The sequence below is a fragment of the Hyaena hyaena genome, unplaced genomic scaffold, assembly GCF_003009895.1.
Source record: "Hyaena hyaena isolate Hyena2069 unplaced genomic scaffold, ASM300989v1 scaffold_1122, whole genome shotgun sequence".
Classification (NCBI taxonomy): Eukaryota; Metazoa; Chordata; class Mammalia; order Carnivora; family Hyaenidae; genus Hyaena; species Hyaena hyaena.
In genome coordinates, this window is record NW_024081755.1 from 378,338 (window position 1) to 450,426 (window position 72,089).

General features: G+C 35.5%; 1 long non-coding RNA gene and 1 pseudogene across 1 annotated transcript; one reads left to right on the plus strand and one right to left on the minus strand.

Moving 5' to 3' along the window:
* Window positions 1-31,064: 31,064 nt before the first annotated feature.
* Window positions 31,065-32,141, minus strand: LOC120224175 (annotated as a pseudogene).
* Window positions 32,142-39,314: 7,173 nt separating this feature from the next.
* Window positions 39,315-40,761, plus strand: LOC120224173. Its single transcript, XR_005526492.1, has 3 exons — window positions 39,315-39,542; window positions 40,281-40,369; window positions 40,679-40,761. It is a non-coding gene; the product is annotated as an uncharacterized LOC120224173 (long non-coding RNA).
* The last annotated feature ends 31,328 nt before the right edge of the window (window positions 40,762-72,089 follow it).

The following is a 72,089-nucleotide window of genomic DNA, read 5'->3' on the forward strand; positions in this document are numbered from 1 at the left end:
ACCTGATGCTAGTGCTGCTGTTGGTTCAGTGGTACATTTTCTCTAGCATACCCACACCCCTCCCACCACCACCCCTAGTCTGCTATGAAAAGCAGCACTTTTTAAATAATTGGTTTACATACTTAATAAAAGAGACCCATGCCCTTAATAAAAAGAATGCAGCTGATGGAATCTCTCCTGGTAGAGAAAGAGTAAATCCTCTTCCAGGCTGAGAGAGAATGAGACACCAGCAGACAGTTATTTTGCAGTGCACTGAATAGACAATTCACGGGAAATGTTGAAGGCAGAGAGGAGGCGACCCCCAAGTGCAGTCCATTGCCCACATGCTCTATAATAAATAATCTTCTCACACCAGCCCAGCAGTGTGTGCAATGACGTGCCAGGGCCAGCACACACAGATTGGCAGGGAAAACACATCCAGCGGTGTAGAATTTTCATCGCAATCACCAAATTAACTGATTTCCCCACATCACACTCCCACTACCCGGCATGGAGCGAGTGCGCGCACTCACGGGCGCGCGCGCACGCGCGTGCACACACACACAGACACACACACACACACGCAGAGCTGAGAAATGCAAGTTACTGAGAGGTGAAGTGGGGTATCTAAGAGCATGTTTCAGCATGGATTAGAAACCTAAGTAATGTGTCAGCCACCTGGGGTACTTGTGAGAGGGTGGGGGGTGTGAGCGGTGGGAAATGGGACCAGGCAGCGTAAGCAGGAAGAAGGCTGTCTGCTTTCTCGCGGATTCTGGTACATGACATAACTGAAATTTACATCCAACGTAAAACACACAAAATTACCACAAAATATTGTAAGAAACATTTCTCCAAGGTCAGTTAGTTAATTCAGGAAAATTCTGTCTACTACGTCTTCTTTTACATTCACAAACATGCATAAATAAAATACGTCCCAGCCTATATATCGTGGAGGATAGGAGACAGGATGCATTCCAAGAACTTGCTGAAAGATGGTTCATTGACCTCATTTAAATCCTCCAAAGGCCGATTGGGTTTTGCATGCCTGTGGGTCTACTTGTGTCTTACTTCCACATTCCTTTTACCCAGGGACAAATAAATTTGATCAACTAATCTTTCCCACAACTACAGAAATGATGACAGAGGGGTGAGAGGTGGGCAAAGATTTATCAAGAAATCAAGAGTCACCTAGCTTTAAAAATCCTATCGACCATCATGTGAATGCATCCTTCCTGTATCTCACACTCAAGCCGCATCCCTATATTCCTACTCCCTTAAAAGCAACAATTTTCCGCCTTACAGCCCCTGCCCACCCAGCTCCAGCTACCATGCCGCCTCTGCTTCCACCACCACCCAAAGTGTACTCTCCCCATGCACCCTACTCCATACATTGCCATTCATTTCATAACCAGCCTCCTCTTCCCATTCCACATAGCCCCCTCCTCCCTCCTCCAAAAGAGAGGGTCTGAGGAAAAGTGCACCCCAGTTCCCTAGCCACTCTACATCCAAGCCCAGTGATTTGCATAATAACAGCGTTTTGTGCCGTTTCCCTACACTGCGGTGGAGGGGGTTCTTACATTTCACGTGAAAGGATGATATTAATTACGAAAAGAAGCGGCAGAGAGCAGAGCGGATGTAGAGGTAGGGAATCCAAGTGAAAATCCTTTAGCAGTAAAGTAACTGCTTAGGTGCATGTATTTCTTTGCTTAAAGAAAAAGAAAAAAAAACAAGGAAAGAAAAAAAAAGAAAAGAAAAACCACACAAACATTAATTAAAAACAGGTTTGTTGATAAAGTGGCTTTGGGTCTTTTAATTTTTTCCTTCCTCTCCCTCTTTTTTTTTTAATTTCTTGATTTATTTGTCTCTTTTTCCCTTTTTGCCTTTTCCTTTCTTCTCTTTCTTTTCCCTTTTTCTTTCTTTCTTTCTTTTTTTTAAAATCCCAGACACAGTCTCCTCTCCTTAGGTGAATGACACGTCTCACAACACATTTCCCCCCCGGGGATGTTATTGCAATGCACACGGTGCTGCCGCTGCTGCTGTTCTCGCCGTCTCGGTAGCTCGCTCCCAGGCTCTCACTCACTTTTTAAAGATACACGGATATGATGATGGTGGGAAGAGGGGGAATGAGAAAGGCGACCCGAAAAGGGGGAGGTTAGAGAGATGGCAAGGATACAGAGGGTCGGTCAGGAGCGTAATGTGGGAGGTGGCTGGTGGGGGTTGGTGGGAGGGTATAATGTTCAGAGAAGGCACAAGTTGCCAGCCAAAAGGCGTGGGAGGCGGGGGGGGGGGGGATGCTGGCGGGGATGGAGAGTGAGAGATGTAGGAAGCTCAGGTGAATGAAAAGGCGAAAGGTGCCGCGTAAGGGGTTGACTGCTGGGAGAGCGAGGCTGAGCCAGCGCTAGAGATTCGAGGGGCGAGAGCAAACTGCCACTGCCCCCTGCCGCACCGGGGAGTAGGGGGAGGGGGTGGAAATCGCCGGGGACTGGGGGCCGAAGGGGGAGAGTGGAAATGTGGGGTGGAGTGGGGATGATGGGGAATGGGCGTGAAGTTGATGCTCCCCGCGGCGGGGCGGGGATTACCTTGTAGCAGGAGCCCGCAGACACTGTAGAAGCGGAGAACGGCGCTGCGTTTCCAAATCATGGTCCCTTCTCTAAAGGGCTGGGGGAGGAACGAGGGGGCTCGGAGATGCTGGTGAGCGGGACACCAGAGTGCGGGGCTCCGCCGCTGTCCTCCCGGCGCCTGCTAGAGCCCGCACGGTCCCCGCCGCTGCGGTGTTCGAACCCTCGGACCTGGATGGGAGGCAGCAGAAGCGGCAGCTGCGAAGCACCCGCAGAATGGGGTTTCGATGGGCGAAATAGTTTCTTCTCCTCCTGCTGGTGGTGCAGCCGCGACAGCCCGGCAGCCAGGCACGGGTTCGGAGCTCGGTGTCTTCTCGGCGCGCACAGCAAGTCCCAGAGCCCGCCGGGCTGCCCAGGCAGGTGGTGCAGGGATGCCGGGGTGTTGGAGAAGGTGCGGGCGAGGGCTGCAAAGAGTGGGTCGGTCACGGAAGGGAGGGGCTGGGGCAGAGGCGGGGGCAAGCAAGCAGCTGCCGCCGCTCGCGCTCGGGGTGTCTCGGGGTCCTGGGAGGGGAGGTGGCAGCAGTGGAAGCAGCGCTTGCGGCGGCGGCGGCGGCTCCCGGATGCTCGGGCTGCAGCAGCAGCAGAGGCACCCGCGGCGGCGGCAGCGGCGGCGGCGGCGGCAGCGGCGGCGGCGGCGGCGGCTGCTCTACAGAGCACCAGACACAAGGGCAAGCTCAGCGCGGCGGAGGCCCCGCCCCCACCCTGGCCAGGGACAGACACCGCCCCCCGGCCAATGGAAGCACACCCGCCTACCGGGTCTGGCCAATGAGAGAAAGGAATGGGTGGAGACAAGCGCCGGGAAAAACAAACAGGCTTCTCAAGGACCCTTCGGGCAGGAAGAGCTGAAGCCCCCATTCGCACACCCCCCGCGGGTCTTACCTCCTTAGAGACTTCTCGCCCCGACTTCACAGACGAGACACCCGCCTCCATTCATCCGCGCCTTGCCATCCGGAGTGGTTCAGCCAATCGCCACCGCGAGGGGGCGGGGTTAGCCGTGTCCCCAGCAGACCATGGAATCCGTGGTGCCTGGGCCAGGTCTTGGGTGCGAAGTTCTTGTGCGCATTTGGAGTCCTAGAGCAGATGGTGGCTGCACCTGCCCACTCACCAGCTGCGGTAGCATTCTCTAACGCTCTCGGCAGCAACACGCAAAGATTGCCGAGGGCGTGGGAGAGGATAAGTATAGGGAGCGGCACACCTACCTGCCTACAAGAACTTGCGTGGCATAGAAGGAAAAGTTAAGGATGGAAGAGATGAAATCGTAGTTGTTCTTCAGAATTTTGACTTCGTCTAGGCATAAATCTCAGTAGAGCATAGTGAATGACCAACTTGGTCAGTCCTATGATTAGGCATAGCTCAGTTCAGGTACCATAGCTGTCACTTGCTGCACAACGTTTGGCGATTTGAATGAATGTTTAAATTTGAAGCCTCAACTGCAAAAGATGGAGAGCATTAGTACTAAAGTTTTAGAGTTATAAAGATTAGTGAGAATGCAAACATGCCAGAACAGGGGTATGCGATGTGCAAATGCTTACTTAATAAATGGTGGCTCTAGCTGTTTAGTGGGATTTTTCTAATTCAGGATAGCAGGATATCTTAGGCGATAACCACTTTAACAATAGCCTTAAGGAAAGGAGAAAAAGGAAAGTCACTAAAAGTGACTATGCAAAGGAACTTAGGAATGTGGAAAGAACCACCTCTATAAATCAGCACCCTGAGAAGTATCCTTTAGAAGAGGAAATATAAATGAGCGGGACATAAATAAATCAGAAGTTGTGTTTCCAAATGAACTTAATTCCCAGGCTTTTTTTAAAAGGTCATATTTTTTAAAAATATGACCAATTTTTAATTGGACCAAATTAGCAGATGATGGACTAGTTCAGTAGTGTTAAATCAGTCACACCATAAATAAAGTCTGCTTTGTTTGAGAGACTGCATAATAGAAACCTGAAAGCAAGAAGACAGAGGGAAAGATGAGAGGCACGATCAATATTGACGCCCTTCGCTCTTTCCCATTTGTTGCTTACTTTGGCACAACCTTTTACAGATTCAACCCTTGCCTTTTAACTAATGACCCATTCATTTCTCTGTCCACCTTTCTCCCCAGGTTCTCAAAATTAAGAAGCAAAATGTCCATAATAAAACTGCAAGTGGACTCTAGAAGAAAGAGGATGTGTGAATACTTTTACTATTGTAAGAGATAGTTGCCTACTGTGAGTTGTAGCTGTTAGAAAAGTCAGTTAAGTCCAAGGATACTGCTATCATTTAAACTATTGTGAGCATCAAAAGGTGAATTCTAATCATTATTGACCTGTGCTTAGGTTTTGTGTCAGAGAGAATATAAAAAAAAGGGAATGCCGAAAAGTTAGGGTTTTTTTGTTGAAAGGGTAGTCAGAATTCCTATGTTCTAGTGCATGTCCTGCTGTTAGCTATACCACCTTGGGCATATACTCAACTTCCCTGACCTTCACTTTCCTCAACTATAACATGAAGCAGGTACATTTGATGACTTCAAAGTCTTACTGAAATAAGCAAATATTCATTACTCTAAGTTTGCTCTATTAAAAAAAATACCCCAACCTAACCTGAGTATCTCAGCATTTGTGATAAATACTCAGAAGCAAACTGTGGTTTTGTTTTTGTTGATACCTACCTCAGAAATTAGAAATTCTACACTGAAATAGTCTACAGGTTTGCTATATGGTAGGTAATCCTCAGACCAGCATCACCACTGTCACCTGGGAACTTGTTGGAAATGCAGAATCTCAGGCTCTACCCTATACCTACAAAACCAGATTTTTCATTATAACAAGATTCCAGGGTGATTTATATGTACACAAAGCACCTGTCTTTGAAGACAGGTCTTGAACACAGCTTGCCACAGACTCAACCCCAGGGAGAATTACAGTGGGTGTTCTGTGAAATGGAGAAAACTAAAAGGCCCAGAGGACTTTTGTTAAATTACTATTTTCAGAAATCCTAGTAATCTCCTTGTCATCACAACACAGAAGTTAATTTTTCATGTAAACTATGGGAGAAAAAGATAAATTCAATTAGATAGTTTTACAATGGTTACAATTCCGTGATGACACTCAAGAGACTTACATGTGATTATGAGCTCCCTTTAGCCCATCCACCCAGGCAGGGTACTGGAAGAGAGTTTACACTTATTCTAGTCCTGGGGTCAGTGTGTGTGTGTGTGTGTGTGTGTGTGTGTGTGTGTGTATGTATGCGTGTGTGTGCAGGGGATTCAAAATGGGAGCTCTGGCTATTTGGATAAATAATGTCATCTTCAAGTACAAGGTACAGATAGTACTCTATTTCCTAAATAGTCTATTATTAGATGCAATTAATCAATTAACTTAAAAAATATCAAACGCTTAATGGTTGTAAGATCTTTCAATATTTTAAAGTGTGACAATGGTCAAAATGTTATAGAGTTGTCATTGTGTGAATAAAGTCATTTCTAAAACTTAAAAGATTTCTTAGATGCAATTAAATATCTTTAAATATCTTCATTTCATAGTTTTAATGCTATTATTATCTAGATATATTATTAGTGTCTCAGTAAATTTGCAAATTAAGTGACCTCTTATGATTCATCAATGACTTAATTTCATAAATTGCCAAAAGATGGCAAATATCCATGCATCCCTATATGCAATAGTCTAAAATGTTAAACCTATTTGGGAGATTTTCTTTACTTTCTCTTTCAGTATGCATTGTATTATCTTTCACTTTGTAGCAAAATATTTTTAAATATTTAATTTCAGTTTTGAAATGAATTTTATTTTTTATTTTTTAATTTTATTTTTCAAGTTTTTAGTAAATTTGAGTTAGAGTTAGCTAACATGCAGTGTAACTTTAGCTTCAGGTATAAAATTTAGTGATTCATCATTTCCATACAACACCTAGTGCTCATCACTAGTGCCCTCCTTAATCCCCATCGCCCATTTAACCCAACCTCTCCAACCTATCCTCCTGAAATGAATTTTAAAATGGAGAGAAATTAATGTTTTAAATGCAATCCATTTATTTAATACTCATTTTAAAATTATATAAAGATAGTACTTTTTCTTTGTATAGATACTTTTTCTTTGCCTTGGACATGATGTCCTCTTTGCTTGTACTGTAGTAGAATAGGATGACAGCCTCTACTCCCACATTAGTACTATAGATATTAGAGTTCCTTTAAGATCTACTTCACAGAGCTGACTGCACTTACTTTGTACTTTATGATTGTTTCTACACCAGATTGAAAGAATTTGAATTTATAATGATGGGGTATTTATGCCTTTTTTTATTCTACTAGGAGCAAAGAAATTTGTTGACATTTTTTAGGTGATGGATTTGATAATTAATTAACTAGATGAGGGGAATCCTTTCACAATGTATATGTATATCAAATTATCACAATGTGCATCTAAAATAGCTTACAATTTTATTTGCCAATCACATCTCAATAAAACCAAAAATATTACAGATAAAAAACTTTTAATTATTACACAATTTTTTGAAATGAGAATGGGAAAATTACTCTGTCATTTTTTTTATCACTACGGATGGATTTCCTGGGATTTTTCATGCTTAGTTAGAATATTTATATTTCTCTTTTAAAATATTGAATTTTAGTGAAATACCTAAACACTTCAAATATATACTCATTATAGATCCCCAGGACTAAAAATCTAAAAAATCCATGCTAAATTGACTCTCATAGTAAATTGACTCTCGCAGTAAATTGACCTAGAAAAAGAAATTTCATGGCCTGGTGAAAATGTAGACCATTGTGGAAGAAAATTAGCTTATTGAGTACTGGAAGCATTGATTGTCATTCTCCATGCTCACCAGCATTTTAAATATGAGGTCAGTTGCCTGTGTTGCAGAGATGTTAAAAATCTCTGCATACAGTATATAGTACATATAGTATAATGCACAGCATACAGTAGCATTTATATATACAATATATATTATAGTATACAAGCAATATGAACTGCCTTTGAATACATTTTAACTTAATATTTTGCTCCTATTTACAAAACATGCAATGTCTTCTTTCAGAATTATGACCTATTATTTTATCTCATCCCACCCCAAATGCCTTTATTGCTAGAATTTCAACTTATATTGATGATAGTATATAAAATTATTGAAAAGAAATTCACAAATCTTCAAGAATTTACAATCTCAAGATGAGCTGTTTCTGCATTTTAACATGAATAAACTAAATGGTAATATGGCCAATATCTATACATTCTCTCATTTTAAAGTATGTAGCCACAACATATAGAGTAAAAATGACTTGGTGATGTTATGTAGTATAACTTTTATCTCTACAATGATTGAATCTAAATGATCTAAGATATGTGGCCATCACACATTTTCTTAAACTCATCAGGAGGGATAATTCCTTTCCCTCTGTTTCCTATTAAAAATGAAAACGCTAACTCTGCATTATAGAAGATCATATTATCCTACAGTTGAATAGTAGCGAATGTGTAAAATAATTTTACAAATGACCAAAGATCAATGAAAACCATCATAGGGATAACACTTAACTCTTAGAGAGTGATACTGAAGATGGGCTTTATTTTAAAAGTAAACAACAACAAAACCCTCTCAAGAAAATGACTCACATTAATTCAATATATATCCATGCATATATTCATACCTGCCACATGTTTTTTGTTTGAAGAGATTTTTCTACATGCAACAATCTTACTGAAGATCATCATATGTCATTTCCTTACTTTATGAAGAAGTCACTTACTGATCATCATTTACCCATCCATCTCCAACCCATCTAGTCAGTCTTTACATGTCTGCCTCATTTTTCTTCTTTATGCTGTTAATAGACCCAAACTTATATTATTTAATTCCTTTGTTTACTTCTGTATTGGCTTTCTATACAACTATCATGTATACTGTAAGAATTAAGGGACTTTGGCTTGTCGACTGGATTTTTAGCAACTAGAACATGGCTAAAACAAAATAACCACCCAGCATATATTTGTTGAAGGAATGGGTGTATCCATCCAAAGGTGATGACTTACTTTCTTTTTGTGTCTTTTTCTAAAGCATCACTTTTTCTTAATAAATAAATTTAAGTATTCTTAAGTAGAACCACTCAAAATAAAAAATCAGCACTTATAAAAAATACCATTTAGAATGTTATTTACAAAAGAAATACATATGAATCTGTTTTTGGTTTTTTGTTTGCTCATAAATACAGAAGTGTTTGCCACAGGGAATAGGCATGGGTGAATGAGTGAAACAATAGGTGAAGGCGATTAAGAGGTACAAACTTCCAGTGATAAATAACTAAGTCTTGGGAATTGAAAATACAGTATAGGGAATATATTCAATAATATTGTAATAATTTTATATGATAACAGATGATGACTACACTTTTGTGGTGAGCACTGTGTAATGTACAGAATTGTTGAATCAATATGTTGTACATCTGAAACTAGTATGGCATTGTATATCAATTGTACTTCAATTAAAAAAAGAACAAAAAGGAAAGAAAAATAAATGCATATGAGTTTGTAAAATACAAACTATGTAGGAATAAATAAAATAGACACCCAGTGAAAGTACTTTAGTTATTCCATTATCCATATATAACCACAGTTAACTATTATTAACTATTTCTGATTCTTTATTTTATATTATATTTATTTATTTAGAAAGAGAATACAAGCCGGGGGAGGGGCAGAGGGAAAGGAGAGAGAGAATCCCAAGCAGGTTTCATGCTCTTAGTGCAGAGCCAAACATTGGTCTCGATCCCATAACTCTGGAATCATGATCTGAGTGAAATCAAGAGTCAGAAACCCAACTTACTGAGCCATCCAGAAACACCAACTATTATTTATTCTTTAAATACCAAGTTGTTTGGAGTAAGTATATAGGAATAACTATAATCACATATTAGTGTACATGATTATTTTTCAGTCATCTTTTTATTCACTCTTTTGGGAGTGCCTTTGTATTTGTATTTGTGTTTACAATTTTTGTTAGCAATATTATATGATTTTTCTATGAAATTAGCTGGGCCAGTCTAATAATGTGGAAACTGACCCAGTGCTTGATCCAGATTAACCAAATAAAACAAACTGTGTTAGTGACTCAATTGTAGAGAGAAAGAATTATGAAGAACTCCATGATGTTACTTGATTCCTGATGAATCCAGAGTAAATTAAGTTACTTTATAATTCTACTGCTTAAGCAACCAAATTAATCTACATCTCTAGGGAATATTGAATTTGTTCCTTAGTGAAATAAAGAGAATATAATAATAATAATAATAATAATAATAATAAAAACATCTTGAAATAGCAAATAAACAACAACTAAAAGGACAGAAAAAGAAAGAGGAAATGAGGCTGGAAAGTTATTGATAAAAGAACAGCATGGGTCTAAAAATATGGCTTGGGGGTGCCTGGGTGGCTCAGTAGGTTAAGCATCTGACTCTTGATTTTGGCTCAGGTCATGATCTCACTGTTAATGAGTTTGAGCCCTGTGCCAGGCTCTATGTTGACAGTGTGGGGCCTGCTTGGGATTTTCTCTCTCTCCTTCAGTCTCTGCTCCTCTCAGGCTCTCTTTCTCTTTCTCAGAATAAATAAACTTTAAAACATATGGCTTGGGAAAAAGCAAAACATAAAAATATGGCTTGTCCTCTAGAGCTGTACTGTCCAAAAGGTAAATGCTAACCATGTGTGACTATTTAAATTTAAATTAATTCAAATAAAATAAAATTCAAAATCATGCATTTTAGTCATACTAATAACAATTTTATTAAGACCTCAATTGCAACATATGAGTAGTTAGTACTCTATTAGACAATGCAGACAGAGAACATTTCCATTATCTCAGAGTCCCACTGGATAGAATTGACCTTGGTATCAAAATTTATATTAATTTAGAAGCTCGAAAGAAATAGAATGAACAGGAGAGAGAGAGAGAGAGAGAGAGAGAGAAATTGGTTATAAGGAATTAAGTCATGCAATTATGACAACTAAGAAGTCCCAAGCCAGAGGCTCAGGAGAGCTGAAGGTGGAGTTCCAGTCCAAGTCCAAAGGCCTATGAACCAGAAAAGCTAATGGAGTAAGTTCCAATCTGGATCTGGATCTGAGTCTAAAGGGAAAATAAAGCCAATGCTTCAGCTTGAACACAGGCAGAAAGAGAGAATTCTTTCTTATTTGGCCTTTTATTCTGTTCAGGCCTTCACTGGATTGGATGAGGCCCACTCACACTGAGGAGTGTGTATTAGGATTCTCAGAGACACAGAACCAGTAAGATTCTATCTATCTATCTATCTATCTATCTATCTATCTATCTATCTATCTTTATCTATCTATCTATCATTTGCCTATCTCTATGAAGAGAGGGAGAAGGACAGAGAGAGAGATACAGAGAGACAGAGTCCCAGAGAGATTATGAGGAATAGGCTCATACATTAATGGTGGCTCAGAAGTCCCACAATATGCTGTCTGCAAGCTGGAGACCCAGGAAAACCCGTGATGTAAGTTCAATTCAATTTCAGTTCAATTCTGAAGGCCTGAGAACTGGAGAGATATTGGATGTAAATCCTGGTCCAAGGGCAGGAGAAAACTAATGTTTTAGCTCATGCCTGGCAGGCAGAAAGGGGAAGTATCCTTCCTTTCTCTATTTGTTCTATCCCATCCCATATTGGATAGTGCTTGCCCATATTAAGGGCAATCTGACTGTTCATTCTACTGATTCAAATGATAGTCTCATCCAGAAACACCCTCATAAACATACCCAGAATAATTCAGACACCCCATGGCCAATCCAGCTGACTACAAAATAAACTATCACAGAAAGTAATCTGCTTCACTCAGTCTGCTGATTAAAATGATAATCTCAACCATAATCACCCTTCAATACACACCAAGAAATAATATTTAACCAAATATCTGGGTGCTTTGTGTCCCAGACAAGTTGATACATAAAATTAACCATCATACTTTTCATTTGATAACTATCATATTGGCATTCGTCACCACCACCATGATATTTTCATGACTTAAAGTCTAAATCCCAGATGTTAAATTGCTTAAGAAATAAGGTTTATCTCTCAGATATGCCAAAGTTCTGTCCAATGTATCTCATTTATTTTTCTGTAGATCTGACTTTTTCTCATTACACTGATAATAAAACCATCTATTTTTTGGCAATGAGTGGGGAAGAGCCTTGATAGCCAGAGTATTATCCCACACTGTAGATAACCAAGAATGAATAGGTATTAGTCTTAATTTTTGATTGCAAGCGACAAAAATCCAAAGCAAACTAGCTTATGAGTAAAACAAAACAATACAAAATATTATTTAACTTAAAAGTCTAGCGTTGGAGGTTACTTTAGCCCATTTTTACTCAAGGCCTTAAGTAATATCAATAAGATTGTGTCTCATTTCACCTAACTCTGAGCTCTTATTTCCTTCAGATAAGTTGAAGCTTAAGTTGGCTCTTAACCCAGAGAAGCCAAGAGGGTCAACAACTTTGTAGGCTTACCTTATAACAGCTCTGAGAGATTTCAGAGATCATAAAAAAGCTGTTTCCTCATAACGCTATCAAGAGTCCTGAAATAACTTAGAAAAAGCTCATCTTTGATTAGTCAGTCACTTTCACCATCTTTCAGTCAGTCACTCTGCCTGATTGGCCAGTGACAGCAAAAGTGTGGCTGTGTGACTAATTAAACTATTCCATCAAATGGAGAAGAAACAATTCCTAAAATGAAGAGATGCTAGACATACAAAATGTAACAGATGTCTACTAAAAACTACAATAAAATTATAGAATGTGATACAAAATACATTTACTTTGACAAGAATGTTATTTTGTTACTTATGGTAATTAGAATGAAGTATCAAATGATAATCTGTAGCACTTCACACTACACAGTAGGGTCTCAATAAATAGTTAGGCAACAAATAAACATATTGCAGTAATAAAGTTCTCACTACTGGCAAAATTTAGAAGAGGATTATCCTCAGATTTTGCAGAGCCAAAAGATTACTTCTCTGCTTTTCTATGATAGCTCATAATACTGTGTATCTAAGTGTCATATCAGCTCTTGAAAATTAACAACAGTTTAATGCTGATTAATTTCCAGCTATTCTTCCCTATAGTTTCTACATTTTTTTCCATAATTGCTTAGAGTCACTCCTGTGTTTATTGCATGCATCCTTAGTTGTTTTCCCCTATATACCACCCTGTATTCATTGCTATTAAATTTTAGACTGTTTCTGTTGGAGGACTTCTCTAATTTGTCAAGGTCATTTTTAATTCTAGTTTAGGTGTCTAAGATCAAAGCAACTTATCCAACTCAATATCACATTGGGTGTCCTCTTAATTCCATTATTTAAGTCTTTACACACACACACACACACACACACAATCATGTGAATTCTAATCATGACCTGACTGTTTTTACTATGATAGAAAAGACACTTTCAGTTTTTAGGGATTTGGACAGCAATTTAGAGCTAGGCAAAATAGAGCTAATGTGCAAGCTTTCTACATTGTGTGGGACAGCTTACAGAAAAACAATAGTTAGTTCAGGAAGGCAGGCAAACATATACTATGCCTGTGGAGTTATATAGGCATGAGTGTAGGGTCCCAGTAATTCCAAAACCTAGGATCAGAGAAAAGGAAATGCAGACTTGGAGATCCAAAGAGAAGTTCTGAGCAACATGAAAACAGAATTTTGAGAGTATAATGTTTAGAATAAATTTATTTGATAATAAATTTTATGTTTGGATTCCAGTTCACTTCTTGCTCAGAGTGAAGTTGTTTTTGTTTTTGTTTTTTACATTTTAGAGAAAGCATGAGTGAAGGAGAGGAACATAGGGAGAGAGAGAGAGAGAGAGAGAGAGAATCTTTAAGCAGGCTCCCCACTCAGTGTGGAGTCCAACATAGGGCTTGATCCCACAACCCTGGGGTCATGACCTGAGTGGAAATCAGGAGTTGAACACTCAACCGAGTCACTCAGGTGCCACCAAAGTAAAGAATTAAAAAAAAAAAAAAAGAATTTGGGTTATTCTAAGCTCTCAGCCGATGGCATTAATTATCACTATCCAGATGTGGGAAAAAGGGCTGGAGATCTAGTAAATTCTAGGGCCATGCTTAAGTTTTTCCTGTGGCTGTTTAGTTTTGTACTGTGTTTGAATTAAATGAATGTGTACAGTTTATTTTAAACAACCATCTTCAATGAGTAAAATGATACAATATGTTACAAATGAAATATAATGAGGTTAAAGAATTGACTAAGGTCACAGACCTTTTTAAATAGAAAGAGAATGGTGCGGGTGCCTGGGTGGCTCAGTTGCTTAAGCATCCAACTTTGGCTCAAATCATGATCTCACAGTTTGTGAGTTTGAGCCCCACATCCAACTCTGTGCTGACAGCTCAGAGCCTGGAGCCTGCTTCAAATTCTGTGTCTCCCTCTCTCTCTCTGACTCTCCCCTGCTTGGGCTCTCTCTTTCTATCAAAAATAAACATTAAAAAAAAAGAAAGAGAATAGTGTACAAAATGCTTCTTGACACATAGCAAATGTTAAAAGTGGTATCATTCCACAGTGTTACCAGGTATTATTTACTCACTGGATACTTTTGGCAAAATAGTAAATTACCTATCTCCAAAAATATCTCTATCATGTGAAATCCACCAGGAAACTAAAAGATCACATGTGGATTACACCAGTACATTTACACAGTTTTAAAATTATTTAGGTAAAAATATCCTATTCATCCTATTCATCAGTTTCATCTGATTATCTTAGCAACTGACACCATACAAATGAAGTCATCTAGAACTCTACAGGTTGGTAATAAATTAGACACTAGTTCTTCAGTAAAGGATTATGAGGAAAGAGAAAAAGACCTAATATGTATTAGCATACTTTTTATGTGAGTTAATTTTATAATACCATGTACAATTCTTCAAAAGTGTGTGTGTGTGTGTATGTATCTATATATATATATACATATATATATACAATATATAATATATCAAATATGACTACTATTTTATAAATTAAAAGTCTAAAGTCAGAAAGTTTAAGTAACTTGATTAAGTTATGGAGGTAGTTAATGCCAGACCAATTTGATTTTAAATCTTGGGTATTTTCATTACTTTATTTTATTTTTTAATTATTTGTTTTTTATTCTTTATCAAACACCAGCAAAGAGAAATATAAGGTTAAAACTACAAAATGCTCTTTATTCCATGTACACTGAATCCACAACGTGGAATTCCTACAAGAAAATAATTCAGCACCATGGTCAGATCCAAATTTGCTATAAAATAAAAACTTGAGTCCTGGTGGGGAACAAAAAAGAAATGGAAAAATGAAGAAGTTATTGGAAGACTAAAGTGATATTCTGCCTCAGCATACACTAGAGTATCTGGAATCTATTCCATAAAGTAAACACCAGCATTATTTTTTAAAAATATTTCTTAGTGGTCTCTACAGACGTCTTCCCAAGAAAAAATTTCCATAGGTTTTTCATGCAAAAGGTTTCTGTACTTAAAACATATTTACAGAAATGGCATTATCAAATATCATTTGAAAATGTCAATGCCTTTCCTTAGGCACACAAGGCTTCTATATTTTTCATTTCCCCAATTGTGCTTCTATTACTTCTATAGTACATATTATCCTTCTAACTCATAAACTAGGTTCCACGCTTTCATTACTGGTCTGCATTCCAAAACCCTAGAGGGATTTTATCCTAAGATATATTCCACTTTGCATCATTTAAAAAGAAAAAAAAATGCTTTACACTCCTGCTTTGAACCTTCCAAAACATCATTTCATAACAATAAAAACATTATGTCTTAAATAATGATATATACAAATTACAGATAACATATTCAATAAAAAATTCTAATTTGATAGTTCTAACCAATTCTTCCTCCATGTAAGTGGCCGCCTTTCTTTGTACAACATAAATAAAAATAGTATTAGAATAGGTATAACTTAGTATCTAAAATCAGAATTGTTTGTATCTATTTAAATATGGACTAATATTTTTCCATGTCTGCAAAATTCTGATCACATCATTCCCTAAATTATGAGATACACTGATTTAAATGACAGTGAATTTTGCTCACAGCTACCACGTGTTTCGAAGAAACAGCCTGCAGCTAAAGTTGCCTTTTCTGCTGGCTTTACATAGAGGGCGAATTGTAGAATTATAGCTTATTTTCATTGGCCTAAACTTAATAATGGCTTGTATTACACAAGCTTATTTGTGTTTTTAAAGTGAACTAATAAATAGTACTCTTATCACCACCTTGGTTCTGAAAATTTGATAAATAAGACAAAGAATAAGGAGTTAGAGACCAGAATATTGTCTTTAAAGATGGTAAATGATAAATTGAAGCTTTTATGTTAGCTTGACAGTCAAGAGGGCCTGATATTGAATCCCATATTTTCTTAGACTGATTCATTCTATCATATATATTGCAATACCAGGGGCTAGTTCCTTCTAGGGCAAGATTTGGGACAAGTAGAGAGGTAGTTGTAAGCCCAAATTAGACTTATGACCAAGTTCTCAACAAAATGGAATGTCTTTTCCTTCAGAGCATTTCACTTCCAAAATGAAAACAAACAAACAAACAGACAGACAGACCACTTATGTCAAAACTATTATTCAAAAGTATTTATCAGATAGTCATGACATCTCCCTTGAGATAAGGACAAGCTAAGAATTTCAGTTATTGAGGGCCCTTCAGAGGAGGAAAACTTTAGGAAGAGATGTTTTCTCATTAATATCATTACTGTAATATGCAACAGTTTTGTTTGGCTTTGTTGTTGTTTTAACTAACTGGGTTTCACTATTAAATCTGTAGCCTAGCAGGGTTCTGGCTATCTCCCTTCAGGAAGAATATGGAGGATACTTTAGGAGAATTCTGCTCTGACCTTCAGGTTTCCAATCATAACCACTACACTTTTGTTATCTTCCTGGGACACTGAAGCATGCAAATAGATTTTAAAAATGTGCATTAATTTGATCAATTGTAAATCTTTCCTATACTAAAACCAATTAGCCATTGCTTATTCTATTTCCAACAGAATCCACCTAGCACCCTCCTTATTCTATTTCCCACTACAAATATTGTACACTTGGTCCTGTCTAAACTGTACAATAAAACTGAAGACAACATACCCCAATAACAAAAGACATAGATACTGTAATAAAATGCCAGCAACAAAAAGATTACCCAAATGTGAATATAATCTCCCTCCTACAAAATCCCTCCCTGAGTTTCCAAAGGAATATTAAAATCACAAAGATGAAATACCTTCACAAATTAAAGTCCTAAAATGTTAAAACTAAGAGAAATTAAAGTCCAAAATGAAATTCTCTGTCTTGCAAAACTGTATTTCAAATAAATTAATGTAAAATTTTACCCTCTTCAACTTCATATTCTGTTCTATCTCAGATGAGTGAACCTTAATGTCTGAGTTTTATTATTTTAGTAGCTACAACCAGAACTCTCTTTCACTGAAATGGGTGTCATTCTTCAGAGTTGTACTAACTTAATGCCGAGTCTATGATGTGCCTCCCTGTAGAGTCCAAAGAGTTACTAGTTTAAATTATTTCATAACACAGGAGCTGAGTAAGTACAACAAATATAAAAGTCTCACATCTGTAACAGTTTGACCCTGACAAAATTTTGATCTCAGAACTCACTTTTCATGCTGTAAGAGACCATTGTGGAAGCTAAGTATTAAGAAAAGAGTAATGAAGAGAGGTTGCAGTCAATCTTGAATTTAGTCTTCTTGGAATGACCTGAAGATAACTATTCTGCTATGTCTCCCAAATCTTCTGAATTAAAACCCATCCCTATTCAGGGATTAACCATGGAGCTGGGATTACCATGTTAATTGCCATTTCCCCTTCAAGCCCTATGTTTGTAATACTTCAATACTGACTGGAGTACAGAATGAGTACAGGATCCATCAGGTGACATAGAGATCATATAGTCTTTTATAAACAGGTATTTTCATTTCTAGGTCATTTCCACTACTTCTGGCATTGCACTATCCTAGGCCTAAGAAACTTGTGTCCTAGAAAATGTTCACTCTCCCACTTGGGTTTCAGCTGAAAAGGTATCTTCTACAGCTGAAGCTGCTGTTGATGTTTCTGAAGGTGAGCCCTCTAGGGGACTAAATAAAACTCCACATGCGAGCAGAATCTTTGCTTTAATAGTACAAGCTTTGTTAGCATTTCATTGTTGTTGCATTTTCTGCAGCACTGGACTAAGGGTCTGATATTTTGTTTCTTGTTTGGCTTTTTTTTTTTTTTTTTTTGTTTTTCATTATCTATCCTTTCTTTCTTCCTTCCTTCCTTCCTCCCTTCCTTCCTTCCTCCCTTCCTTCCTTCCTCCCTCCCTCCCTCCCTTACTCCCTTCCTTCCTTCCTTCCTTCCTTCCTTCCTTCCTTCCTTCCTTCCTTCCTTCCTTCCTTCCTTCCTCCATCCCTCCCTTCCTTCTTATCTTCCTTTCTTTTTATTCTGGAAAAATCAGTTGAAATAGGGGATCCTTTCCAGCACTACTGTCTTAGGTCTCGAACTCATCGTTTAAAGCTAGAACTTCCTTAGTGTTGCTAGCACATGTGGAACACAGCTGCTGCATAGTTTTAGAGTAGCAAATAGTATTCTGCCAACCAAGGCCTAAATATCCTGTGAAAATACTCTTTTCTCTATAATTGCATATTTGCCTCAGCTGTGCTGTTTACTAAGGCCTCTGTGATTTGCCAGCATCTGCCAAATCCTCTGCTAAAGCCTTGGCTGCCAGAGTATATACCCTAAGTATAGCTTAAGATCAAGCTGCAGCAGCCTGCATCCTAAAGTCCCTCAAATTGGCCAAGACCATCCATTCTTTTGCTGAGGCCTGAAGAGCCCATGTTAATCTTCCCTTGCAGCAGTCATCTTAAGACAGTTTGTGAATTAATGCCTCTCACTCAGTCCTCAGAAGTTAAAAACCAATAACACTACTATAAATGCCCTCTAGATCCAGAATAGGCCCTTATACACACTAAGGTCAGAAAGCCTTAGACCACAAGACCCAAAGCCACATGTCCTAGCTCTATCAAATATTTTCCCTATATGTTTTCCCCTGAATTATTGTCTTTGTTTTGTATCTTAGTGTTCCTTAACTCTGGACCTATTTGGGGTGAGGAGCTCAATAATTACCACTTTTCTTTATCCTATTTATTATTAATTTATTCTTTTTACTCTGAACTATTTATTGAGAAATAGGATAACCAGTACAGCATTTGGAAGCAAAAGTAGTAACCTCAATCCTAATAAGATATAAACTGAACTCTTTCAGTGTGTGTGTGTGTGTGTGTGTGTGTGTGTGTGTGTGTGTGTAGAGGAAGCTATGATAAACTACTACTTAGTATATGGAGGAGCAGAACATTGAAAGCATCATATATACACATATGAGACACATATACATATATATTTGAGATATTTGAGCATATCCAACTTATTCTCCCTAAATTCTACTAGGGTGCAGCATGAATTAAAGGGGTAGAAAATGCCAGGAGTATCATCACAGTAACTGAGGTCTTATTAACAACAAGGAAGCATTTGAAAGACAGTGGAAGCATACCATCCTAAAAACAAAGAATTTAATATATATATAATATATTTATAAATATATATATTATATATTTTTTCTAGTATATAGACATTTTTCCTATAAAAAGTGCCAGATATAAAAGTTAATCTCCCTGGTTGGCCCGTTTTAACTATTTTAAGTAAAAAATGTACCTAAAGCACAATAGGGCAAATGGAAAACTAAAGAAACTGTCATATACAACAACCTTATTTAAAAGTAGCGTGTTCTAAAATGCTTTGGATACACAACAAAAATTCATTTTTCCTTATTGTGGCTCTAGTATTCTGGACGGTTGTCCTGAACTTTGGAAACTGTTTATAACACCTATGCCTGAGGGCTGGTTCTTTTGTAAAAAGGATATGAGGTGGGAGGGGGAAGCAGTGGCTTAGGGGATAGGAATTGAGACTCATGCAGTGGTTCTGGCCAAATAAGTCAGTGGAATTGGGAATAAATCAAGCAGGAGAGGTATAAAAGTTTTCATGGAGCAAAATAAATACGGTGGATTGTGGAGTACTGGTTATGTTGGTTGCTTTCATTTCCTCCCCTAAGGGTATCCCTTTTCTTTCTTTTATGTCTTCTAACAACATCACAGGGATTAGGAGAGAGAAAGGAGTCAGGAGTATCTTAACATGATCAAGACTTTTCTTCCATATATACACTTTGTTTTATTTAAGAAAATTGATAGTGTTAGGTACCTGGATGGTGGTTTCAAAGAAAATAAAGCATATTTTTTATCCCCCAGTATTTCCATTATCTTCTTCACCTGCCACTATCTCCTGAATTAGTCACCACATTGGAAAAGTGCATTCAGCAATGTATTCCATATGGAAGAGATTTGAGGTGGAGACATTTTTAGTAGAAAAGGAAAGAACTTCTTAGGGCTATTTTGTTGGGCAGTTTATTTAGTTGCCAGAAATAGGGATGTTATGACTGCAACAAACTATTTCTATTAAATTGCGTAATATTAGATAATACAATAATAATATTGCGTTAGATTTTGTCCAGGACGATCTAACAAAGTATAGATTTAAAAAAAAAAACCCAGAATATTCCTTCAAATCATTTCAAAAGGGGGATTTTACAGCACCCATTATAGCAACGATATCAGATGGCAACACTGCAGCAGATTTTAAAATTTGTGTGATATTTTCAGGTGTTTTGCAAATTAGATTAGTACTTGATATATTAAAAATAAATAAAACTGGAAACCCAAACACTCTATCATTTAGATTCTGAGTTTCCTAAAATTTTACTTAACTATAGTTTTGTATAGCATTGAGTTAAAATGCATTTTTAATGCATTCACCAAAACATCTTTAATTATAAATATTTTCCATTAATGAAAGTCTTAGTTTGTTACCACAATTTTGTCATAGACGTCCATGAAAAGAAAAAGAGAAGGTTTCAATCCCATCATAAAGAGACTTTAATTATATATGGTTGATATTTATCGCCTTAAGTTTACAAAATACTAAAGAAAACTTGAAAAATGTATGCTGTCTTTTGTTTTTTGCTTTGAAATTGAAAGACTAGTTTAACACTCAGTGTATACTGCCAAATCCACTGACTGCAGAACATAGAAACATATATAATTGATAACTGAAGATAGATAAATGTAGACATATAGAAGATAGCATTAATTGTCAAAAATTATGATACAGTGGTTTCTGCTTTACTTGAGGTTTAGTTGCAGTGAGCACGAATGTTTGTACTGTATTTTGTGACTTAAAATATGTTGTTTATGTGCCAATGAAATTCATCTTAATTAAATTTATGCTTATCTTGAAAGAAAATATCAGAATGTATACTATACATCCTTGTATGCACACATGTTCAAATACCTTCTTTCTTCCCACTCTGCATACACATCATACCTTAATGGGAAAGCCTACTCCATTAAGATAATAATTGTTAAAAAGTAATATGAACTGGTTTGCTGAATCTTGAGTTTATTTTAATGTTTTTGTCTTAAAGTTCCTAAATTTCTGTTGACATTTATTTCTATATAGCTTCCATTAAGCTTTTGCTTTTTGTTATAAGCTCTGGATTAGGAAAAAAATGGGCTTCTTTAAATTGTTAATCTCTAATGATCATTATGCTTATTTCAAAGTTGTAACATTTCACAGCAAATGGCTTTTTAGAGAGTTTTGCCGATTTGGCAATTTGTTTTATCAGAAATTTCTTCAACTTTTATTTTCCCAATTATTTTCTTTGAAATTAAAGAACTATATAATTGTATCCTCATTTCTTTAAAATAGCATTTGAGACATTTGAATGCTTTGTAATCATTTCTACATTCCTACTCAGCATTTTATTAAAGTTACCTAAACTTAAATTATTCTTTTTCTTCCTGCTTCCTTTAGCTGTGATAAGAACAAGCTCTGTTTGTTACAACTGAGGGATGTGTTTTTACTCAAATTTGTCTCTTTTTGCTTTGAGTTAATCATTTATGTATAATTATACATATAAATATATAACATTATATTCATATATTTATATACATATTTATATGCATATATGTATATATTTAGATATATATTTATACATATGAATATATACATACATTTTATATAATATATATACATACATTATATTGTATAAATAGGTCTACAATATTACAAAATAATATCTAAATATATATTATTTAATTACTTCCTATTGCTATGCTGCCTATATTGCCCTATTGTGTGCCTTTTTTTAAGTTTTTAAGTGTTTTCCTTTCACTCCTTCATGATATTGTGCATTGTATCTTTCCTTCATTTCCTCATTAGCTTCTGAATACACTCTTAATTTCTGTTTTACTTCTTTTACTTGCTTCTATGAGAAAGAGTGTCTGTTAATATCATATGCCTGATTTTTTGTTAAGTCTTGTTAGAGAATTTGAAATTCAAAATTCTAATATTCTAGTTCAAATATTTTTTATTAATAGCATTCTTCAGAGTCAATGTGTTTAGAAAATTCACAGCAAGAGAAGACAAAACTAAGTAAAAATAGCCTTGGCTGAAACATACTGTGTTTTTGTTAACTGGGTTAATTGTGATGAAATCAGTGAATGACAGTTGGAAAATTAAAACCTCCAAGTCTAGAATTCTACTTGTATTATCTGAAAAGAAAACAAAACCTTAAATGTGCTAATTATTCTCTTTTAGAAGAGCTATGTTGATTTTGGAAGACTAGAGAACTTATGAAATTCCTACCAATAAATGCATACTAGAAATAACATACTGCATGTTCTCAATATAATTTTAGTTCAGGTTATTAAAACAATTGGCAAATCTGCATTTAAAAAGAAATATTCCACTTGTTTGTTTCAGTGAATTTACAAAACTCAAATATGTCTCTTCATTTTCCTAATTAAACTTTCAACCATATCTAGCATTTGTATTTTTAAGAGTGTTTACATAAAAGATATCTTGCATAAACCATTTCACCAACATCAGATTGTATTAAAAGTTGCAAGTTGGACATAATTCATTTAACTTTTTGTGATAAAGTTCTCCTCACAGTTCATTTTAATTTTTTTACTAGCTTTCTGATTATTAAAACTGATTTGCTTTTTCCTCTAAGATACTTTATGTGCATTTCTGTTTTACATGTCAATATTTCAGATGATCTCCTTTAATACCTTTTTGAATTATTAAAGCATTTGCTCTTTTTGACACCATCACTCACCAGAATCCATATTCTACCTTATACTGCCAAGATGCCCTGTCTAGCAGTTAGAAACCATATAACTTCCAATCTCTGTGTCGCTTTCAAGTGAAGAGTTAAAGACAGGCAGAAGTTTTTTACACACTCCCTTTTCATACCTTTACAGTCTTTACACCCACATGTTTCTGATAAGAAGCAAAAGTGCTGCTGGTCTCTATATATGACTTTCCCTAAGCAATTGTGTCAGGAGTTTCCAGGGATATTACTAGATTCAGTGATTTGCTAGAAGACGGACAGGGCTAAGAAGTCATTGTATATATGATTATGGTTTATTACACAAATAGATAAAAATAAAACTGATGTTGGTGCGCCTGGGTGGCTTAGTCGGTTAAGCGTCCGGCTTTTGCTTGGGTCATGATCTCGCGGTTCGTGGGTTCGAGCCCCGCGTCGGGCTCTGTGCTGACTGCCAGCTCGGAGCCTGGAGCCTGTTTCAGAGTCTGTGACTCCCTCTCTCTCTGACCCTCCCCTGCTCACTCTCTCTCTCTCTCTCCTAGAAATAAATAAAACATTTAAAAAAATTTTAAAAAATAAATAAAACTGATGAAAAGAAAATGGTATATGGGGCAAAGTCTGGAGGGATCTAGATGTAAGCTTCCAAAAGTTCTCTCTCAGCATAGGATGTGGTTAATTTTTCTAGCAACAACATGAGGAATCCTGTCTGAAGTATTGCCTACCAGTGAAGTCACATGAGCCTAGGATACCAAGGCTTTTATTGGGGATCCATCATTTAGGTATATATAGTCATTGTGTGCAAGACCACAGTTACTGAAGCTCAAAACACCCAGAAGAAGGACGGGTTTTTATCATAAATCACAGTTTGCACATATTCTCTAGACAGACTGGTACAACAAAGTTGAAGGACACAGGCATACAAAACACTTTTTTAAATGTGTTATTTATTTACTTACTTACTTATTTTGAGAGAGAGAGAGAGAGAGAGGGAGAGAGAGAGGGAGAGAGAGAGGGAGAGAGAAGACCATGAGCAGGGGAGGGGCAGAGAGAGAGAGGGAGATACAAAATCCAAAGTAGGCTCCAGGCTCTGAGCTGTCAGCACAGAACCCGACACGGGACAATCGTAAGATCATGACCTGAGCCAAAGTCGAATGCTCAACAGACTAAGTCACCCAAGTGTCCCCTTTTTAAAAATGTTTTTATTTTTTAGGCATACAAAGCAGTTTTATTGGTTAGAATCCATATATTTTAACAGCTTTATTGACCTATACCTCACATACCATGTCATTACAATGCACCCATTTAAAGTTTACAAATCAATGGTCTTATTCTATTCACAGGTATGTACAATATCACCTCGATTTTAGAATATTTTCATTACTGGAATATTTTCTGCATGTAAGAAACCTGAAAGTCAACACTCTCTAAACACTAGTAAAAAAGCTGAAGAGACTGAAAAATCAACTCTTCTCAGATCCAAGACAGAGGGAAGACACAGGAGAAACTACTGATCACAAGACTGGAGAGAAAGAGAGAGATGAATTAATATGAGGAGTAATAGCTCACCTGGAACAGACACTCACAAATGGAAACACCTGTTGGAACCAGTGCTGAGGTAGGAAAACTTGAACTTAAATTGCTGGAGGCTCAATGCAGACAGCTCTGGGAATGAAAAACTCCAAGGGACTCAGTTATAGGATAATCCTCCACAATATTGGTAGATTCACTTCTAGGAGTTCCATCAGATTCCCACACTAAATATCAGAGAAAAATCCTCTGAGGCTTCCACAGGGAATGGGGAAAAGGAACCATTTAGAAACATGCCAGAGAACTGTTTTGTTTTTTTTCTTCTAGGTTTATTTGTTTTGAGATAGAGAGTGCATATGTGTGCAGGAGAGGGGCAGAGAGAGGAGAATAAAAATCCCAACCAGGCTCTGCACTGCCAGCACAAAGTAAACTTGGGACTGGACCTCACAACCACAAGACCGTGACCTAAGCCAATATCAAGAGTCGGACACCAAACCAACTGAGCCACCTAGGTGTCCCTGTGTTCTTCTTCTTTTTTAAATTTTTAAAATTGTTTTTATTTTGGGAAAGAGAGAGAGAGAAAGCACAAACAGGGTAGGTGCAGAGAGAGACAGAGATCAAATCTGAAGCAGGCTCCACACTCTGAGCTGTCTGCACAGAGCCCAACACAGGGCTCAAACTCGTGATCTGCAAGATCATGACCTGAGCCATAGTCAGAAGCCTAACTGACTGAGCCACCCAGGCAACCCTCTTCTTTTTTTAATGTTTTAAATTATTTATTTAAAGTTTTTTTTAAGTTTACTTATTTATTTTGAGACAAAGGGAAAGAGAATACACAGGAGCACCAGAAGGGCACAGAGAAAGGGAGAGAGAGAATCTCAAGCAGTCTCCCCACTGTCAGCAGAGCCCAGCGTGGGGCTTAAACACACTGTGAGATCTTGACCTGAGCCGAAATCAAGAATTGGATGCTTAACTGACTGAGCCACCATGTGACCCAGATATTTTTATTTATTTTTGAGAGAGAAAGAGCACGAGTGGGGAAGGGAAGGACAAAGAAGATTTGAAGTGGGCTCCAGGCTGATGGCTGAGAGCCTGATGCTAGGCTCTAACCCATGAACCATGAAATCATGACCTGAGTGGAAGGGGAACAATTAACCCACTGAGTCACCCGAGGTTCCCAACCCCTCTGTTCTTAAAAATGCCTACATCTCAGAGGAAATTAGTTAATCAAAGCCTAACCTGCTGGGATATTATCACAACTGAACTGATTGTGTTAGGAAAACACCCAATCCCAGCCCACTCTAGCCTTCCTGTCCCACCTATTAAAGGAGAACAAAACTGAGAAGATCATAGTCTAGAGGAATAGGCTCACTAAAAGACTGAGACCTAATCATAAGATATAAAATGTTTTTCCTCACCCCACACCTATCTATATGGAAACCTGAAAAATCAACAAAAATGTTTCTGGAACTACTGAATGGTTAAAGCAAGGTTATGGATTGTGAGGTTAAGATATAAAATTCAACTGATTTTCTACATAAGAGCAATAAACAAGTGGGATTTGAAATTTAAAAAAAAAAAACAAAACCTCACCAATATCTGTTGTTTCCTATGTAGCTAATTTTAGCTATTCTTACAGATTTGAAGTGGTCATTGTAGTTTTGATTTGGTTTCCCTGATGATGAGTAATGCTGAGCACCTTTTCATATGTCTGTTAGTCATTTGGATGTTGTCTTTGGAAAAATGTCTATTCATGTCTTTTGCCCATTACATGACTGACACGTGGGTCAGACAGTTGAGCATCCGACTCTTGATTTTGGCTCAGGTCATGATCTCACCTTTTGTGGTTTCAAGCCCCATGTTGGGTCCTGTGCTGATGGTGCAAAGCCTGCTAGGAATTCTCTCTCTCCCTCTCTCTCTGCCCCTCCCCTGCTCTCTCTCTTTCTCCCTCCCTGTCAAAATAAATGAATAAACTTAAAAAAATGTATCCTGCTCATTTTATAACTGTAGCACTTGGTTTTGGGGGGTTGAGTTTTATAAGTCCTTTATGTATTTTGGACACTAACCTGTTATCACGTATGTCATATTAAAATTTCTTCTCTCATTCTGAAGACTGCCCTTTAGTTGTGTTGATTGTGTCCTTCGCTGTGCCGCTATGCCAAAGCTTTTTATCTTGATGAAGTTCCAATAGTTTATTTTCCTTTTGTTTCTCTTGCCTCGGGAGACAGAGTTAGAAGGAGGTTGTTTGGCCCATGTCACAGAGGTTGCTGTCTGTGTTCTCCAGAATTTTTGGAGATTCAGTTCTCACATTTAGGTCATTCAGCTATTTTCAGTTTAACTTTGTGTGTAGTCTAAGAAAACGGTCCGGTTTCAGTCTTTTGCATGTTGCTGTCCAGGTTTCCCAAAATCATTTGTTGAGGAGACTGTCTTTTTCACATTGAATATTCTTTTCTGCTTTGTTGAAGATGAGCTGATCATAATTGCAGGTTTATTTCCGGGTTTTCTATTCTGATCCATTGATCTATGTGTCTGTTTTACTGCTAGTACCATTCTGTCTTGATCACTACGGCTTTGTAATATAACTTGAAATCGGGAATTGTGATGCCTCCACCTTTGCTTTTCTTTTTGAAGATTACTTTGGTTATTTGGGGTCTTTTGTGGTTCTGTACAAATTTTTGGATTTTTTTTATCTCTGTGAAAGATGCTATTGGCATTTTGATAGAGATTGCATTAAATGTGCACATTACTTTGGGTAGTATAAACACTTTAACAATATTTGTTCTTCCAATCCATGGCATGGATGTTTTTCCATTTCTTTATGTCTTCTTCTGTTTCTTTCATCACTGTGTTTTAGTTTTCAGAGTACACATCTTTTACCTCTGGTTAAGTTTATTTCCAGGTATCTTATGGTTTTTGGTGCAGTTGTAAATGGGATGGATTCCTTGATTTCTCTTTCTGTTTTCTTCATTATTGATGTATAGAAATGCAACACACTGGGTGTTATATGGAAACCAACCTGACAATAAACTATTTAAAAAACAAAAAAAAATGCAATAGATTTCTGTACATTGATTTTGTATCCTGTGATTTTACCGAATTAATGTTTCAGTTCTAGCATATTTTTGTGGGGTCTTTCAGGTTCTCTATATGGAGTGTCATGCCATATGTAAATAGTGAAAATCTCTTCCTTGCTGATTGGGATACCTTTAATTTCTTTTTGTTGTCTGATTGCCAAGCATAGGACTTTTAGTACTAAGTTAAATAATAGTGATAATGGACATCCCTGTCCTGTTCCTGACCATAGAGGAAAAGCTCTCAGTTTTTATGAGAATGATATTAGCTGTGGTTTTTTTCACTTATGGCCCATATTGTGTTGAGGTATGTCCCTGCTATCCCTACTCTATTGAGGGTTTTTATGAATGGATGTTGTATTTTAGGAATCCTCTTGTACTGTTAGTGGGAATGCAGACTGGTACAGCCACTCTGAAAACAGTATGGAGGTTACTCAAAAAGTTAAAAATAGAACTACCCTATGATCCATCAATTGCACTACTAGGTATTTACAAAAAAACTGATTCAAAGGGGCACAGGCACCCCAATGTTAATAGCAGAATTAACAATAGCCAAATTACGGAAAGAGCCCCAATGTCCACCGACTAATAAATGGATAAAGAAGGTAATATACAATGGAATATTATTCATCCATCAAAAAGAATAAAATCCTGCTGTTTGCAACTACATGGATGGAGCAAGAGTGTATTATGCTAAGCAAAATAAGTCAATCAGGGGGTGCCTGGGTGGCTCAGTTGGTTAAGCGTCTGACTTTGGCTCAGGTCATGAACTCATGATTTGTGGGTTCGAGCCCTGCATCAGGCTCTGTGCTGACAGCCAGCTCAGAGGCTGGAGCCTGTTTCAGATTGTGTCTCCCTCTCTCTCTGACCCTTCCCTGCTCATGCTGTCTCTCTTTCTCTCTCTCTCTCTCACAAATAAATAAAACTTTAATTTAAAAAAAATTAAAAAAATAAGTCAATCAGAGAAAGACAAATACCATCTTATTTCATTCATATGTGGAATTTAAGAAACAAAACAGTTGTACATAAATGAATAAAATGGGAGGCAAATCAGAAAACAGACTCTTAACTATAGAGAAGAAAATGAGGGATACTGGAGGGGAGGGGAGGGTTGGATGGGCTAGATGAGTGATGGTAGTATTAAGAGGTCACTTGTTGTGATGAGCACTGAGTGCTGTATGTAAGTAATGAAACACTAGATTCTGCACCTATTGCACTGTTTTTTCACTAATTGTAATTTAAATAAAAACTTGGTGCGGGGGGAACACAATACCATTTACTTTAGAACTGCTAGTGGTTGGGAAAATAAATAGGTAGAACACAGAGAATTTTTAGTAGAGTGAAAATATTCTCTATGATAGTATAATGATGGATATATGTCATTATATATTCATTCAAACCTACAGAATGTATAACACCATAAGTGAACCCTAAGGTAAAGTATAGAACTTGGGTGATTATGATGTGTCAATGTAGATTTCCTTTCTCCTAAAATGTTCTATTCTGGTGAGTGATGTTCACAATGGAGGAGACTATATATGTGTGGGTACATAGTGGAAATATAGAGGGTATAGGGGAAATCTCTGTACCTCTTTCTCAATTTTGTTAAAAATCAAAACATATTCTAGGGGCGCCTGGGTGGCTCAGTCGGTTAAGCGTCCAACTTCAGCTCAGGTCATGATCTCATGGTTCATGGGTTCGAGCCTTGCATTGGGCTCTGTGCTGACAGCTCAGAGCCTGGAGCCTGGAGCAGATTCTGTGTCTCCCTCTCTCTGACCCTCCCTGCTCATACTGTCTCTCTCTCTCTCTCTCTCTCTCTCTCTCTCAGAAATAAATAAAAAACATAAAAACAAAATCAAACATATTCTAAAAACATAAAATTTTTAAAAATCCAGTACCCTGTAGCTTTCAACCTCCTCTGTTCCCAGCCACCTTCCTTTTTTTTTTTTTAATTTTTAATTTTTAATTTTTTTTTTACAAATAGTTTATTGTCAAATTAGTTTCCACATAACACCCAGTGCTCATCCCCACAAGTGCCCTCCTCCATGCCCATCCCCCCCCCCCCCCACATCCATCTGTCCTCAGTTTTTGTCAGCATTCAAGAGTCTCTCATGGTTTGCCTCTCTCCCTTTCCCCCACCATTTCCCCCCTTCTTCTCCCGGTTGGTCCTCTGTTAAGTTCCTCCTAGCGAAATAAGTCAGGCAGAGAAGGACAAATATCATATGTGTGCACGTATAGGAGGACTAGGAGTAACCAGCCACTTTCCAAGCCATAAGCAACCGTTCACCTACTTTATATATTCTGGATTTGTGATGAATCCCCAACAGGACCAATGCTGTGGCTGGACTGGCCCATGTGGTTTTTATTTTGATTACAGGATACATTAGGAAACCACCAAGGAATTCTGAATAATAAAATTTATTACTCACAGGTCCTGGAAGGAACATAGCATGTCAGTGGCACATAGTAAAGTCAGGATAAGGGGAAGGGGATGGGGGAGGCAGAAGATTGAGAGAGAGAGAGACAGACAGGCAGACAGAGACACAGACCCTGAATGTGAGCTTCTGTGTTTATTAGAGTTCGACAGTGGAGTGTCTAGGGTTTAATGGGTTCACTTTTCACTGGCTAATTTAAAGCATAAAAGCAAGAATTAGGGGTGGGAAGGTAGAAGCAGGGTCACTCAAGCAGTTATCTCAGTTAACCAGGGCTTTTTGAAAAAGGAAGCTTCGTGGTGGGGGTGGCTTAATTCTTATCTGGTCATTTTTGCTAGTAGGTGGGCAGCTGGCAATATGTTTATTCAAGATGGATGCCTTTTAATATGGATTTCTTTACAATCAAAAGCTTAATGTCAGCCACTTATACTACAATTAAAAAAAAACTCTTAGAGGTAGGCATTTACACTACACAGAGAATCTAAACTATTAGGGTATTTGTTTTATATAATTCCCACCACTTTTATGAAGCAGCAGGTAGAACTCCCCCAGGATAGAACAACTTCACTATGTCTTCCTAGCAGAAATTCCAAAATTTCTGTGTACCAGTGCCTCATGTATTTGCTCATTTTTTGCCATTTCAAATGTGGTAATCCTGCCTTTGATCTACCACTGTATATTTTCTGTACATGTTTATGGAGAGATGGTGAGCTGATGCCTTGTCATTTTAGTCCATTGATCTCTGGACTCAAAGGAATCACATTTAGACATATGAAGAAATTAGATGACGTTACCTGAGGTTTTGTGATGTCTTGGATTTTCCCCATTTGCTCATTCTAGATTTACTTTTTACCCTTCTTCATCCTGCTCTGTGTAGCAAAGGCTGAACTCTATGGACCTATAATCTTGTTTTCTTGCCTTCTGCCTGATAGTTGTGTTCAGCCAATGGAATGCACAGGTGAGAAATTAGACGGATTAAGCTGAGACAGAGACATATCAGGTTTCTTCTTGCTCTGTGTTTCTCTCTGCTGGACTGAATTTTGTTTTTGTTTTTGTTTCCATTTGAAAGTAGTCATTTACTAACTAACGAGATTACAAAAATAATCATGGTAGACATCTTAGTTCATTCTTCTAATAAGCCTTTGATCTGGTCTTTCCTGTTGCCAGCATCTCCACCTTTTATAAAATGAGTGGTCTTTTTCTTCATTTTCCCTCATGGAAAAGATAATTTGAAGGGCCATAAAAAGTTGTTTGTTTCTTTGAAATGTTTTCCAACAGTGTAGATCTAGTGAAACAGATCCTCCATGCAGAAGATGTCATATTTACCAGGAGATTGAGCAATTAGTGTGTTATCTGTCAGGGCAATTTGCTTCTCCTTCTTCTTCTTCTTCTTCTTCTTCTTCTTCTTCTTCTTCTTGCCATAACAAATGATTGTAGATCAATTGTTCAGACATATCTTTAACATAAAACATGCAAAGTGGTACTGGTACAACAAAAATTTATTACTTAGTCTAATGTAACTTGTAGACCAATTTACTCACTGATTGCAGGTTTGGGTATTCTTATGCTATGTATATGGTTCCACAATTCATAGCATGTTAACTGAAGCCTTGTTGAACTTAACAAAGGTGCCACTGACAATATGGCAAAGGCAAAAAAGCTGCAATACCTTTTGAACCTTTGGGCTCCTAGCATTGATACCTCTGATCCTAATGATAAATGCTAATTTGAGGGGTGCCTAGGTTGCTCAGTCAGTTAAGTGTCCAACTTCAGCTCAGGTCATGATCTCATGGTTTGTGGGTTCAAGCCCTGCGGCAGGCTCTGTGCTGACAGCCAGCTCAGAGCTTGGAGCCCGTTTCAGATTCTGTGTCTCCCTCTCTCTCTGACCCTCCCCTGCTCATGCTGTCTCTCTGTCTCTAAGATATAAATAAAACATTAAACAAAATTTTTAAATGCTAATTTGAGTTCTGTAGATACATAGAAGTTGCCAGCTTTTCTTGCCTTCCTAGACATTTGAGTATCAGTTCTGTACATCTGCCTGTATTCCTTGGTGATGATTACCTTTTTCATATATAAGATTCCTCCTTGCCTTGTGAAGCATCTTTCGGGCAAACTTCTCAGACACTTGATTTTCACTTTGTGAAATTCCCTCACTTTTGCTTAATAGCGTCTGGCACAGCAGGAATCTTATCTTCTTTTTTGTACCCTCAATAGTTCCAGTGGGAAAAGAGGTTTTTGGGGTCTTGTTGTTGTTCTTGTTTTTGTTTTTAACATATGTTTCTCTACTAGTGTCCACAGCTTCTGGTCAAGCATTACACAAATGTACTTCTAAGAGCATGTGACAATCACCACCTTCTTTACCCCTTCAGATCTAAGGGTATTAATTGCTTCCTGCTGCTTCAAGTTCAGGGTACTTGACCATTCTTTAAGTTTTCCTTATCTCTAACAACTCTATCATAAATAGAGTTGTTACATTTACGTTATGTATACCTTACATACATTACATTTACATTTACATTATGTATACCTTACATAACTCTCTACAATTATATCTTTTTAAATTACTTCTTTTTGAGTGTGCTTGTTTTATTCTAGTAGTTTGACCAATACCCTGGACTTTGCATTAGGTAAAATGACTGGACACAGATGTACTTCTAAATGTGTGGGAAGAAATAAACAAAGGATTATTTGGTTCTAATAGGTTTAACCTTACCAAAGAAAGTAATGGTCATCAAATTTTGCATATTCCACGTACTTCAATATATTTTCAACTTACTTCTTTAATGTTGGTGGACAAATGCTTGATTCCAGTCTAAGGATTATAAGAGGTGATATATCTCATTTGCAATCATAGGCAGTTAAGAGAAGGAGTAAACACTCATGCTGTATTCTCCTCTGCCTTAGCCATAGTTGATGCCAGGTTCTCTCAGGATGAAGAAGGGTTGCCCTACAAACACCAGCTCTCCAAACTTTCTTAGGTAAAACCACAAGAACAATGGGTTACAAAACATAAGATACATTAGACTAAGTAATAAAAATTTTGACATACCAGTACTATGCTTGTTTTATGCTAAAGATATATCTGTACAAGAATAAAGTACATTGGTAAAGTGTCTCTATTGCATCATTTTAACAGAAATAGAACAGAAATTATTAAAGCTTCCATAAACAGAAACAAGTTAAATAAACTAATTTAAACACACAGATACAGAAAAATTGCAGGCTATAATATTGTTACCTGAAGAATACTCTCTATAGAATGCCAACTTTTGGGGCACCTGGGTGGCTCAGTCAGTTGTGTTTGACTTCAGCTCAGGTCATGATCTCCCAGTTCATAAGTTCAAGTCCTATGTCGGGCTTTGTGCTGACAGCTCAGAGCCTGAAGCTTGTTTTGGATTCTGTGTCTCCCTTTCTCTGCCCCTCCCCCACTCACACTCTGTCTCTCTCAAAAATAAATATTAAAGAAAATGAATGCCAACTTTTTCCAAGAGGAAGAAATATAAATCTGTATTCTTATTTGCTTCTTTTGCATGAAGAAAAATTAACGTAATAAAAAATCATAATAGTGTGATAGTTTCAAGGTGAACAAGATTGAGTAAAAGCAAGAATTCTAAATGTACATCTTTTAAATTATTTTGAACCATTTTGGAACCTGAATGTAATAACAATTTATTTAACAAATAACAATTGAATATTTTTACTCTAACATCAGAAAAATAAAAATAAATAAGAAGAATGGACCAAACATTCCCCAAATAATGGATCAATGGGACACAAAAGAAAGCCTGTAAAGAAATGCAACTGGATGCAACTGGAAGGAAATGTTGGCTTTTGACATCTATAGGTAGAGGATCAACTTATGTCAACAATGATGATGGAAGGATTAAATACCTAATAAAAAACATAGATACTATATATGTCTCACGACATATCTTAAAATAAGATATGATTTAATGATTTACTTTTGAAGAATTATAAGTACAAAATATTTTGAAAAGTATGAGAGTGTATGAGTGTGTGTATATATATAATATATACACATATATCAAGAATATACATATATGAAGTATATATATATAAATATTGGCTTACAGAATATAAAAATGTAACATCTTTTTCAAAAATCATAAAACTGAAAAACAAATACTTAGGCAAAAAATTTAAAACTAATTTTTCAAATAGTGACAGAAAAGTTTGATATCTTAAATAACAGAGATAAAGTGTTCATTGGAAAAAATATTAATAGAGCAATAGAAAAAAACAGTGTGACTAAAAATCTTCAAGGGAGGAAATGAAAATGATCAATAATTACATTTAAGAAGTCCAGTATTAATTGTAGTCACTTGATGACCAAATCATTTACTTAGCTGTAACAGCTAAAAGTGATATTTTTTAATGCAAAATAATTGGGGCACCTGGGTGGCCCAGTCAGTTAAACATCTGACTCTTGATTTCAGCTAAGGTCATGATCTTAGGGTTCGTGAGTTTGAGCCCCACATCAGGCTCTGTGCTGACACTGTGGAGCCTGCTTGGGATTCTCTTTCCCCCTCTCTCTGTCCTGCCCCTTCTTGCACTTTCTCTCTCTCTCTCAAGATAAGTAAACTTTATAAAATAAATAAAAAATAAAATTCACAATATTTTACAGTTGCCCAGAGAATCCAGGTGGTGAGGTGCTTGTAGGCATATAATAGCTAAATAGGCAACTTATTAAAACATATCAAAGGCTGTAAAAATAGGAGAAACATGAATATTTCTTCAATTTTGGGCTATTGTAAGCAAAAATTTGTTGTACAAAATATCAACTTTTGTCTCCAATTTTAGGGGAAATATTAGTCAATATACTGTTAATTTTTACTATGTGTATAAACAATGATTATAACTTTTCCATATATTTGTGGTTACATGTGTTATTCTATGAAATGCTTTCTCATGTTGATTTCACAATTGCCAGTGTTATCATCTGATGGAAAAAACTATCAGGAACAGTTTTTAAACTAATGGTTTCTTTCCCATTAGCTTTGGGAACGAGAACCAGTAAAAGGGCTATGGATGGATATCTCCAAAATGATCTCTCACTCAACAACTATTTTTTTTTAAATATTTTATTTATTTTTGAGAGAGAGATAGAGACAGCATGAGCAGGGAAGGATCAGAGAGAGAGGGAAGCACAGAATCTAAAACAGGCTCCAGGCTCTGAGCTGTCAGCACAGAGCCCGATGCGGGGCTCGAACCCATGAACCGTGAGACCATGACCCAAGCTGAAGTCGGACGCTCAACCGACTGAGCCACCCAGGCACCCCTCACTCAACAACTATTAATGAGCATCTACAATATAACAGGTATGGTGTCAGGTGCTAGCACAAAACTATTAAAAAAAAAAAAATAGACAAGTAAAAAAAAAACAAACCTGCCTTTATAGAGCAACTAATATTCTAATGCATTTTAAACCACTGAAAAAATTATAGACTCTGTAATCAGATATGTTAAAATAATCAAAATAAGAAACGTACCTTCCTATGGTCCCACCACTTGCTCTTTTTAAAATAATCACATATAATTAAGCACCTTCCCTGTCCCTTTCTAATTCAATATTTTTATCTTTACGATAATAATAATATATTAATTAATTCTAGAGATACTATATGAAAGTAAAATATTTTCAGTTCACCAAAGTAATCATTGATACACATCCTATAGTATTCACTTATATTATGTCTAAAATTCTATGTTAAAATACTGCATTTGACTAGGGATACATTTAATAGTATTTATAACAAAGAAAATCTACCCTATAAGTCTTGGAGATTGAATGTAATGTTGAACTGTTTCCTACTATTCATCAAAGCTCATGTGTAATAAATTATATTTATTTAATATCTTTTAAATTACAATTATATTTTCTTTCTTTCCTTCTTCCATTTTTTTTCCCCTCTTCTTCCTCCTCCTTTTCCTCCTTTTACTTGCCTCTATGTAATCTGCTATGTCAGATTCTGTATATATTTATGCTTATGTTTGTATGTGTGTAAATATCTATCTTCTGATATATTATACATATGAAATCTGCATAATATATCATATGTATAATGAATCATCTGATATTTGGAGAAATTTTTTAAGTAGTTATTTTTATAATAAGACTTTTTAATAAAATACATAGACTTCTCTTTTATACTAACTCATTATAAGAAAAGAAAAATCTTCCATCATCTGGCTCCTTTGTACCTTCCTTGGCTCCACCACTTAATTTTAGTAAAATTTTCCTCCTTGTGTTTATCTCTGTATGAAATCTGCATACTTTGTCACTGAGTTTGTCATTTTAAAAAAAGTCTTTTGACTACAGGCTATTGTGGATAAGGCAATAAAGATTACTTTAATATTCAAATTATTTTCCCTTTTGATTTTTTCATTTATTCATTTGACATTATCAGGATATCTAATATTTATATTCTATCCTATTATTCTTATTCCTGACGTGGATTTTATCAGTCCACTTTTTAGTTGAATATATTAAATTCTCACTACAAGTCCTTTGCCAGGATTTTTCCAATCATTCCTTAGCTTACTATAGCTTTTCTTGAAGGACTCAAATGAAAAATATATGCTGCTATTTTACATTCAGTACTGTTTTGTCTATATCCTTTATACTTGGAAGACAACTTTGCTGGATAGAAGATCCTGTATCATATTTATTCCTTTGAGTCTCTTTGTAAGTGTTGATCTTCTGGGAATGAATATTGCAGCCAAAGTGAATATCTGGACCTTCATTTTTAACCTGCCTATCTGATTTCTTTTCCTTTATAAGTGACTTAATCTTTTTCACCTAGAAGCCAAATGGAGTCTTTCTTTATAAATCCAATAACCTTATGAAGATATATTTCAGTGCATTTATGCTCTATTGCTTTGATTTTTTTCCTTCACAGATTGAACTTCACATATTTGTATATTTGGTTCCTGTCTTCTCTTTACAACCTATTCACTAATTATTTGTATTTGGTTTCTTTTTGTTAATTTTTCTAATTTCACTTCTCTATGTATCCTACTGTTCTGTTTCCTTTCTTCCTATTTATCCTCCCCTTCACTTGTCATTTCTTTCCTCAGTTCTTAATGCTTTTCATGAAAGTTGTAATTAAATATTTAATATTTTTATATTAAATTTGGAATGTTGAGTTCAAATTTTATCTGCTTTAATATTTCAGTTTCCTCTCATGTGTTATTTTTCTATTGGGAAGTTTTGCTCTTCCCTCTCCTGGAACATGTTTTCTTACAGTAATGTTATACAGATGCTTTGTTTAGTCTCTTTTTGTTGTTGTTGTTTGTTTTGGGGGGTTTTTGGCATATTTTTCTTTGAGTAGCATTTTCAGAGAAAAAAATAACAAGTGATAACAATGACCACATATAATTCTTAAGTACTGGTTCTTAACATCTTTTGTCTAATTTCTCTGTAGATACCTATCTTTTTATTTATTGATATTAATTGATTATTGATATTAAGAACCTTTTTATATATTTACTAGAAACTACTTTGTCATATGCATAGAGATATTTAAATAAGCATAGAAGTCCATTTAGTATTATTTTATATATCTTTATAAATTCTCATTCACTTTCTATTATAATCTTTTATCATTAATGGTTCTACTGTAATAACATAAATCTCTTTACACATTGCAACAGTATGGAGTTTAGCATAGCAAGTTAAGTGCTTACAAATCTATTGAAAGAACTGAGAAGTAAAAGGTGAGGACATTCCACCAAAAGATCTCAGGGTTGTTGCTAATTGGAGGGGAATTATGAAGTTATTTCCAATCCATCTTAAAAGTACCAGAAATCACTGGTCATGGTTACTGCAGGGCTGATTGCAAGCAACACCAAGGAGAATGATTCTAAAGGGACAATGGCCAGTAGACACTAAGAAATCTCATATTCACCATATCCATGCATTTGTTTTCTGCTGCAAAAGGAAGAAGGGAGCTGTGTTTCACTTCTGCCTTCGAGATCTAACAAGAGTCACACATATTATTATAATCTAAACCAAAGACCTGCCACAAAACATTCTGAGAAATTTGTTTTCCAGGCAGAGGCTTCCAAGCTATAGGAGAGAGTACAGAAGGTGCTGAGAATGTTACTGAGTACCAATGATTAATGTGGTACAATTCTTCTCTTTGGTTCTTCAATGCCAATACATAGTCTTCTATACAATCATATCTCCCAAACAATGGCAACAAGATCATGTGATTTCCTAACATATTATGACAAGTAACAATGTGTTCACTTTTTTTCCTGAAATTCTCATCATATGCTATATTATATACAGCGCTAGATGGTGTTTATTACTTTTCTAGTTTAATCACAAATCCCTTCAATACTTTGTAAACTGAAGACTTAATAATAAAAGTCACCTTTATTAACTTTAGGTAAAGTTGTGTGGAAAAAAGGAAGATTTTAAAAAGGCAATTGATAAGATGCCGAACAATGAAGATGATAAGATTGTTTAGTCCTCATATAACAACTGGTATTTAGTTGCTATTTAAAACATCCTTCTTTCACTTTCCATGCTATGTTAGATTTGTACTTAGCGCCTCAAAAGTTTGTGATACTGTTTAGTAAGGTCACTCAAACTTTTATTCAATAAGTATCATGCCTGTATTTGAGTGCTGTGGTCATGAGAATCCACTGAAGGACAAATATATTTCTTTCTGCCCCAATCGAGTAGCAAAAATTCTATTGCACCTTCAGTAATTAGTATTATAATTACAAACAGTTGGCCTTTACCTTTTCATTCTGTTACATTAGAAACTCATGGGGCCCCTGGGTGGCTCAGTCGGTTAAGCCCGACTTCGGCTCAGGTCATGATCTCATGGTTCCTGGGTTCCAGTCCTGCGTCGGGCTCTGTGTTGACAGCCAGCTCAGAGCCTGAAGCCTGTTTCAGATTCTGTGTTCTCTCTCTCTCGGAAACAAATTTAAAAATAAAAAAAGAAAAGAAAAGAAAAGAAAAGAAACTCACAAGGGTCGGTGCCCGGGTGGCTCAGTCAGTTTAAACCTCCAACTTCAGCTCAAGTCATGATCTCACAGTTCGTGAGTTCGAGCCCCTCATTGAGCTTTGTGCTGACAGCTCAGAGCCTGGATCCCGCTTAGAATTCTGTGGCTGTCTCGCGTTCTACCCCTCCCCCACTCGCACTTTGTCTTTCAAAAATAATCAAGATTAAAAAAAAAAGAAACTCATAAGAGTAAGATTATTTTTTTTTAATTTCTAGTCCATTGAAACCATCACTGTGCCCTTTTAAAAGTATTTCTCCTTTGGGAAAACTGACCTCTAAACCATTAAAGCAGTAAATTATAGGGAGGGGAGAAAAAATTTTTGAGGGGCTTCTTAGGGGTTATCATGAAAGGGGTCATTCTCATTTTCAACCATTGAGTCTCCAATCTGTCTTCTAAGAAAAAAAACACATTTATAGTCATCAGACTATAAACAAAGTTTTTAGAACATTTCTCCAACTCCACCAAGTGCTCTTATGCAGAAAATACCATAATCAAGTCTTCCATGTTACTCCACTATATTACAGGTCCAACTGCTTTTGGGTGATGAACACTGTAAGGTGAGTGATTCCCTTGGGTATGAGTCTATTGCTTCACTCTTTTGTTGTAAAGAGAATGCTTTGGTCAGAAGCAACATTGTGTGGGATATAATGATAGCAAATAATGCATTTTGTAAATCAATGGATCAGAATGAGGGCAGTAAAATTAGAGACACAGAATGAAAATGTTTATCTAGAATAAGTGACAATACTAATGGGGGGGGAATTGGTACCCACTCTGTGATTCAAAGGGTTAAAAATTCATTAAACAGCCACCAGAGCTTATTGTCACTCCTTCCTCCAGGAACATATAGTATATGGAGGGTTCCTAGTTGATTTTCACTTTAAGCATTTGGTCATAGAGCAGCAGAGGTAGCCAGATTTACCTCTGTGAGAGACTTATGTATTTGAGTCTAAGCCAATTCTATACCAGCATGCATCATCAGTTTGTTAATGAGTCTACTGAGTAAATACTAGGTGACAGATAAGGAGGCTGATTGACATCCACACAATGAGATATCTTATCTTACCTACTTATTGTAAGTCTCTTATACTTCAGTATGACTTTGGAAACATTTACATAAGTAACAAATATACTTTTTTTAACCAATTCTTAGAAATCCATCATTAATCTTCTTAACCAAATCATATCCTAATTTTTTAATTGTACTGCTTCTAAGGTTGTTGCCATTGGATAAATTATTAGTCAGTGTACCTGATTGTTAATGTCAATGAACTGATATTTGTCTGCACCTCCAGCCAATTCTCTTCCCATGCAAAGTGAACAACCAGATGCCTTGCTCAAAAATCTGCCCCTGAAAGGATGTTCCTACACAATAAACCTTCAGGTGTGTGATAATTAAGTTAATAAGTCAACTTGCCCGTGGGATACTTAAATATTTGTCAAACATTATGCTTGATATTTCTGTGAGGATGGTTCTAGATGAGATTAAAATTTCAATCAATAGACGAGGGGCAGATTGCCCTTCCTAATGTGAGTGGGTCTTATCTAATCTAGTAAAAGCCCAGATAGAACAAAAAGGATGACATTCCCATGGATAAGTAGAATGTTCCTTGCCTGACTGTGTGCACAGGAACATCATTATATTCCCACCTTCAGACTGCAACTGAAATCTTATCTCTTTTTGGGTCTCAAGTTTACCAGCTTTCAACTCGGAACTATATCATCAGCTCTTCTGGATCTCAAGTTTGCCAACTACAGACTCCTCAGTCTTCATAATCACATGATATAATTCCTTCTAATAAATTGATAAATCTTACATGTGTGTTTATTTATACTTATATAATTTTTTCTCCCAGTCAATTGATTGTATGGTATTCCCTAACAGGCTATAGATAAGAATTAAAATAGAGGTGACAATTCAGCAAAATTAGATCCCGTGAGAGTCTGAGCTACATCATCATGTAACTTATTCATGATATCAGAATCTGTAAAAGCCTGACTCCAGGGATTTATTAATCTGATAATAGCAAATCATAATGCATCGCTGAGATCCCAAGATTATAGGTAAGATGTCCCTTTCAGGCTCTACTGAGGATCCAGTAACAAAGTTGAAGCTCTTTAAAAAAGAGAGCTGTTATTTAATTTTAAAAAGTCATGTTTTTCTCCCAATCCTTAGAAGTTTGTCTGTTTTTCTCCTTGCACGAATTATTAGAGGGTTTATACAGTTATATGTACCATTGAAGTTACTAGGTTATAGGACGAGGTGAGGGGGAGCAGATAGCTTTCAGCCTTATTTTGCCTGCACCCCAGTCAAAACTAGCAACCTGAGAGAATATGTTGCAGCAGCATATTTTTTTTCCTAAAAACTAGAAAGATGTTAGTATAATGTAAACTTATTCCACTGCTACAGGGTATTTTATGAAGGGATTCAGTGTACTTTGTAAAGCCTGGGTCTGTGACCAAAGGTCTTCACTCTCCAATATGATAAAGGCCTTCCCTCTGTAATATGATGATTCAAATAAGGTCTCCAGGAGAGCCTTTTCTGTCCTGTTTTAGTTTTGATTTTACAATATTGGGGTGCCTGGATGGCTCAGTTGGTTGAGCATCCCACTCTTGATTTCAGCTCAGGTCATGATCTCGTGGTTTGTGGGTTCAGTCCCCGTATTGGGTTCCATGCTGACAGTGCAGAGCCTGCTTGGTATTCTCTCTCTCCCTCTCTCTCCCTCTCCCTCTCTCTGCCTCTTCCCTGTTTGATCTCTCTCTCTCTCTCTCTCTCTCTCTCTCTGTCTCTCTAAATAAATAAACAAGCAAATAAATATTTAAAAAATAAAATAAAATATCATGTAACATTGCAGTATGATGTCCATTTATTTCACTGCTAGAACTTGCTTCTACCAGACGTACCTAAAATGAAAAGTATTATTATTACTATACCAACTTTGCTGCCCATTTCAGTGACCACATTGGCCATTAAATCACTATTAAAGGCTGTGCATCAGCATCTCTTAATCTGGAATATCAACATGAGCATTAATATAAAGAAATCTTCTTCCGTTTGGTATCTCCCGCCTGAAGAAGACATTCAATTCCGAACTCCTCAATAAGACTAGTCCTTCCCTCACAAATTTTCAATGCTTTGGTGACATGAATGTAAGAATGCCCTCTGAAGACCTCCCAAGAGATGTTACTAAAGATAAAACCATTACAACATCCATATATCTTTTAGACTTGGGATTTATTTAAGAACATTATATCAAGGCAGTCACAGCTCTCCAATGGTGTCATTTAAAATAGACACTATTTAGTTTAGGTTTTGGTTATCCATCCAAGCACCATAAGTCAACTAACACATTAAATCCAGAATCTCTACTACATGTGCCTATTTTGCTAAAGTCAGCCCACTTTAAATGAATTTTCCTTCTTGACTTTAAGAATTAATTTCTATACATATTGCTCCATATTTTCCCTGATAAAAGTATCAAAACCTTCCTCTTCTTTTGGTGCAAATGCTTTCTCCTCTAAGTTTCTCCTCCAGTGATTTTGGACTCATTCCCTTCAGGAATTTTTAAATCAGAATCTAATAATACTTTTGGAAATAACAGTAGCTAATAAAATGGGTGTCATGAAGAATAGTGATTGTTTCAGATGAAGAAAGTAAAGGCTCTTAAAAGAAAAAGAGTATAGTCCCCTTACACAGAAGAAAAGGAAATAGTAAGGAAATAGTAAAAAAGGACCAATAATATCTGGGCATTCAATGTGTCAGATTCATCTAAATCCTCTCAAATGTCTCTAATATAATCTTCAGGATATTGCTATTTCTTAATCAACAAAAGACCTTGAAAGGATCTGGATTCAACTTGTTTGTACTTCTGTCTCCAGAATCAAATTTTGGATCTGGTTTCAGAAATATTGGCTTTTTATTATAAGAGACAAAAAATATTTTTGGAGATATCATAGAAACATGTTCTTTAACTGTGCCATAACCTGATTATTTGAAGGTCTGAACTTGTCATTTTATGTTGTTGTTAATTCTCCTGTGCAGTCGGAAGAATTTAGTGTATATGTAGTCATCATTCCTATCACAGAAATATAGCGCAGCAGTTATTTAAAGATTTAAATCATTGTCTTCCCAAGGCAATTTATTCCAGGCTGCTACCAACTAATGTAATATTTTCTGTGGCATTCCAGGGACTACCAGTATCCCATATTCCACTAGAAAGGATAGATTATTATTACATTAAGATCCAAATCATATATCATAAAAACATTAAACATACACACATATAAAACTATATGTATGTGTGTAAAATTACATATTTCTTACTTCAAGGGATACCAATGTTTCTAACTGCTTTTGATATTTCAACCCTAATTCAATTATATATATGGCTTCCAAGGATCATAGTAAGTACAAATTAAAACTATCTAATTTCACAAGTGAAGGTATTTTTCTCACTTGTTGATTATTTTTACAAGGATACATTTGTTTTCAGGGCACTGGTGACAAACAAGTGCAAAAAAAAAAAAGAAGAGGAGGAGACTTACTGTAAACAAGCTTCAGGAGAAGTGTGATCTAGAGAAATTGTGAGAGTTTTGGAAAAAGAAATTCTTAGACTTTTACTGTGATGTTTTACTAGTAATGAGATCTTAATACCAATTTACTAATTTGATGTGTTAGTATTATTTAGTTCAACTTCCTAAAAGAGAAATCCGTATTGGTTGTTGAATGGAAATTAAATAATTTCCCTTGTATCAAATGGTCACATTTGAAACAACAAGCTATGGTTATAGGAAAAGAGGATCATGAGGTATGACGTGCACATATGTTTCAATTCCAAGAGTAGAATATGGACTGAAGCAGGTAAAATATATTTTACATTTTTCTTTCTTTCTTTCTTTTCTTTCTTTCTTTCTTTCTTTCTTTCTTTCTTTCTTTCTTTCTTTCTTTCTTTCTTTCTTTTCTTTCTTTCTCTCTCTCTCTCTCTTTCTCTCTCTCTCTCTCTCTTTCTTTTTCAGTAGCTAGTTTGTTTAGTACTACCTCAGTTGCTATGGTAGAAAACTAGTATGATGTAGACTGCTATGACAGAAAACTACCATAAGCCAGACTGATCCAGCAATGTAGTTTTGGGCACATGGTCCCACTCAAAACCATGGCAGCAAGTCGGGGCGCCTGGGTGGCTTAGTCGGTTAAGTGTCCGACTTTCACTTAGGTCATGATCTCTTAGTTCATGGGTTCGAGCCCCGCGTTGGGCTCTGTGCTGACTGCCAGCTCAGAGCCTGGAGCCTGTTTCAGTCTGCGACTCCCTCTCTCTCTGACCCTCCCCTCCTCACGCTGTGTCTCTCTCTCTCTCCTAGAAATAAATAAAAACATTTAAAAAAAAAAAAAACATGGCAGCAAGTCAATCTGGAGCTGAAATTACTTTAGGGGACTAGAGTCCTTTTTGAGTAAATAGAGTGATTCCAACATTCTCAAAAATTTCCAGGTGAATTCAGAGGAATGTCAGAGTAAGACAAAACATAATGAATCGTAACTCATTAAAACTTTCCAAAAATTCCAAGAACTCATTCTGCGGCCCCTGGGTGGTTCAGTCAGTTAAGCATCAGACTCTTGATTTAGACTCAAGACATGAATACATGGTTTGTAATATCGAGCCCCATTCAGGGCTCTGTGCTGACAACCCAGCACCTACTTGGGATTCAATCTGTCTGCCTTTCTCTCTTGCCCATCCCAGCTCCTCTCTCTCAAAGTAAATACACATAAAAAATTCCCAGAACTCACTCAATTTACCTTTAAATTTTTTTTTTAGCATTTATTCAGTGTTGAGAGACAGAGAATGAGTGGGGAAGGGGCAGAGAGAGAGGAAGACACAGAATCTGAAACAGGCTGAGCCATCGGCACAGAGCCTGATGTGGGGCTCGAACCCACAAACTGTGAGATCATGACCTGAGCTGAAGTCGGATGCTTAATCAACTGAGCCACCCAGGTGCCCCTCAATTTTCCTTTAAATGCATTACTTAGTGTTCGTTATTATTAGATGTTATACAAGAATGTTATACAAGAATGACTTAAAATAAGTGTGAGTTACCAGATAATACTATAACATAAGTGTGTTTCTGAAATAAACACTGAGATCCATAATACTGAAATTACCTGTGTATAAGGTTGGTCAGACTGACTAAAGACCTATGATGTTGAAATATCCTGTCAGACACACTTACAATATTTCTATTTGCTTCTGTGTGCCCAATAGAGACAGAAAATCTTGATACAGAATTATAACTAAACAAATGTAATTCCCCTACATTCTGAATCTTTATAGCATTTTATGCTTATTTAGAATTCTAATCTATTCTATAGTTATATGCAAATCATTTTTGAATATTTTTTAACCAGGAGGGGAAGAGTATATTTTATTCATAATTATATACTCTATAACACTTTATACAGGTGGGTTTGTACATACTAAGTCCACCAAATAAGTTCCATTTGCACTAAGTGATAAGAAGATACTACATTTTTGGCAAGGAACAGACTTCATTTTGTTTCCTCATAAATGCATAAAGTATCATGCATTCTTAGGAAGAACAATCATTTATTACAGTAAAAATTATGTTACCTCTTATTTTTACCCAAAGAAGTGCAGGTAAACCGATCTTAAGTATTCAGTTCCCATCATCAGCCCTACCATCATTGTAAAATATTCCTTTAACTTAAGAGAAACTCCCATTACAGAACATCAGCCTTGCAAGTTCCTTGAAGTTACTGTAGATGGCAGCATGGAAAGAAGCTCCTCTTTTTCTCTGAAAACCGTACGTATATCATTTCTCTGCCAAAACGTACTGGCCTTTCTCTACTGTCATGAGGAGTTTTGATTTATGTCGCTCACAGTGAGGATTCAGTGAATAAGTCAATGCCAGTTCCTGTGTACTTTCTGGTACACATATAATAGTTTGTCTGCTACTGTCATTTCCCTTTCACCTGACATTCCGAAATGACAAAAAGCAAACCATTGATCTCACACACACACACACATACACACACACACCCCACACCACACACACACACACACACACACACACACAGAAACAAATGATGATATTTGTTTCAATAATCAAGACATATTGATCTTAGGAAGAAAGAAAAAAAAAGTAAAAACCTAATTTGGTGTAAAGCAAAAGAGAGTAATGATCAGACTGTTTAGTAAGGCTATTAACTCATTTAATTCTACCCCCAAATATTTTCTTGAACTGCCTGTGTGTCATGATTATTTTAGCAAACATGGAAATGTGCAATAGATTTATGTTTTAACTTAATCATATTAATTAATTAATTAATTTAATGTTTATTCACTTTTGAGAGACATAGAGACAGGGCACAAGCAGGAGAGAGGCAGAGAAAGAGGGAGACACAGAATCCGAAGCAGGCTCTAGGCTCTGAGCTGTCAGCACAGAGCCCAATGAGGGGCTCAAACTCATGAAACATGAGATCATGACCTGAACCAAAGTTGGACACTTAACCAACTGAGTCACCCCAGTGCCCCATTAATATTTATTATTTAACTTAATATTAAGTCTATTTCATTTACAAAAACTACTGAAACTTAAATTTAAGATGTTAAAATATTTAGACAAAAGCAAATCATGAGTGACAAATAGATTATTTAGATGATATACTATTTTCACTGATTTATTTAATATTAAGAAAATGTAATAATGTACTTTATATGATAGAATCTTCTGTTTTGCTGAGAATATAATGTCTCAATTCAAAACTTGACATTTTAGCCATTACAATAAATGTCTTAGTTCTGGAAGGACTTACGATTGGATCTCTAAAGGTCTCAAAGAGTCCTTGATTTGAAGATAAAGGGTGCATCTTCCTAGTCTCTGCAGATTAAATGAGGTTCTTTCAAGGATACAAAGATAGGTGGCCCTTGTGCACAACGTTTTGTGTGATATCTTCTTTAGCCCAGGAGCGAGTATCATTTGCCTTAGCAGCCCTGAAGTCTATTACTATTAACTCTTTTTACCCTTGGAGTGAAGGGATTTACCCAGTTTAAAGCATATGCATTTTAGCCTTCATTATGGGCCAGTCAAATTCGAAACAGACTCGATCACTAAACAAAAATCTCTAGTAATCAAAGAGTGGAACAAAAATAAAATTATGTTCATAGGCTTCCCTTAGCCTACAAATCTCACTCAGGCTACTTTCTCAGGTTAAAAACAAAAACAAAAACAGATGAACAATGGTTATGATCAATATGATGCCTCTGAGTGAGTTTAATTTTTGCTTGTGTCAAACTATAAATGGAAGCAGGAAGGATCACAAACAGTTCATGTCCCAGGACAATGTGTAAGTTTATCCTGCCAGGAACAGAAGTTACCATCTTCCTCTGTTTAATCCTAAGTGGGTTTTAAACAATATCCCTGCTTTTGATATTGTTGAAAGGAACTTCACCTTAAGTAATGAAGGAATTAGCTAGTCCTTGCCTCCTCAACATAATTGTTTCCTCACCACAAAGGGAAAATAATCATCATGTCAACTTGTAATTGGATGACAGATACAAGTTGTTAATTTATAGTGCAGTTTTCAATATTCTGTTCAAGCCATTTCTGCTACCATCATTCATTATGACTTGGAGTTACAGGACTATCATTTGCCAGAAACTTAGGAGAGGAAAAGTCAAGAACTTAGATGTAACCTGAAGTAAACTAGATGGTAATACATTCTAGTAAAAATTTATATTTGCATCCACTACAAATATTAAAAGAAGTTGAGGGTGAGGAAGTACAAAATTAAAGACAAGGAAGTGATTGTGAGATACAGGATGGCAAATCTGGCAAGAGATTGACTTTCTTTCACTATTACAAACTGGGTTGGTAATAAAAAGATAAAATGAAATAAATTTAAGTATCCCATGACTGAAGAAGCTTAAGGACACTTAGATGAGGAGACACTAATGTATTATCTTCAGACTGAAGTTTGGCCTCAGCAGCTTTACAAATCATGCCAAAAATATATGTTTAGGATTCAATAGATGATGTTAATAAGAAATTAAGATTTTAAAAATAGATTTTATTTTTGCATTGAACCTACTTTTATGTTTTTGAACTACTAATCATGACACGGATAATCTAGATATTTTCAAGTAAATTCACATCAATTCTTTATACTTAATTACTTAATTCTTATATACTCAATTACTTATGTTGTCTAAATTCAACATTCACAATACATTTCTAGCCCAATTTGCAAACAACTTCATCTTTCTTCAACCACTACTTCAGATCTCTCATGAGCACAAACATTAGAACAAGATTGCTGCTGGCACACAACACTTAGAAACAATAGGAGTCTTGAGCTCATTAAGAATTGGAAGGTCTATGAATCATGAAAAGTACCTACAAATTTATGATGCTCAGAGCAATAGATTCATTGATAATCTAAAAAATGAGGGTCATACCAGTATCAGGAATCCAAACAGGAGGGTGAAAAAGTTTAGTCACAGTGAGAAAAGTAAAACTATTATCTTCACTTACCATTCATTTTCTATAAAAACATCAGAACTACCACTAGGAATGACCTGTGCCAAAAGAATAGATAAGAAGAATATCAGCAGCTGAAGCCAACAGGGACACAAACCTGAGCTCTATTCTACTGATTCTTCGTCTTCAACAGCAGCTTCATCATGTTAAGTGACTGCTCCCAAACACTAATTACCTTTAAACATTTGTACTTATATAGGACCTGAAACTGTAGTTGAACTAAAAAAATATGCGCACTCAACTAGAACTGTATTTTGAATCTTGAATTTGCTCAGATATATAAATGGATCAATCAAAATTACCTTATGGTGTCTAGATGCAGTTATCTAGAAAACAGTAGGGACAACAAGAAATAAAATTGTCTACTTGCAAAGTAAAATTCTAATTTTTTTATACTCTTAATCTCAAGTTACACCATCTATATCAAAACCAAATCATTGTTTTTGGCAGCTTTCAAATGTACAGTCTTAAGCATTTCTATTTAGAAAGCTAATTCATGGGGCATCTGGGTGGCTCAGTTGGTTAAACATTTGACTTTGGTTCAGGTCATGACTGGCAGCTCATCAGCTTGGGACCCATGTCGGGCTCTGTTCTGACAGCTCAGAGCCTTGAGCCTGCTTCAGATTCTGTGTCTCCTTCTGTCTCTGCACCACCCCACTTGTGCTCTGTCTCTCTCTCTCTTCCTCTCTCAAGAATAAATGTAAAAAAAAAGCTGATTCTTGAAGTTAGATATTTTGTATCTAACTCTCTTTGGTAAACCTATCACATGACTGTGCTTCATTAAATCTGACAATTCAAAGGGGCCCATAAAAGGGTTTTTTTCTCTTATCATCATCATCATCATCATCATCATCATTATTAATTCATTAGAAGCCTACAATTATTAGTAGTTCTTAGAGTTTTGTAGGTCTAAAATATCTCTCCTATGATTAATGGCTTAGTAGTTAATGTCTAGAATAGATATATTTCCTGATTCTTAAAATGTTTTATCTTCTCTGTAGGACCTCAAAAATGACTTTGTGTGGTACTACCATGATCCCCATTTAGTCAACAAAATGTTTGTTTTTTATTTTCAAAGCCACTTCCCTTTCATTGATGACAGATTTGTACATACCCTTCAGCTAATGCTACAATATGGTTGCAATGGAATACCAAAGATTCAATTTTTAATTCCAATTTCTGAAAACAACCCGTGAAGACAACTGACATTTGAGGTGGTTCATTCATTAACAATTCATTCCTAGTTTTTATATGCCATATCATATATTATGGTTTAGGTTCAAATACTTTACATTTTTGAACCTTATTAGTTAATCTCACTCAAATTTAGGTTTATCATAGTTGTGTTAAAAATGCGCCCCCCCAAGTAGAAATAATATGCTTTCAATATTTATTGAGCTGACATTTAAAACCCATATAAAATGTTCATTGTTTGTGTTAATCTGTTGTTGAGGTCATATATGATGTAGTCTAATGCCACCTCAAAAAGAATGATGCAATGAAGGATTTGGAGAATTACCAGAAGTGGAAGTTTTAACAATCTTAGGGAAACGGCACACTTCCTTTGATCAAATGATGACCTTTGCAAACTCCATTGTGTTTTCTTAGACACTTGGCTTTTAGAACTGCAAAGCAAACCTTATTTTAAATCATATGATGTAAGTGTAGCTTGGATGAAAAATTAAGTTAGCAGTTGGATGCAGATATTCTCTAAAAACCGCAAACTGTTCTTGTCCAAAGCAAGCATTCTTCAAAAGTTAGTATTTTGTGAACCTTTACAATTTCTACCATAGATCCATACATCCTATCTTGTTATTTAACTAACAGTTTGTAAGTTGACTCACTTTTAATTTAAATCATTGATCTGAAAACAAAATTGTAGTTGCCTCAAATGGAAATAACTCAAAAACAATAAAGAAGTCAGTTTATACTAGATGCATTTGTCTTCTGGAGTCCTTTTCTGAAGTTTCTTTTTTTGTTCTTTTTTTTTTTTTAATGTTTTATTTATTTCTGAGAGAAAGAGAGACAGCATGAGCAGGGGAGAGCCAGAGAGAGAGGGACATATAGAATCCAAAACAGGCTCTAGGCTCTGAGCTGGCTGTCAGCACAGAGCCAGATGCAGGGCTCAAACCCACGAACCACGAAATCATGACCTGAGTCGAAGTTAGACGCTTAACCAACTGAGCCACCCAGGTGCCCCTCTTTCTTTCTTTTTTTAAAAGTGGTATCAGCTAGTGGTAGAAAATGTTAAAGACCTAACAAACACAATTGAGAATTTCTTCTTGACTTCTAAAGAAATATTGACAGAAATGAATTTCTCATGATGGGATTTAATCCTAAGCAATGCTTTTGGTTGGTATTACCTAACAACTTTTTGTTCTTTACCACCTAAAATGATATCAGTTCTCTTGGGAAAAGATTATTATCAGGACTTGGGGAGCATTAAACATATAAAATATTTTTATATTTATATATGTAAAATATTTTTATAATTAAATAAAATTTTACTATTTGAGGAGTGGTAAATTTGTTAAGACACAATGTCTGAGGGTCTGCACTAAAAAGACAAGGGCTGACTGAATTTTATTTCTAACTTTCCAATTAAGTTTGCATCAGTATGGTATTAGCTTCATTTGTTTCCACCAACATTCAGAGTCTGTATACATGAATGTCATGTATGCAAATACTTGGGCAATGCTTTAAGGTATGTAAATAAGGAGAAGTGACTAATTGTCATATCTAGTTTAATATGACATGAAAAAGAAAGCACACATTGATGAAGGTGAGCCAATCCTTAAAGTGAAAAATTTAGGAGAGTGAAATCTGAAGCATTGGTGACAATGAGAACATAAGTTAGCTGTTAATTGATAAGATATTGCAAAGACATTATACTTTCCATAATTAGTGGTATAGATCTTTCAGACATTTTATCTATCTTAACAGACAGGATTGCTTAAGCTTACATTTGGAGTACATATACTATAATCCATTTTCTAAAACATTTCCTTTGTTTCATTTTACTTTTTTTTAACATTTTAATTTCCCTGAACCTATCATATAGTATACTCAACTTCAGCTTATTGTTTGAATGAAGTAAAATTTCCCCTCATGTATCAGAGAGGAAATCCAAGAAAGAAAATATTTTCCAGCTTTATTGAGATATCTAACTGATACAACATTATGTAAGTTTAAAGTGTACAGTGTGGTGATTTTATATATGCATACATTGCAAAATGATTTCCACAATTAGTTAATACATCTATCACCTCACATAGTTACATTATTTTTCTTTTATGTGTGTGTGAGAACTTTAAAAATCTACTCTTTTAAGTAAATTTCAAATATATAATACAGTATGGTTTACTATAGCTATCATGCTGTATATTACATCTCTGGCATTTATCATCTTGTAACTGGAAGTTTGTGTGCTTTGACTGCCTTCATCCATTTCCTTCATCCCCTCACTCTCCACCTCTAAGCAATCACTAATCTATCTATTGTTTCTATGGGATTTTTTTTTGTTTTTGTTTGTTTGTTTGTTTTAGATTCCACATATAAGTGAGATCATACAGTATTTGTTTTCTCTGTCTGACTTCACTTAACATAATGTCCTTCTAAGCAGGTTCATCCATGTTGTTGCGAATGGCAGAATTTCCTTCTTTTTTATGGGTGAATAATATTTCATTGTATATATACCACAATTTCTTTATTCATCCACTGATGGTCACTTAGGTTGTTTCTATGTCTTGACTATTGTAGGTAACGCTTCAGTGAACACAGCATGCAGGTATCTTTTCAAGATAGTGATTTCATTTCCTTTTGATATATAGCCAAATGTGAAATTACATACTTTGAATTTTTAAGAAATCTCCATATTGTTTTCCTAAGAAAAATAATTTGACATCAGTTTTAAGTGCATAAGTAAATCCCATAATTATATGAAACTGTAATGAATTTAACATGTAATTGTTAAATATTTACATATTAGAAAATTTTCCTACCCATTGTTTCATGAATTTTTAATTTTTTTAAGTGTTTTACACCTGAAATTAACATCACACTACACGTTAAAAAAACTATTGATTAACTATTTTTTAAAGTGGAAATATGCTCTTAAAATTAAAAAAGAACGATTTGTTTTCTTATTTTAGAGGGAGAGAGAGACAGAGAGAGTGTAGAGAGGCAAAAAGAGAGGGAGAATCAAGCAGGCTCCACTCACAGTGCAGAGCCTGACATGGGGCTCAATCTCAGTCCCCTGGGATCATGAGCCGACCTGAAATCAAAAGTCTGTCACTCCACTGACTAGGCCACCAAGGAGGCCCACCCAAAAACTTTTTGAATATTAAAAACAGTATGTGGTTTCTATATATTTAATAATATCAGCAAGTTGTGAACATGTATGTAATTAAGCAGTTGTTATAAAATCTCCATTTTGGGAGAAGTAGATTTAGATAGATTTTTATTTATAGTCTAAGTTTCCTTACCATCATACTGTGGCATATATTTTAGAACACCTCTAAACTGTATTATTTTTAAATATCACTTTATTCCACTCTGTTGGCACATTATATCTAGCCTTTGTGTTTGTTAGCTTATCCTCTGTTTGTTCATTTGTTTATGCAAAGATCATATAAACGTGCTTGAATCTAAATCTCCTTCTCCCAGTTACTGTGACTTGGCAATATTTAAAATTTAAAAACAAACAGAGTTGTTTGTTTGGAAAATAAAAAGATTTAGAAAAAAATTAAAGTTATTTATTCTATAAGATAGGAAGACTCCTGTTGTTCTTGACCACTAACTGAATTTTTTTTTTATGTTTCCTACTGTTTACATTTTGAGCACACATATTTTTATTTTATCACATCTAATTTTGGTAGAAATTTTAGATTCTGAAACACCTCAGTGTTGTTCATTTGTGTGTATATGTATCTTTGTGTTTGACTACAAATACATATATTACTAAATCAATGGTTTTTACAATGACATTTGGTGAATTGTGTGAGTGCAGTGGCAAAAAAATTAAAAAAAAAAAGCAAGGGGAGTTAAGTTTCTTCCTTTGGCCCCATTAAAAAACAGTTTTAAATAGTCAGGGAAAAGAATCATTCTCTATAATAAACATATCCTACAAAATCATATTGACTCACATAAGGTCAAGTTACTTCTTATACCAAAAAGCAGAACACCTAAATAATCTACTTCCTATATGAAAACAAAAATGGAGAGATTTATGTTTCATTTAGGAATCTTATCTTTCTATTTTGTACTTAGAGAACTAGTGTATACATGATTAAATGCAAGGATTTGAGATCTGCTAGATCAGTGTTCAATTCTTGGTTCTATCGTTTAAGTAAACTTGGAAAATATAAAAATGTTTCTGAACCTTATTTTTTTTTATTGTAAATTCAGAGGAAAAAAGCAATCTCAAAAATTATTATTAATATTTAATCCATAAAAATATCTTGTCACTTAGTAGGAATTCTGCAAATGATAATTCACTATTATCTTTTATGAAGTCCTAAAGGTTTATTAAGTTAAAAAGTCAAGATATAGAATAGTATATGTAAAAATGGATTTTTTTGAAATATGAGTCTATAAAAGCATACGGTTGCTCATATATGAATAGGATATCTTGAAGGATATGTAAACAATTGATAATAGTATATAGTTCTGGGCAAGGACTTGGGTGTTTAGAAAATGGAGTAGTTAAGAGAACTACTTTTCATTGCAGCATCTGATTTTTGTATCAATTAGTTGCATATAAACCACCCCAAAACTTAACAACTTTTAGACAACTATTACTTATTTTATTTTAGGTACCTATGGATTAGCTGAAGTTCAATTAATAGAGGATAGGATGAGTTGGGCTTGAGTTTAAGCTACATGTTGGATCCAAGTATGTTTCACATATTTCTTTTTGTTTTTAATATTTTTATTTATTTCTAGGAGAGAGAGAGAGAGACAGCGTGAGCATGGGAGGGTCAGAGAGAGAGGGAGACACAGACTCTGAAACAGGCTCCAGGCTCTGAGCTGGCAGTCAGCACAGAGCCGGATGCGGGGCTCGAATCCACGAACCGCGAGATCATGACCTAAGCGAAAGTCGGACACTTAACCGACTAAGCCATCCAGGCGCCCCTGTTTCACATATTTCTTACCCTTCTTGGATAAGAAGGTCATCTAACACATTTTCTGCCCATGATGATATCAGGAGCACAAAACTGAGTACTTCATCATGCATGCATGTTTTCAGTTTTTGCTTGTGTCATATCAGTTAATATTCCATTGGCTAAAGCATGTGATATGGCCAAGCCTAAAATCTAGGTAAGAGAAATACAGTCCACTGACCTTGAGACCAAATAAACCTACTTGGTCAAAAGCGGCACCAGTGGAAAGAAGAATACTCCTACTCCCATGCAGGTCATAAAATAAATGGTTATAGACTAAAAATAATTTCATCTACTATGTTTGTGATAAGCAATCAGAAAACACAAGAAAAAAAGCAAAAATAGTAGAAAAGTATATGGCTATCTTCTAACCACAGAAGGAAATGTCCTTAATGGTACAAGGGTCAGAGTAAGCATTCTTTTTGTAGTTTTTCCAGAGATGAAAAAACCACTTCATTTGACAAGCTCATCAAATACAGAAGTTATCCCAGTAGCTAGAATGACCTAAAGAGGAAATTTAAAAAGAGGATATTTTAACTTTGAAGACCCACTTTTCTCCTATTTTAATCTTATACAGGGAATTCACCCTCAATAATACACAGGTACAGAATAATTTTTGTCATTATTTATGTAGCATATAATTTATTATTAGAATAGTTTCTAGCCTGTTTGTGTGTTTAAAGAGGTGGAAGGGCATTTATTTATTTCATGTTGTATGGTTAGACATTGTCCTTGTGTTCAAATCTGCATTTGTTTGCTCCTGTTTTGTTTGCAATAAAAAACAAAGCAAGAACAACAGAGACACCCTGCAGTTTTCAGGCAATTTTGTGTTATTTTTCTTCCACTGTGTTACTATTAGTCTTCATTAAGGATTAAGTAAGTGATGGATCCATTTCAAAGTATCTTGATTTTCAGTATTTTAAAGCAATACATTAGAATTTTAAACACAGTCATTTGCATCAATGTCATTATAGTGTTTTTAATCTTAGATATTTGTTTTTCCTAAAGAAAGTTTGAACAAATTTTCTCCTGAAATCATGTTAGGCTGTAGGGAGCTCTGTCTCAGGTAGTGACTCTATCAGAGAATACAGAAAATTACTATAGTTTAAGGATATAGAATAAAACACACAAGACGAATCTTAGCTCTCCTTTGGCCAAGTCAACTACTTAGTTATCTTTACAGCAGAGTCAACTGCTAAATAAAGACTTAAAACTTGCCATTCCCTTCTTAACTTTATATAAAAGTCTCAAAGAAGTGTGTGGTGCATCCAGAATGGAGTCCATATGGCCTCCAGAAATTTCTACTTTACTATAGTAGATAACCCAAATTCAAGGTGTTAAAAAGACAAGTATAAGAGGAAAGAAACAACATTCTACTCATGGTATAGCACAGATTTTGTTTTGTGGCAAAAACCTGGTAACCATGTGAACTTCAATAAAGTTGTCAAGAAGATAAGTGGAAGCTGAAAAAGGAACCATTATTATTCAAAAGCTTCTTAATCACATAAACTTATAAACTAAAGGAAAGATTAGGAGACTTTCTGGAGTTTGAATGCACTGGACTCAACTTTGTCCTTTACTGTGTCTGCCCATCCTAGTATCAGCCACTAAGGGGAAGATAGGCATCTGCAAACGGACATTTAGAAGAGGAATATATCAAAGAATAATTGCATCAGATTTAAATAGGCAAGGAAGACTTCATTCAAGACTATGTGATCTAGTGGAAGAGTACTGGAGGATTTTAAGAGGCACACTAGTGAATGTAATTAAGCTATACTGTGTTTGCTAAAGTTGGGCTCCTACCCTCCCACAGAGAAGAGGAGATAACAGTGCTATCTTTCTTGATGATTATATTTTAAAGGAATGACTCTTAGGTCCTTGAAAAAGACATTTTTGGGTTTTAAAACTGGCAGAAGGTTGAGAAAAGATTTACATATCAGAGGGGGGGGCAGAGGTAGAATTTACAATTGAAAGTTTTTAAGAAAAGGGACATCTGATGCCTAAAGCCTGGAAAGAAACCTGTCAAAAGTTCAGTCAGGCTAAGGGAAACACTAAGGCCATCTTGGTCAGATTATAGAATTAGTTCAATTAATATGGACAGAATAGAAGAAAACAAGGAAAATGATAAGGGCTAAAGAGAGGAACAGACTCATTATCATGCATAGTAAAATACACTTCAGGGAGTTTACTGACTAGTAGGGAGTATAATACACAGACTCATTCACACACACTAATAACTTTACAGTACAGCAAAATGGGATAAGAACTGTTCCAAAAAATGTTTTTAGAATTAAGGGGATAATGGTTCTCAGATGATTTCATAAAGATGGGTTGATACAAAACATGAAAGTTAATTAGAATCTTGGTGAAAAAATAGAGTATAGCATCCAAAAGAGCTAAGTTACTCCCCAGTAAATATTTTTATGCGAATACAATCTTTAAAATACAATTTAAAAAACTGAATGTGAAGATTCATTTTAACATTATCAATTTATTTATTTATTTAAAAAACTTTCAGAGGTACCTGGGTGGCTCAGTTGGTTAAGTGATGGATGAACTCTTGATTTGGCACAGGTCATGGTCTCACAATTCATGAGTTGGAACCTCAGATTGGGCTCTGTGCTGGCAGTGCAGAGCCTGCTTAGGATTCTCTCTCTCTGCCCCTTCCCCGCCTGTGCCTGCTTGCTCTCTCTCACTTGTATGCTCTTTCTTTCAAAATAAATACATCAGTTAAAAAAAAAAAACTTCCAGATGTGTTATGTATCTGTTAGTCATTATGAATTCAAAGATAACACTATACTATACCCTCAGATTACTCAAAGATTCATAGGAAAACTGGTATAAAAGCACACAATATGGAAGGAAAGGGTAAGTGCTGTAATAATGGCAAATAATGTAGAGACACATGGAAGGAGAGATCAACTGTGCCTTTATATCATAAAAGGTTTCAAAGAGATTGTAGCATTCAGAGGACAAATGTGGTTTTCTTAGCACTGTGCTGGCAAATCAAACTAGCAAGGAAGAATAAATAAATTAGCAAGTCATGGGTAGGAGAGAGGCTGAAACAAGTAATATTAGAATGAAGCTTTAAGTTTTGCTTTTTTTTCCCCTCTAATTCATTCTCCAAATAGCAGTAAAAATATTATTTTAAAACATCAATGAGATCATGTCACTTCCCTGCCTTAACCATTCAGTGGCTATTGTGTTTTAAATGAAATAAAAATTTATTTTCTTGGCATACAAGTTCTATTCATCTTTTTTTAACCTCCAATCTTAGCTCATTTCTTCTTTTGCTACTAATTTCCAAATTCACTATCCTGCTTTTTGTTTCTAAAATGTTCCTCATTCTTCCTCTTCTCTGTTCTGTTTGGATCCTTGTCAAATCAGCTATCAAGATTAATTAATCTCTATGGACACTTTCCTAGAGCACCTTATTTAAGTATCCCACCATCCATTATTCTCAGTTATAACGTCAAGTAACTTCTGTCATGAACTTATTAAATTTGTGATTATATTAATCATTATCCATTTATGTATTTTATTTTTCTTGAAAGTGAATAATTTTGAGTCTTTAATAAAGATTTTCTCAATAAATAAATGTACAGCTTTGTCTTAATCTATAAGGGAAAAAACAAGCAAAATATTACATATAATACTTGCATTTATATTTGTAAATAACGAAAAACAAAAAAAAAAGCTCAAATCAACAAAATACTGAAAAGCAAAAAGAAAAACTAATAAAATGTTTATTTATAGAGGAGGCAGAGAATGGGGGGTGGGGTACTGTAATAAAAGAAAGATGTTTTTGAGTGAATATTGTTATTAATTCTCACTTAAAAAATGCAAACTTCCTATATATTACAAATACATATACGTAAAAATGCATGTCTTAAAAACTGAAGACAAATTAAAACAAATGGACACATTATGCCAGTGATACTACCAGACAGACTAAATAAATCATTACAACAGGATTCAGAACATAGTATTTTCGCTAGATATCCTTAAATGGAATGTTTACACACAAAGAAACTACTTTAACTTTATTCACTTTTACTGCTGTAGTTAGAATATCAGTACAATGATTTAAAATTTGCTTTATGTATATCATAGACTAAACCAAATAAAAAGTTAATAATTTTAGAATTTTCAGTGTAAGAAAGGAGAGATACAAATATAAAATTTCAAAAAATTAAAAATTATATAATATCAAATTTTGTGTTAAATATGAATGCATAGTATTTTTGTTAAAAAATAATCCTCAGCTCTATCCACTGCGAAGGCCTAGAAATTTCAGCAACTCAATGGCTCTGAGCACCCATATGCAAATAGCATGGTTACTAAATTAGGTCTACTTAGAAAAATAGCTTGTTTCAGATTTAGGGCAGAAAATGTACAAAATTAACAGAGAATAGTATTCTATGTTAGAAATCAAGGACGTTATCAAAGAATAATGTGGTCATTCCAAAAAGTCATAGTTGATAACCTTAACAAGATCCCACTGCCGAAGAGGGGGCAATTTAAAGACCAGAGAGAATAATAACACAAGTAATTTAAAATAATAAGTATATATTTTATACCCATGGTATTAAAAATGTTTTCCAAAAAGCTAAGAAGCCAAAAAAACCCAAAAAACCCTCCTTTATCATTACTGAGGACACTGAGTTCACCAATAATTTATTTTAAAAAATCAGTAATAGTGACCCCTGGGTGGTTCAATCAGTTGAGCATTCGACTCTTGATTTCAGTTTAGGTCATGATCCCAGGGTTGTGGAATCAAGCTCTGCTTAAGACTCTGCACCAAGCATGGAGCCTCTTTAGGATTCTCTTCCTCCCTTTGCCCCTTGCCCTGCTTGTGCTCTCTATATCTCAAATTTTAAAAATATATATGTAATTAAAAAAAAGGGGGGGAATGCCTGAGTGGCTCAGTTGGTTAAGCATCCGACTTCAGCTCATGTCATGATCTCACGGTTTGTGAGTTCACACATCGGGTTCTGTGCTGACAGCTCAGAACCTGAGCCTGCTTCAGATTCTGTGTCTCCTTTTCTCTCTGCTCCTCCCCTGCTCATGCTGTCTCTCTCTGTCTCTCAAAAATAAATAATAAACATTTAAAAAATTAAAGAAAAAAGAATTTTCTTTCTTTCTTTCCTCTACAGAATGTACTTTATATTATTAAATAACCCTAGTTAATAAGAAAAAAATATTTATGTATGAATTTGAGTTAATACATATGTAGTATAGATCCAAATTCATCATTTTGCAACCACTACTGTAATGATTGTATCCACAAAATTATCAAAGTATTTAAAAAACATTTTATGAAAGGTTAATAGTGTATTTATTCCTAAAGAGTAAAATCATCACCTGAAGTGTTATTTTCTGATTTCAAGATGAAAAACAAGCAAAAAGGAATGAATTTGAAATGAAGAAAACAAATTGTCTCTTCCTGAAGTAACTTATCAGCCACTAGTAATGGACAACCAGACATTATGTGTGTCCTGATAGGATGCAATATTCTATACAGAACAACGCCAAGAAACTGTTCCTGAGAAAATATTGAACGTAAATCTCATAAGCCTTCAGATTTTATTTCTAGGTTACAGGAAATATAAGAGCTAGAACAATAAAATTAAACGATACCACAAAGAAGTAATGTGGGTCATTTTATAAGGTAACTGAACAGGTTTTGTCAACAAGTCAATACCATAAAGAAAGAGACTTTAAAAATTTTTTAAATTAAAATAAAAAAACTAAAAGAAAATAATAACCAAATTCAATATAGACACCTTGTATGCAGCCTGATTTGAACACTAAGTTAAAAAAAATTGTTAGAGAATTAAACTAAGACTATACTGTAGGTTAACCAAGTTGAACTTAAACAAACAAACAAAACTATCCTATGGTTGAAGGGCATAAAATAATCTTGAGCCTGATATATCCATGTAGTCTTGGATAATGTTGGGAAAAACACTAATGCAGAGGACAGTTCTCAGAAGAATTCCATTAAAAAGTGGTAACAGTTATAGTTTCCATAGGATCATGCTACCAGGAAAATGCAGGGAGGATATTTGCACAAGCAGGGAGTCTCTATACCTGTAGGACTGACTTGGGACCTGTATGAGGAATTGCTGGATTCTATCATCATTTGGACAGGGTCCTAGAAGTAGCTCTCAACCGGTTTACAAAAAGCTGCATAGTTTATGGGTATCAGTTCCAAGGTGAAGGGACAAGATCTTGTTTGGAAGGCTGCCACTTTGACCAAGGAAGATAAAAACAGGTCAGCTCTGTGAGCTGACTTGTATGTGGTTTTCCTAGCAGTGATATTAAAACTGAACAATGATAAAAGTCCCCGTGTTTTGGACTTACCAACTCATGGGCAGTGGCCAACAGCCAGGCCATATGGTCAGGCAGAAGGGCAATGGAAACCTGGTCTATTAAAGGAAAAACCACATGGGGCACAGCGCTATGCAAACCACTACGGGCATTTAAGGGGTGCATTAAAGTAGGACATGTTGATGCTCGTCATAAGAACTACCTCTGAATTTGGAAATTGATTGGAATTAATGAATGGGTATCCTGGTGTCCTTTCTTGAGGTAGCTACCTGGGTCTCCAAAATAAGGGGATTTGGGGGGCTGCAGCAATGCAGAATAGGCTGAAACTACATATAGTCCACTTGTATTCTCTGGCCCAAAATACCAAAAAGAACTGTCTTGGCTGCCAACCAAACACTACAGATAGCTAGGAGGCAGATTCCCTGGTAGGAAGTCCTTGAGCATAGCTGGCAAGTGACAGAAATACTGGTAACCCCCCAGGGGGCTACAAATGGGCCTTGACAGGAATAGACATCTGGATTGGGCTTTGCTTACTCAGTGGTAGATACAAATGGTCAGAGTGCTGTTTAAAAACAAAACAAAACAAACACAATTAAAAATTTTTAAAAATAAAATGCACAGAGAGTAAAAAAGACAATTGAGAAAATCTGAAATATGGAAATAGTGTTATCTAATACTAAAGACTGTTGTGGTTTCAAAACATGTCCGCAAATTTATCAGACTCTCTTCTCGTTGAGAATTAGGGTGTGCATCCCCACTTCCTGAATTTGGATAAGTTTAGTGATGTTTTGGCTAATAGAGTACATCAAAAGTCACTCTATGTGACTTCTGAAGTTAGATCATTAAAAAAGCCATGTGTTTTCTGCCTGATAATTTTGGGTTACTCAATCAAGAGAAACCAACCTCTTTTAGGAAATCCCACTACCTGAGACTGCCATGCTGGATAGGATACATGTAGGCATTCCATTTGTGAATCCAAATTATCTCTGCTAAAGTGAAAGACAGGAGTCAAGAAGTCTTGGATCTTTTAGACTGGCCCATCACCAGCTGACTACCACTGAGTAATCACATGGAACAAAAGAATCACCAATCTAAGCACTGCTCAATTTCCTGATCCAGAAATCCATGAACATAATGACTTAGTTGCTTTTATATACCACTAATCCATCCAAAGAAAGGATTTTTTTAAATGAAGATTATATAACTGGAATGATTAACAGTTTTAAATTTTTTAGGTGGGTAATGGGATTAGGGTTTTGAAAATATACTTTTTACTGGAAATACAAAAAATAGATATTTAAGGATAAACTATTTTAATATCTAAGATTTGGATGAATGGGGCATATATAACTAAATAATTATATACTTATTGGATTTATTTTGCACATAAATGAGAGTCTTTGCATCATACTCTATGTTTTTTATTAGAAAAGTTTTATAATTTTTTAAAGACAATCTACTGCAAATAATGTAAATATTTCTGTTATAAATTAAAGTAGAGCAGGGAAGGAGAAAACTGAGGCTCCTTTTAATTTTAGTTCAATCCTACAAAAAAGTAAGAATTAACATAAGATTTGAAAAGGAGTTAAAAGATAGACTTGGGAAGAATTAAAAGTAGAATGAAAACTAGATCAAAGATATCCTTGAAAAAAAAATAAAATCACTTTCTACCGTAAAGATGTGTTTCACATGGGTATACCTTTCACTGGTTTATGAGATCATTTCATCAAGGCCAATATCTTCACCTTTGTATTTCCGGGGGCTAGAATAGTGCCTGGTATGTTTAGGACACTCAAAAAATGTCACATAAAAGAAGAAAAGTTTTTGTGGAAATTAGAATTTTAAAAATGTATATATTAGTCCAAATATTCAACATCAAGTTATGTAGGAGGATGCTTAGAAAGTTGAGGGTCTCTACTCAGGGCTCTGTGCACTGGTCAGCCCATGTTGAAGTAGATATTATATATGTGCTAGACATGATATTCAAACTGTACAATGCATGATTGGAAATGAGAAATAGAGAAAAATAAACATGTAAATTAAAGTAACTTTACCTCTCATTTAAAATAAAAAAGAGCTAATAAGAGGGGATAATTTGAACTGTCTCAGAAAAAAAATGCTATAGGGATAGAATAAACTTTAAAAGATGAATTATGGGATAACTAGGTAGCTAAGTCAGTTAATCATCCACATAATGATTTCAGCTCAGGTCATGATCCCAAGGTCATGGGATGGAGCCCTGGTTTTGGCTCTGTGCTGATCATGGAGCCTGCTTGGGATATTCCCTCTCTCTCTCTCTCTTTCTCTCTCTCTCTCTCTCTCTCTCTCCCTGCCCCTCCTCTGCTTGCTCACATGCATACATACATACATACATACATAAATAAGTGGTGAATCATGATAATGGCAATTATCATCACCAATACTGTCAATTATTGAGTATCAGGTACTTTACAATCATTATTGGTAATATATATAGCATCTCTCTAAATGTAGTATTATTTTCATTTTCAAGATAAGGAAAATAAAGGTCAGAGACTTAAATATCTAGCCCAAAATTTCACATGTAAAGGCATTTGACATGTAGCAAGTACAATAACACAGTTTACAATAGCAAATAAAAATGACAGTTAAAAATATCTCCATTCTCCAAGAGAAAATTGAGACATGGAATCAGGCAATTCATAAGAGACTGGAGTTTGAGGCCTTTTTAACACCAAAATACTTGGCAATAAAGTCAAAAGTGTAAGCCAATCTGTAATATGAGACTGAAAAATACTACTTTAGATACATACTTATGGTTGAGAGAACTACCAAAAAATAAAAAACCTGGAAAAATAAGAGGAGTTGATAGCATTTTTATAGAAGGAAAAATAGAGGTTCTATAATGCAATGTGAAAGATGTTAGTTTTTCTGATTCTGCTATGGTAATAGCTGAAATTAATTTCTCAACAGCTGAGAAATTTGGCAGAGGTATTTGGAGGCTGAGAATGTCCCTATGAAAACAAGAAGAAACTTAAAAACAATATATAGGAGGGATAATCAAGGGTAGAGAATCCCTGTTCACCTTTCCAGATGCCACAAAGTGGTGGCTCATATTTTTTAAAATGATATAAAGAAATTTCCCCAGGGAAAGAATCAAGTCAACAGCCTTATAGAGCAAAATTGCTGCAGAAATATTTAAAGGAGTACACAGACTGAGAAAATCAGGGTGAAAACTTGGAAGTAGTAATCCATATGGAAATAACAGGTCTATAAAGATAGTCAGGGTGATGAGAAAAGAAAGAGAAAGGAAGACAAAAATAAAGACACTTCCCACAGACATTTGAAGTTGTGCAGAGAAACAAGACAGAGTATGGAAGTAAAGGAAAACAAAAAGTCACAGGTTAAGCTGAGAAAAACTATAGAAAAACTATAGTGATGTGTGTGTTCCCTAAATAATGGGAGTGATCTTTATACAGCAGCTTCAGACACAGGAAAGAAGGAATGTGAGGTGATGCAAGGTGCCAACAAAAGAATAAGCAAGTGATTTATTGAAAATGATCACAAGTTCAGGAAGTAGGTTCAAGGAAGAAAGTACTCTAGAGGAATGTTGTGGTTAAATTAAGCACATTTTACATATTATTTACTACAATATTTAAAAATGGTAATTACAAGTAGAATCTTGACTTGGTAATTTTTTTAAGAATTGAAAGACATGCATTAAAAGTTAGAGACTGTGAAACTAGACATTGATTTCGAGAGTTTTCTAATCATAGCATAAAACATATGATAGGCACCACAGTAGCAAGGAAAAAAGCTGTTGAGTTGAGGAATTTGAAGAGATATCATGTTTTAAGAGGTAAGTGGAAAGAACATTAATTTTATTTCAATGAAGCAAATGTTTGATCGGGAAAACAACAACACAAACAGTTTCTCTTTAAGACCATCTGTCTGAACATTGGTGAAATATGTGAAGACATTTCCCAGCAACCCCATCAGCAGCCCATATGCAGCGGTGGGGGAATGTGTGTGAAGGTGCCAGAGAAATGAGACAAGCCTGCTTCTCTAGCTTCTGTCTACGTGTATGGTCTGAAAATTCGTTTACAGAAAGATTCTTAGGCACTTCCAGGACAGGAAAATACACAAGTAACAATGGGATTCTAATATATAATCTTAAACGAATTTTATTTAATGCAGATGACACTCCTCTTTGAGTTATAGGAAGAGCACAGGATGTAGACAGATATGAAGAGTTCTCCAGAGAGCTGTATGAAGTACAATTAAACCAATCAAAGTAGCAAAACCATAAATGTGCTACCAGATGCAAAAGTGGCACTATGAATGTGACAGTGCAGAGAATGGCTCAAGGAGAACTATTGGCTTGCACTCTGTAGAGAGGAATATGGTGCAAAATAAAATAAGACATGTGAAAGGAAAGCAAATAAACAAAGGCTAAATCTACCATTCAAAATAGAGCAAGGGTGAGTAAATAGCTTCCAATGATAGTTTTTTGTGTGTGCCTTAGTTCTATGTGGTCCCACAACAAGTACATGGCACTGCTGGGGCTTTTCCAGATTCCATTAGAAACACAGGGACAATTTAACAGAGGGTTACATGCATTTCAAAGTGAACTGTAACAATACTTTGGGGAACAAATTCCAAATTCCACCAGCTGACGAGAAGGAATGAGGGAATAGGAGTGCTTTACTGAAGATAAAAAAAAAAATTTAAGGAAGAAAAAGGGAAATTTTGAAAAGGATATGGTGAAGTACAGGACAGCACAGGAGTATAAAGCGCCACTTAAAAGTATCACACTTAGGAATATCAAAGGAGATCTATATGCATAAAAGAGAAATTAATAATCTTGAGGATGAAGATATTAAAAAAAGGTTTTTAAACATCTAAGGGAAGTAGAACTGGATCAAAGTAAAGTGGTCTTTTTGGAATGAAAAGAAACCAGGTTAAATATATATATAGCTTGTTCTAAGAGAAGCAGGAGTGGAGGAGACCAGGGAGCACACACTATGAAGTGCTTGAGAATAGGATGGCTCAGGTAACAAAAATAATGGCCATAATAATGTCACATATGCATATATGCATACACGATACACTGCTGATATGATTTTTCACATGAGTTGCTTGATGCTTATAATAATCCTTCAGGCTGAAATGATGATTATCTTAATTCCAATTTTGCAGGTGAAAACACTGAATTTCAAAGAAATCTATCATTATTTCCATGAAAAAATAGTTATTGATCTTCCTTATCATCAGCTTTGCTACATGTGAACTCAGCCTTCTTTCTACCCTGGGAAAACCATATCTACAAGGATATTAAGATCTCTAGGTCTGCACTTTTCAAACCCAACAGTTGACACACCGGAATGACATCCTGGGTACAGATGTGCCCATGAAGCTGCAGCCTGTCCATCTAACTTTTCCCATATTGATCAAGTTCTCTGTCGGTCTCAGTCCTGTGATTTCCTCTCCAGTTTTCCAAAAAAGACTAGATCCTTCTTGAATGAGTGTTTGCTCCTTTATCAATCACTCATAATTTCTTATCCTTTGAGGCCCAGGACTTGTGTCTGTCCTCAGATTCCTGTTTAGGTTCTCTTTAACCCAAACGGAGTACTTAAAACAAAACCATGTAATACAACTTACTATGAGCATTGCTACTCATCTAAGAGGTTGCACACTTTCACAGGATCCACATTTGCCATGCCCTTTTAAATGAAATATATGAATTGCTAGTCATCATCCTTGAGAGAAAGACATACTTGCTCATCCTCTTTGCCTTAAACAATCCAAGTATATTTTTTGCTTTATTTAGCACATTACTGAATCAAAGTCATTTATGACTACAAATAAAAGACCTTAAAAATGTCATATGTGGGGGTTGCCTGGATGGCTCAGGTCATGATTGGGGTTCATGAGTTCGAGCTCTGTGGCAGGCTCTGTGTCAACAGCTCGGAGCCTGGAGCCTGCTTTGGATTCTGTTGTCTCCCTCTCCCTGTGTTCCACTCCAGCTGCTTTCTCTCGCTCTCTCTCTCTCTTTCCCTCTCTCTATCTCTAAATAAACATTAAAAAAACTTCATATGCTAATCTATATGGTATTTTTTCAAAGTGTAAAGAATGTGCAAAATCCCTATTTCAGAGCTTTTTGGTTTATCAATAGAGAAGTACAAAATTATAACAGTGATTCTTTTAATGAATAAGGTTTACAGATTTTATAATTATTTTCATGTTCTTTTGTTTGATATTTATGGGAATGAATTCTATATCTTGAGAATAATATAAAAGTTTGAGTTTGTATTTGGTATGTTTTTTTTAACATTTAAAAACATTTTTAAAATGTTTTTTATTTATTTCTGAGAGAGACAGCGTGAGCAGGGGAGGGTCAGAGAAAGGGGACACAGAATCTGAAACAAGCTCCAGGCTCTGAGCTAGCTGTCAGCATAGAGCCTGACACGAGGCTTGAACCCACAAACTGTGAGATCATGACCTGGGCTGAAGTTGGACACTTAGCCGACTGAGCCACCCAGGCACCCCTAACATTTTTTCTAGTAATTAATTCTTACTCCTTGATCTGTATTTGAAAATAAATTGGGAAATAAAACAAAATTTGTCTTTTTCACCACTAGCTAGCAAAGTACCATGATAGATGACAGAATCATCGCAAGAAAGACAACCAGAGAAGTAAAGTACATTATAAAAATAAAACAATTAATAATTAGAAGAATATTAAGGAAAAATGATGAAAACTGAAATGAATATAATTTATGACAATAGATGTTATTTTTTTAACATGTTTATTAGTGTAAAATATATAAGTACAATGTACACACAACTTCTTATTTTACAGGGAGGCCCAACTTATAAATAGGCATCTGTTTTCCATCTCACACCATCCCTGCATTATGGTAAACATCGTGAGAGAAATGAATCAATAGAACACCTCTGTATTCAGGAATGAGAAAAGGGGGAAGGGTAATATCCCTAGATTAGAGGATGTAACCATGATTAACCCTGCTCATTTATTTTTCATTCAATTATTCCATCACTTCTTTATTAAATCATGCATTCATTCAATAAAGAATTTATACATTTAGTAATATATTGTCCGCTTATAAAAATTATGTAAAGCCACTATGGAAAACAGTATGGAGGTTCCATAAAAGTTAAAAACCAAAGGAAAGGAAAACCAAAGAGACATCTGCACTCCCATGTTCACTGAAGCTTTATTCACAACAGCCAAGACATGAAAACCACCTAAGTGTCCCTTGATGGATAAAAGGATAAAAAAGCTTCCCTTCTTTCTTTATATATACATCACACAAAGAAATATTACTTAGCCATGAGAAGGAAGAACATTCTAGCATTTAAGACAATATTGATTTTGAGAGCATTATAAATAATGTCTGGCTGAAATAAGCCAGACAGAGAAAGACAAGTATTGCATGGTATTATGTATATGTAGAATCTAAAAACAAAAACAAACACAAAAACACCCAAAACCAAACCAAAATACAACAAAACAAAACAAAACAAAAACCCAAACAAAAAACTCAGAGAAACAGAGTGGAAAAGTAGTTGTCAAGGACTGAAGGGTAGGGAAAATAGAGAGAGCTTTGTTAAACGGTACAAACTTGGTTTAGCTACAAGATGATAAGATCTGAGGAGCTAATGTAAAACATAGTGACTATAGTCAGTAACACTGTTACATAACAGAAAGTTGGTAAGAGAATAGAATGTAAATGTTCTCACCAAAAATAAATAAATAAAATCTGTAGTATCTCAGAGATAAATTATTAACATTTTTGCAGGCCTTATCCCAGTGTTCATTTTGTATATAAACATATGTGTGTACACAAACATACATGCAAACACACACACATATATATCTTGTTGTATATATAATTTAAGGACACTTTGTCATTTTATAGATCATGAGCAATTTCCTAATCATTTGAAAGTCATCTGTAATGCCATTTTAATGGCTATATATTTTTCCAGTAGATATATGTGCGTGTGCATGTGTATAATTAATTTAATAATTTTTCCATTTTGGGAGTTCACATTCACTGTCAATATTTCACTATTATAAAAATGTTGTGTTTACTATACTTAAAGTGAACATGAACACATCTGTAAATATTTCTTGGTGAGTTCCTAGAAGTCTCATTGTTACATTTAATATTTTGCACAGTTTGGTGGCTTCTAATTTAAATTGGCATTTATGGTGCTAAATTGTACTACTGAAAAATATTAGCAACTTTTTTCAAACCAACTGTTAAACATGAATGTTGATTTCTTCACACTCTTGTAAACAATGGGCACTATTAAATTGCTTTAAACAAAAACAAAACAAAATAAAAACCCTAAGGGGAGTATGCCTGTTTATAGTTTTCAAATATATTCCTACTGGCACACTCATCTTTTTTCACTATATAGAGTACATACAATCTATACAGTATATCTCTATTACCTCTATAGTATTTCTCTATTCTCTATCTTGACTCTGTATATTTAACACCTATTTTTACATATCCATTCCTCATTGATGAACCATCCAAGCTCTTTACTTTGAAGTCATACACATATATATGTAGGCTCCTGTGTCCCAGGTCCAAGTTTCTGGGCTTTCAGTGACTTCAGGTCATCAACCTTATCTACAATTGTCCGGTTAATTCAGTGGAAGGTATTTCTGGAAATAAAGTCTAGGGATGAAGATGATAGGGGAAAGGAAAGCTGGTGGAGAAATCTTAGAAGGTGGCAAATTTGGAAGCTACAGGGTTTGTGGCTGCTATGAAGAAAGGAGTTATTTGGAGAATAAGCCCTTGCAGAAGAGTGATTGTGATAGAAGCAATACTGTAAACATGTTTCTGAGCCAACTCCCTGAACTTGGAGGTAATGAAGGAGAAAAAAAAAAAAAAAAGATCTGCTTGCATAAAATTATTTATAACAGAAAGCAGTGCTTGGAAATTCACCAAGAAAAATGTATTATGGTTAGTATGTACCCTATTTTCTGATACAAATAAACATAAAGGGTTTGAGGTTATTAATCAATCATGTGTTAATATAAATAAGTTTGTCCTTATTGTTTTTTTCCTGACAAACATAACGGTACTCTTCAAAAAGAAAAATTGTGATTTGATCTGGGTTTGCTTCTTTGAAATGTGGATTACAGAGGTATGTATTCTTACTATTCCCAATGTAGGGACCTGAGGAAATGTATTGGACACCGAAAAAGAAAGCACCCGCATTTGTAAAAGAATTGGAGACTGGAACTGTCATTGCCAGGATTAACATATCTTATTTCAAAATTGTGCCTAAAGTTCTTGTTAGGGGAGAAAATGAGGAGAAAACAACATCCTTTCTGAAGTTCTAGACACCTGGCCCTGTCATTCAAAATACAGATATTATAACTACATTAATTTGACAACATCAAATTACCTAGACTTCTTGGTAAGGTCTGGGCTTTTATCGTTTGTAATAAGCATTCTATGGAAAGATGTCTTCCAACTATATCAATGGATAATTTTTGTCTTTTCCTGCTATTTTCAAATAGCAGTTCTAATTGTTAACAGTGTTCAGAGAAAATAAAATTCCCTTCCTATAAACAAAAAATTTTCAATCTGGTTTTTTAGGAAGACTGTTAATGAGAATATAATGCACATTAAAATATAATGGAGACTCAAAGTACCAGGAAAGATCAAAAAAGAGAGCAAACTACTGGTTTATATGTCAAATCTCAGGATACCTCATCAGCAAAAACTGAGGTTTCCGTGTATATAAGTGTAGTATGAAAAAGAAGATTGTACTAATTCAGAGCATAAAAATCTACTTTTATTGGAATAAGACAGAAAGGTAATTTCTTTTTCAGTCATTAGCAATATAATAAATCATTTAAATAAGAAACATGACTCAAAGATCATATTTAGATCATCTTCACACAAAATGTGTAGACTATCTTTTGGCAAACAAACCCCAAAATCAACACTCAAACAATTAACCAATCTCGATATTCTAACGACTCTCTTTGTCATTTGCACTAGCTGCCCTGAGAAATGTTTCATTAAGATGAGCATTTTTTAATGGGTCAAAAATGAGTGAATAATATTGGAGAGTGAGGTCAAAAGTAAGTAATTATTTGAAAATGTGGCCTTTAGGGTGAGTTAAACAGTTTTATATATATATATATATATACACATACAATAAATAAAAAGTTTGATGTCTTTTCGGAAAGAAAATTTTTCATTTTCTGAGAGGATTCTCTGTAATCTCTATCCCGTTAAAGACTACACCTATAAATGGGGTTTCTGTGTAAGCATCCAACCACTTCGGAGTTCTTTGTTTTTAAAACCACAGGTCACAATCCACAATGTGCATGTGTGTGTGTGTGTGTGTGTGAGAGAGAGAGAGAGAGAGAAGGAGAGAGAGAGAGAGACTGAGAGAAAGGGGGCGGGAGAGGGAGAAAATATTTCGTTGCATTCCCCTATACAATGCAGTGCATCTCTGGCCTAGATTTGACTGCTATTTTATTTTCCTTCATTCCAGTTTTAATTACCAAGTTTTTTCTTTTTCCCTTGTGGTATGTATACGCCAGCATATCTATCAACACTTCTTCATTTTTAAAGATGGGAAAATGACTAAGTTTGCAGGTCCTTATAGCTCATATAGCAGCTGGCTTGTATGGCATCCAGTGAATGAACCTACAGACACATGAATGCTTAACAGTCTCTTTTTCCTCCAAGTTTTAAAATTATTTGACAATAAAACATTTGGTATTGGGAATGCATTTTAAACTTGCCATTGAAAATCACTGAATGTATATCCATCAACTCCATATAACAAAATAAGGCAGAATGTCTTACCATTATTTTTACAGTGGAGATCCCTAAGAAATAAAAAAAAAAAAGAGATTTCCTTCTGTTACACTGATTAATTAAAACTCTGAACCTGAGTTTTCATGGTTTCATTTTTTCACAAATAGACAAATAGATATGTATAATGATTTGCTACCTTCAGCTTTGCTATCAACGGAGAAAAAGTTGCCAGGCAGGCATGGAAGCATATTGGTCAATC